The 71,140-nt window shown below is 33.4% G+C and overlaps 5 protein-coding genes and 1 pseudogene across 12 annotated transcripts; 4 read left to right on the top strand and 2 right to left on the bottom strand.

Moving 5' to 3' along the window:
* Window positions 1–8,152: 8,152 nt before the first annotated feature.
* Window positions 8,153–9,947, bottom strand: LOC142626823 (F-box protein PP2-B15-like; annotated as a pseudogene).
* Window positions 9,948–19,437: 9,490 nt separating this feature from the next.
* LOC142629410 (F-box protein PP2-B15-like) lies at window positions 19,438–21,131 on the bottom strand. The gene is made up of 3 exons (XM_075803392.1): window positions 20,815–21,131; window positions 20,339–20,457; window positions 19,438–20,034 (listed from the first exon to the last, which is right to left on the bottom strand). Exons 1-3 carry the CDS (start codon window positions 21,085–21,087, stop codon window positions 19,575–19,577), a joined length of 852 nt encoding a protein of 283 aa, XP_075659507.1. The 5' UTR covers window positions 21,088–21,131; the 3' UTR covers window positions 19,438–19,574.
* A 2,308-nt stretch (window positions 21,132–23,439) lies between these two features.
* LOC142629566 (uncharacterized) lies at window positions 23,440–26,794 on the top strand. The gene is made up of 8 exons (XM_075803570.1): window positions 23,440–23,820; window positions 23,955–24,021; window positions 24,135–24,174; window positions 24,305–24,437; window positions 24,892–24,963; window positions 25,133–25,213; window positions 26,313–26,374; window positions 26,454–26,794. Exons 1-8 carry the CDS (start codon window positions 23,533–23,535, stop codon window positions 26,518–26,520), a joined length of 810 nt encoding a protein of 269 aa, XP_075659685.1. The 5' UTR covers window positions 23,440–23,532; the 3' UTR covers window positions 26,521–26,794.
* A 4,911-nt stretch (window positions 26,795–31,705) lies between these two features.
* Window positions 31,706–43,357, top strand: LOC142629920 (phospholipase D zeta 2-like). 4 transcript variants are annotated; one of them, XM_075803967.1, is made up of 20 exons: window positions 31,722–32,083; window positions 33,076–33,177; window positions 33,413–33,528; window positions 33,666–33,807; window positions 34,415–34,570; window positions 35,371–35,544; window positions 35,946–36,188; window positions 36,280–36,396; window positions 37,527–37,666; window positions 37,793–37,942; window positions 38,461–38,617; window positions 38,700–39,164; window positions 39,618–39,728; window positions 39,971–40,117; window positions 40,204–40,401; window positions 40,835–40,936; window positions 41,614–41,745; window positions 41,968–42,033; window positions 42,512–42,573; window positions 42,651–43,357. In XM_075803967.1, exons 1-20 carry the CDS (start codon window positions 31,880–31,882, stop codon window positions 42,901–42,903), a joined length of 3,237 nt encoding a protein of 1,078 aa, XP_075660082.1. In that variant the 5' UTR covers window positions 31,722–31,879; the 3' UTR covers window positions 42,904–43,357. The 4 variants fall into 4 exon arrangements, with proteins under 4 accessions (XP_075660085.1, XP_075660083.1, XP_075660082.1 ...); XM_075803969.1 differs by having other exon boundaries at window positions 31,943–32,083; window positions 33,418–33,528; XM_075803968.1 differs by lacking the exon at window positions 40,204–40,401 and having other exon boundaries at window positions 31,717–32,083.
* A 1,481-nt stretch (window positions 43,358–44,838) lies between these two features.
* LOC142627635 (CST complex subunit TEN1) lies at window positions 44,839–49,493 on the top strand. 3 transcript variants are annotated; one of them, XM_075801513.1, is made up of 4 exons: window positions 44,839–44,946; window positions 46,132–46,273; window positions 48,940–49,093; window positions 49,217–49,493. In XM_075801513.1, exons 2-4 carry the CDS (start codon window positions 46,170–46,172, stop codon window positions 49,328–49,330), a joined length of 372 nt encoding a protein of 123 aa, XP_075657628.1. In that variant the 5' UTR covers window positions 44,839–44,946; window positions 46,132–46,169; the 3' UTR covers window positions 49,331–49,493. The 3 variants fall into 3 exon arrangements, with proteins under 3 accessions (XP_075657628.1, XP_075657631.1, XP_075657629.1); XM_075801516.1 differs by lacking the exon at window positions 44,839–44,946 and adding an exon at window positions 45,033–45,051; XM_075801514.1 differs by lacking the exon at window positions 44,839–44,946 and adding an exon at window positions 45,034–45,121.
* Window positions 49,494–61,507: 12,014 nt separating this feature from the next.
* On the top strand, window positions 61,508–65,491 carry LOC142629687 (putative protein phosphatase 2C 34). Of its 3 annotated transcripts, XM_075803729.1 has the most exons (8): window positions 61,572–61,805; window positions 62,272–62,314; window positions 62,394–62,460; window positions 62,962–63,280; window positions 63,516–63,824; window positions 64,292–64,409; window positions 64,499–64,722; window positions 65,205–65,491. In XM_075803729.1, exons 4-8 carry the CDS (start codon window positions 63,038–63,040, stop codon window positions 65,409–65,411), a joined length of 1,101 nt encoding a protein of 366 aa, XP_075659844.1. In that variant the 5' UTR covers window positions 61,572–61,805; window positions 62,272–62,314; window positions 62,394–62,460; window positions 62,962–63,037; the 3' UTR covers window positions 65,412–65,491. The 3 variants fall into 3 exon arrangements, with proteins under 3 accessions (XP_075659843.1, XP_075659844.1, XP_075659845.1); XM_075803730.1 differs by lacking the exon at window positions 62,394–62,460 and having other exon boundaries at window positions 61,669–61,805; XM_075803728.1 differs by lacking the exons at window positions 62,272–62,314; window positions 62,394–62,460 and having other exon boundaries at window positions 61,508–61,805.
* Window positions 65,492–71,140: the final 5,649 nt, after the last annotated feature.

Here is a 71,140-nt window from a genome sequence, read left to right as displayed (position 1 = left end):
AAAAAAATCTTCCATACATTTACTTATTCTGGTAATGTTGCAAATAGTGGGCCTACTAGATTAAACCATTGGTGACAGTCCTGTTGTGAGTTTGGCCAATAATTGATAAATTTCTCTATGAAAGTTGCGAGTAATTTCTATGGTGGGAGTTTTTGTGTGATACTGAAAATAATTAATTGATATTTCAGCAAAAGGGGAAGAAAAAAGTAAGAAGAAGTTACCCTTTATTGGTTCAGACTTGCAATGCCGAATCAAGCTGAGGATGAACTTTGCTCATCTGCAGTTTTCAAGATTCGTATAAATGCCTAAAGAAAACATAAAACTTTGCCCATTCGAAATCAAAAAAATGAGCAAGACCCATAAAAATATTAAACCACAAATGAAATAGAAAGAGGTATGCATTTGAGTGGTTTACTTTTAAATGCAAATGAGTGAAATTTAGTGACACATTCATTTGATTATTCTATCTAAAATTCCAATCTTTAATTTTTTAAATCATTTCTGCAATTTTTTTGAACACATCACAAGATAACTAAATCTAAGCAACAAGAATAAACCGCGCCAATTCAAATTTATGAGAATATGTTAAATTCATCAAGCTAGGTTAGTAATCTATTTTCTGTGGGAATTTTTACCAGAAAATGAGAATATTTAATTGATAGTATTTGTTTGCAAAATAAATAAAGAAGAAGAAGAATGAGTTGCCCAAACTTAGGGAAAGAGAAAATTCTTTAAGATGGATGATTGGGATGTGAGAAATGTTGCACCAATCCTCTCTTGTCTCTCTTTGGCAACGTTCCTTGATAATTGGACAGGCAACGATCTCCAATTTCTTCAATGGAATTGTACGCAAGAAGTCCGGCAACGACTTTAACTTTCGGCACTTTTGAATTTGCAATTGTTGAAGACGTGGCATTATAGTAATATAGTCTTCTTTTCCCCCAATCCCAATCCATTCTTCCCACTCCTCCAACCACACAAATTTGAGAAATTTCAAATTTGGGAATATTATGTCTTCTTTCTTGTTTTCAAATTCTATTCCCAAAAATTCAACACCTACTTTTTTCAAACTACACTTCCCATATACATAACGATTCGAGGAATGGAAGCTTCCCAACGAAGGCAAACTCATTATATTTGGGGCCTAACTGATAGAAATTGTTTTCAATTTGTTCAAGAACATCAACCAATTAGGAGACATTGTAGTGCCCTGGTACCAATGAATGTTTAATTGCTCCAAGTCTTGAGGTGGCTCTAAGGCATTTAAAACTAATACATCCCTCTCCATTCTTCTATCATTAGGGTCCAAGGTATTCAAAGCCCAATCATTCATAACTTTCCTATCCATCCCTTTCCTAAAAGATAGTAACACTTCACAAACTTCCAAACCCATGTATTTTCTTCTTAAGTTGTGCATTCTCAGCTTCACTTACATCTACCATGTTTCTCAACCCATGTATTTCAAATCTCCCTTGCAGGTAGTTCAAATTTTTTAATTCTCCAAGTTTACATCCTTCGCTATCCTCGTCACTTATGCTAAAACATTTTAATGTTCTATGAGAGATCAATCTTCCAAACCCTCTTGGAATCGCTAAATTTTCTCCAATGACATGTTTCAAGTTAATTAATTTACTTATCCCCTGCGGTAATTTTGTGAACTCAGAATGAGAAGCTTGAGTAAATTTCAAGTATTCTTATAAATTGCATAAATTACGTATGGTTTCAAGCAATACCTCATCATACCAAAACAAATCGAGATACCTTAAATGTATTAATTTTTTCATAGATATATAAATTGTTGCTAGGAAGCTTATAATCTTAATCACAGAGTACGTGTACAAGTTAGGAGACTGTTTGGAGGTTTGTTATAGAATAAAAGATTAATATAATTAGATAGTAACCAAAATTCTTTTTGGGGTATTCCCTTTGTAACTACAAACCTTTGGTTTATGTTGGATGGTTGAATTGGAAGTCAGAACTAGAACTTTCAACTTTCCAAATCGCAACCCAACCCAAATTAGAGACTTAGACCACCTTAGCAAACGGACATCAATTTGGTTAGGTTTGGTTTGGTTCTGCATGCTTGTGAGTTGTGATTCAACTCTATGTTACAAACAATGTTATACCATCATGGTGCTTTGGTGTTCAGTATATAACCTAGCCGCCGCCGCCTGATAATGACAACTCAATGTTACATTCATGTCTGTGAGATTGAAGGCAGACGACTATGCTTTTTTTCTTTTTTATAGCCCCTGCTGAAGAAGGCTGTGCTATTTGTCTACACTCACATGACACTCCCAAGTCCAAGTGAAAGTGTGAAACTCGCGGGAACTGAAAATTGAAAAGTTGCATGGCCTTTAGCTGAAAGACTGGTGTGGGTTTCTGGCGGCTTCCCGGCTCTGCTGTTCTTTATAACAATGACGTGGGTTTGGGTTTTATTGATTTTTTGTGGATTCACGCGATTTAATAGTGTGTGGTAACCTCTATTCAACACTTCGTAATATTATGATTTGGCAAGTTGGTATTTTTTTTATGGTATTTGGCAAGTTGGTTTTTTTTTTTGATTGGTACCAGAGGTTTAGAATTAGTAAATGCACATATGGCTGGTCGAGTCCAAGAGTTTTACTACTAGTTCCAGAGTTAAGTTGGTATTAGCGAGTGTAAAAGTGAGGTTTCACATTAGGTTCTTATAGAATTTAAACTTTTATTAATATCTTTTTAATATTTGGCATTTTTTTTCACTACCACAAGACCCATGGCTCATGCGAGCTTTGAGTTTTATTGGCTGAACCTAACAACGAGCGCAAATAATAATCAAGGGTTTTGGGAAACTTCAATATAACAAGCCTGGCTCTTGCTTCTTCCGAAGTCAAAATGACTACTTCGCACTCACTGTTAACATGGTGCAGCAACTTGACCCGTTTCCAATGCTTGCCCAAAAAAGTAGAAGTCGTATACATCTTTTTTAACTTCTTGTAATTTCTATTTATGATTGAAGATAGCTAACTTGTTCGTGATACGCTTCTGATGATTGGAATCTAGAATGGGTCCGGCTTAATTGTTCTCTTGGTCGTCATACTTTGCCAAAGAATTGTAAGAACAGTTGGGGGATCTATCTTTCTTCCTCGACAATTGATCTCATAAACTAATATATGGTCAATAATGGGAGTGGAAGTTTAGTAAGCGTCGTCAAATCTTTTGGACCGTATATTTGTACGGCCTCCCTAAGAAATATTACAAAATAAATGTAACTCTTAGGATTATGTGCTGGTTTAGTATTTGGTGTGTGTGGATCGATGTTTGGTATTTATTATCCTTCGGTGTTAGTTGGTGCTGGTTTATATATGTTAATTTCAGTCTTCTAGTAGTATCAACCCTTTTGGTGGCTTGTTATGTAAGTTGTTCCCCATCAATAATATTTGCACACTTATTTAAAAAAGAGTACTTGCTTGGTGTTAAAAATACTGAATTCAATAGTATTGTATTTCTTATTGAAAGAATATACATGAGTGCCTTTATATAGGAGGCATATGAATGCAGTACAAGTAAATATGAGTGTAGTACAAGTACGAGTGCTATACAAGTAAACTAGTTGGGTCTAAAGCTCACAACATTGTACATGTTAACAGCCCCCCTCAAACTCAAGGTGGATGTGAGACCAACTTGAGGTTGTCAACCAAAGTACGAAGGCGTCCCTTAGGATGTGACTTGGAGAAGATATCTGCAAGTTGATCTGTAGAGGAGACTGAGATTAGCTTGAGAGCACCATGGACAAGATGATAACGGATAAAATGACAATCGATCTCGATGTGTTTAGTCTATTCATGGAAGACATCATTGTGAGCAATATAAGTGGCACTCTGGTTGTCACAATAAAGAGGAGTAGCAACGGATGTGGACACACCTAAGGCCTTAAGAAGCCATCGTAGTCAAAGAAGCTCAGATGTGATATCAGCAAAGACACGATATTCTGTGTTAATACTACAGTGGGCCACATGGGTTTGTTTCTTGCTTCGCCAAGAAATCAGAGAAGAACCAAGAAGAAAGCAATAATCAGTGGTGGACCTGAGATCAGTGGGATCTCCTGCCCAATCGGCATCAGAAAATGCATGGAGAACAAGAGGAGACTGAGCAGAGTAAAAAAGACCATGGAAGAGAGTGCCCTTTAGGTACCGAAGAATGCACAAAACAGTAGCATAGTGAGTCGATCGTGGAGCAGATAGATACTGGCTCGCCTGGTGAACAGCATAGAAAATGTCTGGACGACTAACAGTAAGATAAACTAGGCTGCCAACTAAGCGTCTGTAAAGAGAGGGATTAGACAATGGTTTCCCCCCCCTGAGGGAGTCAGATGCGCATTAAGCTCGACTAGAGTGTCAACAATCTTACTATCAGTGAGTCCAGCTCTAGACAAGAGTTCAGAGGCATACTTGGCTTGAGTAATGTAAAGTTCATCTATAGAATGAGTGATTTCAAGACCCAAGAAGTAGTTGAAATGTCCAAGATCTTTCATCTCAAACTGCTGACTGAGAAAATCCTTGAGTTCTTGAATGCCACTAAGGTCATCACCAGTTATGATCATATCATCCACATATAGGAGAAGTAAAATAGTGCATTTGTCAGTGCGACGAAGAAATAAGGCAGAATCATAATGACTGGCCATGTAACCCAAACGAGAGATGGTAGAGCTGAATTTGGCAAACCAAGCACGTGGAGCTTTTTTAAGGCCATAAAGTGCACGTCGAAGGTGACAAACCTTGTTTGATTCAACAGAGAGACCAGGAGGAGGTTGCATATAGACTTCTTCACTTAAATCCCCATTAAGGAATGCATTTTTGACATTCATCTGGAAAAGATCCCATTTACTAACAGCAGCAACAGCTAAGAGGGCACGAACAGAAGAGATACGAGCAACCGGAGCAAAGGTCTCTTCATAATCAATCTCATACTCCTGTATAAAACCTTATGCAACAAGACAAGCTTTGTAGCGTTCAATGGACCCATCAGAGCGAGTCTTAATCTTGTAGATCCACTTACAACCAACCACAAATTTCCCAAGGGGGAGAGTGACCAAGTCCCAAGTATGGTTTTTAGATAATGCATCAAGTTCCTCTTTCATTACAATCTGCCATAAAGGGTCAGTGGAAGCCTCACGATAAGTGTGAGGCTCGTGCAATGTAGCAAGGGTAGTGTAACAATGATAGTCAAGTAAATGTGCAGGAATGGACCTTACCCGAGTTGAGTGACGAGGTAGAATGTCTTGTGCATGATCTTCAAGCGGAGCAGGAGCAGGGGAACCAAGATCAGGGTTGGGTAGCTCGTCTTCGACCTGTTCATCTTCCACCTGTTCATTAAAGGGGGAACTAGGAAATGGATCAAGGATTTTTGGTGGTTGGACAGAGAAGTCAATAAGAGAATCAAGAGCAGCTATAGGAGGATCAGGATCATCTATAGGAGGGTCAAGAGCAGCTACAGAAGGAATATGTGTCTCATTTGGAAATAGATCTAAGACAGAAGAGGAAGATAGAGAAGCACGGAAGTGAGAAAGCTCGACAAAAAAAGCGATGTTCCCAAAAGACAACATTGCGAGAGATACGAAGACGATGAGAAATAGGTTCATAACACTGATACCCCTTTTGAGTTTCGCCATAGCCAAGAAAACAACAAAGTCTTGACCTAGGCTCAAGTTTGTTATGCTCATGTGGCTGAAGAAGAACGAAACAAGCAGAGCCGAATGAGCGTAGGTGGTGATAATCTGGAGGTGACCCAAAAAGACGCTCATATGGAGTTTGATTTTGGATGACAGGACTAGGAATATGATTAATAGTATGAACAGCATGAAGAGCAGCTTCACCCTAAAAAGGAGCAGGAACTTTGGCAGAAAGAAGAAGAGCACGAACAGTGTCAAGAATATGACAAAATTTTCGTTCGGCTCTACCATTTTGCTGAGAGATACCTGGACAGTTAGTTGATGAACAGTGCCATAGGAATGCAAAACAGCTTGGAAAGCATATTGAATGTACTCAAGAGCATTATCAGATCGAAAACTTTTGATACGTTTAGAAAATTGAGTTTCAACCATTTTTGCAAAATTAGAATACACTTGCAATAATTCAGAACGATGTTTCATATTAAAGATCCAGCTATAGCGAGAGTAATCATCAACAAAGACAACAAAATATCGAGATCCACCAATACTAGAGACAGAAGAAGATCCCCAAACATCAAAATGAATAAGGTCAAAGATATCAGTGGATATAGATTCACTAGAATTGAAAGGCAAAGCTGGTTGTTTTCCTAACTGACATGAAACACAATCAAAATTTTCTGTAGACACTGAACCTAACAAACCTCTAGAAGCCAATTGTTGTACACGGGAAGAAGATGCGTGACCAAGTTAAGTATGCCAAAGAGCAAGAGAAGGAATAGAAGAAACTGCAGCAACTGTGGCAATAGAAACAGGAGTAACAAGTGGAAGACGAAGGTTGTCCACGGGAAACATAGGCCCAACTCTGGGATCTATCCCTAGCTCCTGTCTCGTCCTTGGATCCTGCACAATACACCTAGAATAATCAAATATAATTCGATAACCCAACTCAGCTAATTGTCCCACAGAAAACAAATTGTAAAAAAGGTCAGGAACATTAAAGACCCCAAAAACGGAGAGGTTGGAGGTTGAAACGGAACCTATATTATGACCAGACATTGTGGAACCATTTGCTGTGCGAATAGTAAGAGGGTGTGGTGCAGGTTTAAGTTCAGAAAATAAGGACGAGTGAGGTGTCATGTGATTGCAACAAGCAGAATCCATAAGCCAAGAGGAAGGAGACATACCAGATAAAGCTGAGAGAGAAGAGGAATAAGATGCATTACCAACCATACGAATGACATTGACGATGATGTTTTTAAGGTCATCTGTGGTCATGGTGAAAGTGCGACTTAAAGACTTAGACTGCATAGAGACGGGAGCCATTGGTTGGACACTCTCAATGTTAGCAATAGTAGCAGCAGAAATTGAAACAGTTAATTTATTGCGCTAAAATCAAGTCTCAATATTATGGCCAAAACGTTTGCAAAAATTGTAAAAACGTTTGCTGGATTGTCGGCGACGATTGTTGCAAAAGGAAGAAGACATGTCCTTATTCTTCATTTAGAAGCAAAATATGCAAAAATGAATTGCAAAAATGAAATCTATACGAAAAACTGAGTAAGGAGAACCTGGACTGCAAAAAGTCAACTCTGAAAAAAAAATCAACGGTCAACGGTCAACGGTGACGTGGCGGGTGACGTCAGCAGCACGCTGGAGGATGACGTCAGCGATGACGTGGAGGCTCCGATTACTATGAGGTTTTCACGAACAGGTAGATCGAAGTAAGACGATCTTCGTAGTACCTTCAAAAAATTTATCGGAGCAATATTCACGGCGGTGCCGGAAAAAGGCAGTGATCTTTGCAGTATTCGAACTCCTCAACGGCAGCTGCTACAGGTCCGGAACCTGAGGACGATGTCTAGAAGACTCGAAGGTTCAACGGCGAAAGGTTGTGGCAGTTGTTATGACAATGGAAGCAATATTAAGAATGGAGTTACACCAATAAAGACAATATTGCTAAGGAAAGATCAGAGCAGTAACTCTAATACCATGTTAGAAATACTGAATTCAATAGTATTGTATTTCTTACTGAAAAAATATACATGAGTGCCTTTATATAGGAGGCATATGAGTGCAGTACAAGTAAATATGAGTGTAGTACAAGTAAGAGTGCTATACAAGTAAACTAGTTGGGCCTAAAACCCACAACATTATACATGTTAACACTTGGAATATAAATCTTTTGTACCATTTTTTGTATTTCACTTTATATTCTACCAATTACAACTTGTCATGTATTTGTATAATTTTTTTTATAAAATAACTAAAGTTGAAAATTGAAAAAAATAAACACATGACAAATTTTTATTAGTTTCTTCGCTAATTTTTTTTTTTTGTTTTTTTGGAAAGGTCCTTTCACTAAATTTACACATGCTTGATTCAAGTTTGAAAGATATAGACACTTTTGAAGTAACCAATATTAAATCAAACAAATCTATAACATTTAAATAAGGAAGAAATTCTATGAGATACCATATCTCTTTTAAGGGAAATGGACCAGAAGCTAATACAACGTCAACAAGGGGAGTGGAAATTTAATTAGTAAGAGACCTTATACAATGTGGCTTGTACTATATAATTTCTACAATTAAAATCCTTTATTTCCTACTGTCTTCCTTCACCCTATATAAATTTGCACTTTAAAACATAAACAAACGAAACAATCAATCAAATCCAGTATACACACATAAATTGGGAAAAGCAAAAACCTTTATTTTTGTTTCTTTTGTTTAGTATCATCTTTCCTGTACTCTTTTTGTCTCTCAGTTTAACGCATACATTCCTTCATTAATGTTTAGGCCTTACTTCGATTCCTTCAATGTCGAGTCCTCCTTTTAATTGATAACCCTTAACCTCCATCAAACTCATCTTCACCTCTTCGTTAGCTTCACCACTAAAAAATTCTCCCAGCTCAATTTCCAACCACCCATCCCTTCTCTTTCATTTGAGGTTCGTTGAGTGCCCTCTATCACTCTCTTTCTCACCACTTCTATGCGGTTCCTATAAAACATGTACTCCATTTGTTGCTGCATTCCATCTTCATGACGTAGATAAGCCATGCCATAACATACTTTGTTGCCCACCTCAATTGACACTTCAGACGGTATTGAATCGAGCCCATATGCACGATTAGAAATTTTCATTATAAGATAAGCACCATATCTTGTGTTTGATGATAAAATTTGAGTATTGATTTTGCCCCGAATTTCTAACCAATATGTTGTTTTAAGCTCAGCAACTTCTGAGAACCTATGGAAGAAAATTTGGAAAAGTTGAAAGCTTTTGTTAGTACATTTGCTTCTCTCTTTCTTTGTCTGACCATATAAAACAATTAATAAGTCTAATGACACAAAAAAATCCATACCATCGATGTACTCTATTATATATAAATTGGGCATAATATAAGTAGTGTTAGTCATGGGCACATGTGAACTACAAGATGTTTCAATTGAAATTTGTCACTTTAATAAGTATGAAAAAAAAAATTGTTGTTACCATAGCGATAGAACAATATATTTCATACTCTTATACTATCAAATGGTAGGCAATTTTAAAGAACATGAGAAAAGTAACCTTGATTGAGGTACTGATTTCGAGCTCCATTGCATTGGATCATTGCCCCATGTCATGGAAAGTTCTCTTGCTGACAGCATAGATGATATTTTGCCAGATGATTTCTCTAACTTGAAGCTCTGCGTTATTGGGAATATAAAACAAAAAATCAAAATTAATTATGTCATGTGATGTTGAATCTAATTTTAAGTCAACCTTTATATATATGTGTGTGTATTAATCTTTTTTTAAAATCCAAAAATTCATAATAATTATAACTCTTTTATGGTAAGAACAAGATCTCATTTTTTATCGATAGAGTTTAATAAATAGAATATAGTCGTGAGAACTAATTCTATCAAGCAATTTATTTACCTCATTCTCAAAAAATAAAAAATAAAAACTTATTTACCTAACGAGTCAATATTAATGCATGAGAAATATTTAAGGGTGAGTTTGGATATCATTTTAAACCTACCTCTCTACCACCATCTATGAGAACAGGATTGCAAAGACAGACAAAAAGCTCCTTCTTCGTAGTAAATGTCAAAGGAGTGATCAGTCTTGACACAACATCCTTATAATCAGTTGGCAAGAACATCTCCCAAACAACATCGGACTCCGCCGCAGAATGAAACATGGATTACACCATTGAAGATTTGTATGCGTCTGTTGGAGAGGTGAACGATAGAATTTTGGATACACAATCTCCTGGCAACATCTCAATTAATCCTCCCATTGAGTTTGAGATAACAATCTTAAAAACTACAAAAACTACTCGCAAAGATGTATGTATGCAAAACCAGCCAAAGTTGAGAATCAAAAGCAACGACCTTGTTTCAGGTTTCTTGCTCTTAATTGTTAGCTTATGTGTGTGTTTTTGGATGATGCATTTATTATTTATATTTTCACAAAATTTTCAAGTTGATATTCTTTTTGGTCCAAGTTCAAACGTGTTGTACACATTCATTAAAAAAAAAAAAAAAAAAGGGTATCAGCCGTGTCTACTAGATTTATAATTTTTCACATTCTAAATGTCAAACATAACTTAGTTGTGTTTAACCAAAAGAAAAAAAAAACACAACATAGTGGTGGTAATTAATCACTAATTAGCCACTTTTAGACCAAGTATTTAACATGAACATAATTGGTTGCCGCGGTAGTCACTAATCACTAATTAGCAATATTAGATTAGCCGTTGAGTTTTTTTTTTTTTTTTTTTTTTGAGGGAAAGATTAGCCGTTGAGTTGATTAAAATAAATGAGGTCAAGAGTTGAAAAACCAAAAAAAATAATTGGTTTAGACCACATTGCAATATTCGTTATTGGACTATGTTACTTTTTCTTTCCACGTGAAGCCAATGTCTTAACGTATATCCATTATTATAATTAATAATAGTGAAATCAATTAAGCATGTGGAATGGCTTAGACTTTGACCAAGCAAAGTTTGGCGTGTTTAATACGTATGGTCAACTACAAAATAAACAACTGCATGTTTTACTTTTTGATGGAATATGGTACAGAGTACAAACTAATGCTAATAGCGTAACTTTTGCCACAATTTTGTTCTAATTTATCTACATAATGAATTGCAAGTGGTAGAGTTGTGAACTTATATAGACTTATCATTTTTATTCTATCACTCATAACTTGTCACATGAACAAGTTGTAATCAAAATTGTGATCTCGTCTCCGTTGTTACATCATCCAATCTTCTTTTCTTCCCTGAGAAATATCGGTAGAAAGAGCCTCAAGCCTCAAGACAATTATAAAAGTGAGTCTAAACAATTAACGTGTGGGCTAAACTATACATAAATTCTAAGTATTAGATGTGAAAAGGAAGAACAAAAGAGAATGGATTTAGAAGCAATATTGATGTCACCTATATTGGAGGATATAGACTAGTCACTAGTGTGAAGCAAGTGTAAAGTTCAAGGTGGGATTGATGAAAATTGAAGGAATCACTTCCAAAGATACTAAGGATTGCCATAATAGTCAACACCAATCTAAGCATGTGTCATCTCTCCCAAATTATTTTACCATGGCAGCAAAGTAAACCTTATTGGGCCTCACAATGGTATTAAAATTAATTTTGAACCAACCAGGTGGACAGGGACCATTGTTGGGCCTAAATTGATAAGAAGATAGCCCATATATCAAATCCATTATACTCCATGGACTACGGGTTTGGATTTGACATGTTTAGATACCATTTCTATCATTTCAATCTAACTTGTTAATAATTGTGTCAAAATCCTTTAATTTTAACATGACATGTTTGTTAAACATATCTTACCAAAAAAAAAAACAAGTTAACATGACACGAATTCATGCAACACGCTTAACATTATTCATGTTTGGTGGATATATAAATAACACATATCAATCTATTTAATAAATGAGTTATATTGGATTGACACTTGACATAGATACTACACATTTTAATATATTTAAAGAATATAACTCAAAATGATTAGCATATTATTTTAAAATTTTGTAAGCACTTAAATTATAATAATTATAAAGAAATAAATTTTATACAAACAATAGTTCATAATAACATCAATTAAAATACTAATATCTTCTAAAAAAACTAAAATACTAATAGCATGCAACTTAAAAATTATATTTCTAATGCAATGAAATTCCATCCAAATTTCAAAATACACACTCTAGAAAAGATACTAAAATCCAAAGAGTTCCTTTTTCCCCCCTTTGTTTTTGGTAAAAGGATTATGGACTTTAGAATTAGAATTTATCAATATAATCATCAAAATTGTTTTAATTACTCAATTTTATGTTTAAAATTCAAATTTATATAAGAAAAAAAATGATATTTACAGTTTTGGAGAGGAAAGTTTAGGAAAAGAAAATTAATATTTATTAATATGGGTTAAACAGGCTCATATAAACATCAACCCGTCTTAAAGATAACTAATGAACCGAATCATTTCAGGTTAATTACAGGTGAATTAAGTTAACAAAAAATTAATCTCGGATCATATTAAATTCTCCTACTTTTAACTAAAGGAAAATTATCTTATGAAACAGTTTTATAAAACATCTCTCTCCTACAAGCAAGTTGCCAGCAGGGACAAAGCCATTGTTGGATTGGGGGGGGGGGGGTAGAGAGATTTTTTAAAAACAAATTAGTATATAAATAATATATTATTTTTAGCGATTTGTTTTAATAAAATTGCACTTTGCCCCCTCAACAATCTTATTGATATTTTTAAAAGCTATAAAAAAATATAGGCAAAAATGCAAAACTGACCCTCTAACTTTCAACGTTTTTCAATTCAGTTCTCTAACTTTCAATTTGGTCATTTCAGTCCTCTAACTTTCAATTTTTGTCAATCCAGACTTCTGTTAGAACTTAGTTAAGGCTGCCGTTAAACTCACTGAAACAATGCCGTTTTACCCTTTTTTTTTTAAATAAATTTCCGAATTAAAAGAAAAAAAAATTTTGAGGGAAAAAAAAAAAACATTTTCAGGGGAACGACGTCATTGTTCCCTTTCCCTTGAAATCTTTTTTTTTTTTGAAAACCTCCTTCCCCTGAAATCAAAACAAAGATACCTTGAGACCCAAATCCCTAACGTAAATCCCTAACATTAAGAGAGGAAGAATCGGTTTGAGAGAGAGAGAATTTAAGGTCGGCAGTTTGAGAGAGAGAGACCAAGTCCGTTTGAGAGAGAGGCTTAGTCGGATTGAGAGTCCGAGATAGACTGAGTTGCAGAGAGAGATCGAGATACTGGTAGGAACATCAATATCTAAAAGTTATCAATCATGATAACTTATGTCGAGATCGAGACCGATTTGGAGGCAACAGGTATTCAATCATTGTTTTCATAGTTGAAAGATTAGATATTAAAACTTATGTTATAGGAACATCAATATCTAAAAGTTATCACTGTTCGTTATCACCGAGATAGCTGGAGCTACGAAGGTATTTGTGAGATGTTGTTGTTTCTGAAGGTAAACTGATTCAGTTACCTTTAGTCACCAAGGAAAACCGATTCAGTCACCTTCGGGTTTCTTTATCACCTTGGGGATCTCTCAAGGTTTCTTTGTTTTGATTTACGTTAGGGATTTGACTCTATGTTTTCTTTGTTTGTTTTGATTTCAAGGGAAGGGGAACAACGATGTCGTTCCCCTTAAAATGTTTTTTTTTTTTTTTACAGTTTTTTATTTTTTCCTTTTAATTCCGATTTTTTTAAAAAAAAAGAAGAAGGGTAAAACAGCGTCGTTTCTCAATGAGTTTAATGGCAACCTTAATTGAGTTCTAACTGAATTGACAAAAATTGAAAGTTAGAGAACTGAAATGACAAAACTAAAAGTTAGAAGACTGAAATAAAAAATGTTGAAAGTTAGAGGGTTAGTTTTGCATTTTTACCAAAAATATATTAGACAAAAATTAAGCCCAAACTGCACCCCAAAACAAACACAAGCGAAAAACCAAAAAATAAAAATAAAAATCAAAGCCGATTCTAACTAGAGATCTAACTAGCCTAGGATTAGGAGAACACCCAACTTACGGCAAGACACACATATAATAAAAAGGAAAAAGAATGGGATTTCTATTCCACTCAAAAAAAAAAAAAAAAAAAACAAAACAAAACAAAACATTATTTATGGTAGAAGACCTTAGACCTAAGGAGTTGGGCAGTGGCACTGCAGTAAAACAGCAGTGTATCAAAAGCAAAGGTAGACCAGTCACCAATGCACCACTAGTCCACTGTAGTAGTCAGCACCACCCAAACTTGGTAATATTTTATCCCTCTCTCATATATGAATCTCTAATGCTTGGTTGATTAGCTTAGATTTAATCATATGTGTTGACGGTATTGTGAAGAAAATTGAAAGAGAGGCAGAGATGAGAGACTCCACCACATCCGAAAATAGAAGAAGAGACTAAAGAGAAAGACTCAAAGAGAGAGGTACACTCTGTCTCCATCTTTCTCTTTCAATCTTTTATAGGGCCTAAAAGTTATATTTTTTTTTAATAAATAATGGCGGTCAGGTGGTGTCTTGTCGTCTCTAGTGACTAACAAATGTGAACTGTTTAACAAGGATTTGAATCCGGTGCAATTACACTACACCCACTCACATTAATTTTTACCACTTTCATTTTTTAATTTTAACTTTTTAACTTTTTTTTTTTTATTCAATGGTTGAGATTGAAAGTTTCTTTTTTAAACTTTCAATCTCAACCATGTATTACTATTGCATTAGGTGTAATACCTAGGTATTGCACCTGATCTGAATCTGTATAACACAACACCCATGCCATGTGATGTTCTGACAGTTCTGTGCATTTTATCGTAGATTTGTAGTTTTGTCTGTTAGTGTTTTTGTCTACTAGTGTCTTTTAAAAAATTAAAGAGATATTTTCTTTTGGGTAAATAATTAAAGAGATTACTTGCAACTTTAAAATTTATTGGTTAGTTGTTGACTACTTATGTGCATAATGCTTGTCTATTGTGTGTAATGATTATAGATTATTAACCATATAATGACATGATAATTTCAAATTATATTTTATTTGTAGATTATGAAAAAGTCAACTACCATATTTGATTTTTTTTTCAAAAGAAAAGTTTCAAATGGTTTAGAAGCTAATACTAGTGGTGCAACATTGCCAACCACTAATGTTGAGGAAAATCCTAATGTCCAAATTGAGGAAAATCTCGACGTCATAATTGAGGAAAATCCTGATGAACTAGTTGAGGAAAATCTCAACATTCCAATTAAGGAAAATCTTGACATCCCTATTAAGGAAAATTCTCAGGCAAAATTTTAAAAAGTTGATATGAGTTCGCTGCAATTACAACGTGATCGATCCCGGATCACGTAGGCAAATATATACTTATCATGTCGATCAACGAGATGAGTTTCAATGACATCACATTAAGTTGGGTCCATACCAACCTCTTTTTAAAAAAATTAAAAAATTTGAAAAGGATCGAAGCTTTCAAGGTTCTTGGTATGAAGATGATTGCTTTAAGTTATGGCTTGAATATTCTCCTAAATACAATGTTGCTTTTTGTCTACCATGCTTTATCTTTCATAAGCCAACTGGGCATAATGGACAAAATGCATTCACAATTAAAGGATTTAAGAGTTTGAAGAAAGTTAGAAATAGCGAAAATTGTTCTTTTAGTTTTCATATGGGGAAAGATCTTAACTCCACTTATAGATTTGCCCATAAAGCGTGTTAAGATTTGATGAACCAGTGTCAACATATAGACAGGGTAGTGTGCAATTTCACTACAAAACAAACTAGTGCTTCCATCGCTGAGGTTCGCATTAAATCAGTTTCTAACTTGATAAATTTATTTAGTCCAACAAGTGAAGTTCTACTGAAGGAAATTCTTCATAAAAAGTAGAAGCAGAGTCTGCTAATAAGTTATTAATTTCATTTGAATTTGTCTTCATCTTGCATTCTGTAAATGAAGCTATAGGGATCACTGATAAACTTTGTCAAGCTTTTCAAAACCAATCACAAGACATTTTAAATTCTACGCATTTAGTTTCATCGACTAAAAAACTTATGCAACAATTTAGAGATGAGAAATGGGATAACTTACTTGCTACTGTGATATCATTTCGTAAGGAATGTGCTATAGATGTCTCTGATATGAATGCTCGTTACGTTGCAAAATTTGGTCGAGCTCGTCATCAACAAGAGGACTTTAGAAATGAGCACTATTGTATAAGTGGATATTTTTAATGCATGAATAGATTCTCAATTTCAGGAACTAAATCATCAGTTTACTGAGCATGCCATGGAGTTACTTACGCTTAGCTCAGATCTAAACCCTCGAGAGGCATATGAATCTTTTCGAGTCAATAATATTTTATATAAATATAGAGAAAGACTAATTTGTTCCTAACTTTTTGTAATATTCGATTTAAAATTGAAGATAACTAAATTGGACTTCCCTTCTTAATTAGGAATTAACCATGGCAATTCTTACAAGCATGGACGTATCATGTATGCTATTTACAATGATACTGGTGTGCCTATATATGAGGTTGATCTTATTTACTATTGACAAAGGGAGAAAACCTTAATTTCACTCTAGGAATAGAACACGCGTACTCCTCAAATCCATGAGGGGATTAAAAAGAATTTTTGAATCCACAAAGATAATAAAAAGGAAAACCTCTATAATATTTTCTTTTTTAATTAAAAGTCTTCCTTCCCAAGAGAAAAATTCACTAATTATTGAACTCATAGGACATTTTAGGAGAGAACTCTAAAAAATCCTAATTTGTGTTAATTATAAAATAATCTGAATGTGGGAAAATCACAAATAAGATATTGTTAATCAAATCTTAATTTATACCCTATCATATAATGACTTAATTTTAACTAATATACTCCTAAAAAATTCCTTATACTTTTTTGAAAATTTCAAAAATTAATATCAATGAGAATTAAATTTTATATTTTGACCTACATCAATAATTTATAATCACAATTAACAAATAGATCACTTAGATTGTCTGGTCCAAAATCGAAAAGTAAGAGTTAAGTATGTGACAACGGCCACATGCCCTTAAAAAAATACCTTATAATTAAGTGTTCAAGGTCTATCTAAATGTCAATTTTTGTTATCTAAAAGATATTCAGTTATAAAGAAAAATTTTATCGACTATTTTCATTGGGTTTGGTTTACCTCCAATACTTTTTAAAAATGGATCTCCTTAAGTTTTAATAAGAAATTGTCACATCATCCACTAACTAACTAAAAAGTGGAGATTAAAACCCACCACCACTTGTCATTGTATACTTAAAATAAAAGGACATGTCCAGTTAAAATAGTATTGGAGGTAAACCAAATTCATTGTCATCAACAACTCCAATCTAGCTGACGTGGCCAAAATATTCTATCCAATCACCTATAAATCAAAAGCTAATAAAAAACGAAAGGAAATTACAATTAGTTGGCATGAAAGTTCTCCAATTTAAAATATATCTTCCAAAACTTACTAAACAAATATGTCTAACATTTAATACAACCAAAACAAAAGTCCCAAATTTGCTACTCTTTAAAATTTGAAATGGAAAAAGGAGCCAATGAGTTGAGTTTGACAGCTTAATAAATGACTAAAATACCAACTAACTAAATAAAAAATATAAGTGAAAATAAATTACTGTTTATAGCAATAAAATTCATAAGCCTAGAAATTATATTTTAATTCTTTTGAAAAAAATTTACATATAATTTGAATTTTTCAAATATATATACATTCCAAATGAAATTCATATACATGATAGTCTTTATGAAAATACTCATACTAATTCTGTGACTAGGCTTTGAATCAAGGATGGCTCCATGTATTTTATTTGGGCCTAAGTTGGGAATTAAATTGAAGTATTTTATATATTTAAATATCAATTAAATAGTAATTTTTATATAAAATCTATTATACTTTCTTATTTAGACGCAAAAATACTAATTAAATTTTTATATTCAAGCTATTTAACATTTCTTTTAAAACAAAAAATATAGTAAATTCACTTAGTTTATTTCAATATATTCTATTTATTAACTAGTAATTAGATATATATTTATTTGAATTTTTTTCACAAATTTTAATTTTTAATTTATTATATTAATTTTTATTTGAAGACCTATCTTCTTCTTCTTCTTTTTAAGAAGAGGTGAAGTTCTATCTAATAAAAAAAAAAGGCAAAGAAAGAGAATTGTAGACATGACCACCTATATTATTTTTTTTTATTTTTTTTTCATATAACCCATGCTACACCACCCCACACTATGAATAATAGAATGAATTATACCAAAAATAATGAATGACAGTCAAAATAATAAATATGGACTGTGTAATAGGTTAAACGTTAAGCTAAACAAGAGTGACCTATAAGAAATACAAAGTAAAGCTAGTTTTCATGACCTATAAGAACAGCCAAATGTTTTTTTTTTGAGAAGGATAAGAACAGCCAAATGTGAGAGGGATATTTTTAAGAAGTGGAGCCAACACAGCTACAAAGAAGCATAAAATATTATTTTTATGCTTTAAATTGAGAGAGTGGAAAAATTTCCATGGTAATAAATGAAAAAAAAAAAAAAAAGGTTTAAGACTCTTTTTTTTTTTTTTTAATATGCTGGTTTCAGTTATGTTTTGTTGAGAGAAAAAGAGATAATGATGAGTGATTTTCTAGCTTTTGTGTGTGGAAAACTATGAGTTCTACACTCTAACATAAAGAAAACCAACCGTCGGTTATACATTAAATGTAGAGATTTTTTTTTTTTTTTTTTTGTAAGAGTGATATATGTCACCAATTACAACAACAAAAAAATAATTAAAATTTTTTTTTTTTTAAATTGCTAGGATCTAGGGGTACCAACCACATTCATTGCCAAATCATTTATTAGATGATTCATAAAAATTGTACTTGCTTTACCATTTTCATTTTTTAAATATATTATTTTTTGACTATTGACTAATAGAGGCTTAATGAACACATTTACAAGTAAAGATATATCATTATTATTGGTTAAGACTTGGGGACCTTTTAACATTTGGGTGCCTTAGACAACTGCCTCACTTGCCTACTATATAGAGTTGGCCTTGCTTAAAATTAACCCCAAAAGAATGATCTAATGGTTTCTAAGGCTTTATGAATTATGATATCTATAAGGTACTCCATTCAAAACCTCTATATGTATAGCAAGCATCTTGAGGTCACCCTAAGAAATATTTCTATAAATACTTAGCATTTATGTTAGGTACTAAAAAATTATGTGCAAGCCTATAATGTCTCAAAAGAAATTAGTTTATGTGCAAACATAAATCACTTTTAGCGGGGTCTAGAGTATAGTCAAATTGTATAATGAATTAATCATATATCATAATATCACAGTACAAATAAATAGTTCATTTTGAAATATTGGTTCCTTTAACTAAATTTACACATGCTTGATTCTAGTTTGAAAGAAATAGAAACTTTTGAAGCACTAGCTAAATCAAATAAATTTATAAAATTTAAATAAGGAAGAAATTCTATGGGATACCTTATCCCTTTTAAAGGAAATGGACCATGAGAAAATATAAGGTCAACAAGGGGAGTACGTAGAAATTTAATTAGTAAGAGATCTTACACAATGTGGCTTGTACTATGTATTTTCTACAATTAAAATCCTTTATTTTCAACTATCTTCCTTCACCTCATACATTTGCACTTTAAAACATAAAATAATTGAAAGAATCAATCAAATCCAATATATACACATAAACTGGGAAAAACAGACACCTCTATCTTTTTCTTTCGTTTAATTAGTATCATCTTTGTTGAACTCTTTTTGACTTTCTGTCCCTCAGTTTAACGCAAACATTCCTTCATTAAAGTATAGGCTTTACTTCAATTCCTTCAATTATGATTCCTCCTTTTAATTGATAACCCTTAACCTCCATCAAACTCATCTTCACTTCTTCGTTAGCTTCACCACTAAAAAATTCTCCCAGCTCAATTTCCATCCATCCATCCTTTCTTTCATTTGAGATTCCTTCAGTGCCCTCTATCACTCTCTTACTCAACACTTCTGTGCGGTTCCTATAAAACATGCACTCCATTTGTTGCTTCTTTCTATCTTCATGACGTAGATAAATCATGTCATGACATATTTCGTTGCCTACCTTAACTGACACTTCAGACGGTATTGAATCGAGCCCATATGCACGATTAGAAATTTTCATTATAAGATAAGCACCATATCTTGTGTTTGGTGATAAAATTTGAGTACTAATTTTGCCATGAATTTCTAACCAACATGTTGTTCTAAGCTCAGCCACCTCTGAGAACCTGTGGAAGAAAATTTGAAAAAGTTGAAAGATTTGGTTAGTTCATTTTCCTCTCTCTTTTTTTTTGTCCAATCATATAAAATAATTAATAAATCTAATAACACAAAAAATTTCATACCACCAATACACTCGATTATAATTAGCGCATAATATAAGTAGAGTCAGTTATGGGCCCAAATGAACAAGATGTTTCAATTAAAATTTGTCACTATAATAAATAGTGAAAAAATTGAAGTTACCATGTAGAACAATATGTATTATGCTATAAATTTCTAGGTGATTTTAAAGAACATGAAAAAAGTAACCTTGATTGAGGTATTGATTTCCAGCTCCATTGCATTGGATCATTGCTCCATGTTATAGAAAGTTCTCTTGCTGACAACATATATGATATTTTGCCAGATGATTTCTCTAACTTGAAGATCTGCGTTTTTGGGAATATAAAACAAAAAATAAAAACTAATTAACTATGCCATGTGACGCTGAATCAATTTTTAAGTCACTCTATCTATTTATCTATCAATATATTTTTTTTTAAATCAAAGAATTCGAAATAACTATGACTTTTTTACCATAAGAACAAGATATGATTTTTTATATTTTTGGTGTACGTGGAATTCAATTCTAAGTTACTTGTTCAATAGAAAAATACTTTATCAATTTAAGTAATAGAATATACTTGTGAGCACTAATTATATCAAGTAACTTATTTACCTAACATGTCAATACTATATGCATGAGAAACGTTTCAGGGAGAGTTTGGAAATCATTTAAAACCTACCTTTCTACCACCATCTACGAGAACAGGATTGCACAGACAGACAAAAAGCTCCTTCTTTGTAGTAAATGTCAAATGAGTGATCAGCCTTGACACAACATCCTTATAATCAGTTGGCAAGAACATCTCCCAAACAACATCGGACTTAGCTGCAGAATGAAACATAGATGACACCATTGAAGATCTGAATGCATCAGCAGGAGAGGTGAAAGAAAGAATTTTAGATACACAATCTCCTGGCAACATGTCAATTAATCCTTCCATTGAGTTTGACATAACAATCTTTAAATGTACTAGCAAAGATATATATATATATATATATATATATATATATATATATATATATATATATATGCAACACCCGGCCAAAGCTGATAATCAAAAGCAAAGTCCCTTTCTCAGGTTTCTTGCTCTTAATTGTTAAACTTATGTGTGTGTTTTTGGATGATGCACATATCATATATATATTTTTACAAAAGCTTCAAGTTGATATTCTTTTTGGTCCAAGTTTCAAACGTGATGTATACATTCATTGACAAAAAAAGTTTCAAACGTGTTGGCCAGATTGGCACATTCTAAATGTCAAACAAAACTTAGCCGATCGAGGTAATCAGCCATATTAGAACAAATGTCAAACATTAATTCGGTTTCCGCTGTAGCCACTAATCAGCCCATATTAGATTACCCATTGATTTAATAATTAAATATATGAGGTCAAAACTTGAAAAACCATAAAAAATTAAACTTATCGTGGACCATATGTGTGAATAATATCGTAGGATTCATTTTTAATGAAAAAGTTGCTAAAAAGTAAAATTTGTGGGACCTATGAACAGTGCATTTGTGCACTGTTCATGACTGAAAAGTCCAACCTTACGGCTGGGTTAAAAAAAAATAAATAAAAAAAAAAAAAACAAAACGTAGACGCAGCCATAATAAGCTGGATCCAAACTGGCACATAATGCTAGTAGTATAATGAATTATTAAGCACGTAAAATGGCTTAGACTTTGACCCAGCAAAGTCTCTGGCGTTCTTAATATGTACAAATTGATGGAATATCCGGATATGGTACATCATTTAATCTCCCGTCCAATCTTCCTGTAAAATGTTGGTACAAAAGTGAGTCCAAACACTGTTCATTAATTCTAATTATTAGTGTGGAGAAATTTGCAAAGTACAATATGGGATCAATGACATTGAAGGAATCACTTTCAAAGATAAGGATCGATCGCCATAATTGTGTTCACACTAATCTAAGCATATGTGATCTTTTCCGAATGCTTTTGAAGTAGCAGCAAAGTTAATCTTATTGGGCCTCGTAGCAGTATTAAAATTGATTCTGACCAACCAGGTGGACAGGGATCATTGTTGGGCCTCAATTGAGAAGTAGATAACAAATCCATTATGCTTTATGGGTTTGGGTTTGCTATGTTTATACTATTACCACCACTTCAATCCTAACTTGTTTCTATCTTTCATCTCAAAAAAATTATAAAAAAAAAAAAAATCCTAACTTGTTAATAATTATGTCAAAACCCCTTAATTCTAACATGATGTGTTTATTAAACAAATTGACTTACATAATTCATGTAACAACAAACAAGTTTAACATTCATGTTTGGTGGATATATAAATAACTACTTTCAATTTGTTTAATAAATAAGTTATATTAGGTTGACACTTGACATGTCATATAGATACCACACATTTTAATATATTTAAAGAATATACACCAAAATGAGTAGCATATTTTAATATTTTGTAAGCACTTTTTTTTTTGAGAACATATTTTGTAAGCACTTAAATTATAATAATTATAAAGAAATAAATTTTATACAAACAATAGTTCATACTAACGTCAATTAAAATGCTAATATCTTCTAAAAAAAATTAAAATACTAATAGCATGCAACTTAAAATTTCTTTTTCTAACACAATGAAATTCCATCCAAATTTAAAAATACACAATCTAAAAAAGATACTAAAATCCAATGAGCTCTTTTTTTTTCCCCTTTGTTTTAGGTAAAAGAATTAAGGACTTTAGAGTTAGAATCTATCAATACTAGCCTCATCACACTGCTTCGCGCGTGCAATGAGGCTTTTTTTTAATGGTTTATTTTTAGCAAAAAAAAAGTATTTTTATTTTATATATACAATTTTTATTTTAAAATTTTAATTTATAAATGAGACTCTTTTTTAGTGGTCCTATTTTGTAGCAAAAAAAACGTGTTATTATTTTATATATATAATTTTTATTTTGAAAATTTAATTTATAAGTGAATAAAGTAATTTAAAAATTAACAAGAGATGAACCTTTTTTTTTTTAGTAATCCTATTTTGTAGAAAAAAATTGTTTTTTTTTTATTTTATATATATTTTTATTTTAAAATTTTAATTTATAATTAGATAAAGTAATTTAAAAATTAACAGGAAAGTAGTCATATTTTTTAGACAATATTTTAGTTGAAATTAAAAATTACATTTTTATCAGATTGTCCTATACTTTTATCTCTGCTCAAATATAGATATAGAAGTATTTTTTAACTAAAAATAATAATTACTATTCCATAGATTTGTTTCTCATTGGCGCCTTATCACTTAATTGTATGTCCCTAACTGCTGGTCTCCATGTCCCACTCCCACTGGGCTCAAGTTTCAAGTTTCAACTCCCAATCTCATATTTCTCAGTTACCCATTTTAAGGTTGTCTCTCTTTCATCCATGGCCATGACCCACTTCCTTAAACCAACCATTTCCATGTCCCCTTATTCACATTTCACTCACTCTACACACTCACCTTTATCTCCATTCAAAACCCACTCCAACTCACACTTGTTCACCACCATTATGCCTTCAACAATTTCCGGCCACCAAACTCTACCACCAACAACACTGTCTAGAAGATTGTTCCTACCTTCTGTTTCTGGCATCTGGGACGCCATAACTGGTGGTAACAATGCTCGTGAAGCCATACTTGCCATTAGACGTGGAATGCTGCTCTTTAGGCAGGTATATATAAATGCTATGCTTCATGTACTTACACACTTTACTTCTTAAAGTTTCCATCTTTGTGTTTATGTACTTTTGGTTTATAAGTATTTTGGGTCTGCGTAATTTGGAATGTTTTTTTTGTTACTGTTAAGGGTGATGTTCTTGGTTCTGTAGCGGAATTCGATAAGGCAATCGAGTTGGACCCTCGTCAAAAGGCATGTAGGTTGTAGGGAATTTTTTTTATTTTTTTATTTTTTTATAATGCATTTGTGATTTGGATTTGTATTATTTGTTGATTTGGATTAGATTGAATTGATGATTGTTGTTTTCAGATCTTTGGCAAAGGGGATTATCACTGTACTATATTGATAGGTACTAATCCTTTAGTGGTTCTAGTTTCTTTGTGCCTGTGTTTGGTTGTTGAGAAAATTCAGGCAAAGAAATAACAATTAGAAATTTAGAATTAAGAAAAAACATGTTGCTTTTACTCACTTCTCAATAGGTTTGAAGAAGGGGCAGAGCAATTCCGGATAGATGTTGCGCAAAATCCAAATGACACAGAGGAGTCCATATGGTGCTTTCTTTGTGAAGCTCAATTATATGGAGTTATTGAAGCAAGGAAGCGATTTCTTGAGGTAATGTTCACTGTTAAAGAAGGAACACCATCTTTGGCTTTACTGAAATGTAATAGGATTACCTGAATTAGGCCATAGCCTACATGTGTTGATTTTGAAGACTTGATCACCTGCTAAACAACCAATGGGTATTTCCCTATGCATAAGACACTCTGAAATATATGTAAATGTGTGTGTATCTGTGCAAAATTGATTAGGTGATCCATAACCTGACATAGTAACGTAGGTTACATTATGATTTTATTTTTTGGGCTGAATAGACTACATTCTGATTTAAGAATAAATTTCACTGCCTAGTGGGAATCTGTAGGTAAAGGTCCTGGTAGCCGGAACAAAGTGACTTAATTGGAGGGGGTCTGATGTTTCTGTCCATTTTATAGTAGTAGAACTTCCATGTGAATGTGTGAACTGTGGAAAGATAAGTAAAATCCATTTCATCACTTACTGAATGCAGGTTGGCATAGACCCACGACCAGTTATGCGGGAAGCTTATAATTTGTTCAAAATTGGTGGGGATCCTGAAAAGGTGTAATCTAATGCTTTTGACTTAAAAATTCTTGATTCTCTTTTGTTTCCTGATTTCCTTTTCATCTACCTAAGCATGTTTGGAACTTGAAACCTAACCAGTTAAGGTCTTTATGGTTGTATATAATCTAAGAACTTCATCTGACTCAAATATTGGTTTTACTGCACAGCTTGTTGCTGCATTTTCTAATGGCCAGGGGAATGAGTACTTCTATGCTTCTTTGTATGCTGGGCTTTACTATGAATCTGAGGTTCGTTCTCAGCATTTAAACCTTTCTCGTTATTTTATGCTTCAGTATTTCAGTTAGGCAATTAATTATTAACATATGTAGACATATCAAATGCATAGTTGGTCAATATAACTTGGGTATTCCTACTTATCAATATATATATATAACTTGGGTATTCCTAGTTTTCAAGCTGATATCAGAGATTATGGTTCAACTAGTTGGATGTTGAGTCTCTATGCTTAATAGGGAAAAAAATGGGTTTATGATGGGCTTCTTATAATGAAACTGGTTCTATGCTCAATAGCAAGAGAAATATGCCTTCAAATCCCTTTTGCTGGTTTAAAAGAGAAATCAAAAGGAAACAAGATCAGATTGACTGATTAGTGTGTACTTTTCTTGATGATTGAAGTAAAATCATATATATGTCATTTGGTCAATTTTTTTGGGGGATGTTAGGACGTAGACAAAGTCCTCAGGTTTGTTCTGCAAACTTGTGGGAATGAATTCCTTTCTCCTTTAAAAGAAATACAAGGAGCTCTGTTTCAAGAAGTGTAACTATTACTATTAAATACTAAAGGGGTATTTTTATCACCTACATCCCTTCAGCCTCCCTCAGTAGCCTAAGTTAATTAATTTATCAGTTATGTCAGGTAGTCACCATAAGGGAAGTTATCAATGAGAGTGAACTGAGTTGGCAAAGTTGAGGTTCCATGGAATTATTAATCTAGCACTCATTTTTTCATGAGGTAAAAAATTTAAAAAAAAAAGGGTTTATGAAAGGAGATTGGGGACATTTTTTGCAGTCTTATATTAGAAATTCTTGGTGATAACTTGGAGTAAGGAATTGATCCCATTTTCATTTAGTAACAGGAATTTATTTTTCCATTCTCTCTAACCTTGGTGTTGTGATGACCCATTGACATTACAATAAAAGAGTAAACTGAGTTATCATGTAGGGCACATGATTACTGATGAGCTTATTGACAACTTTTTACAAAAATTATACTGATGCTATCTTTTAATTGTGGGTGAATGCTTGGAAGGTCACTTTCTGATCTCATCTGAAGCTTAGTTACTTTTGTGGATATTTGACCACGGTTCTGCATTTTAATCTGTGCAGAAAAAAGCTGATGCGGCCAAGCTTCACATACTTGCTGCATGCCAATCTCCTTACGGGCAGAGGTTTGAATTCAGAATATGAACATTTTTCAGTAATCCAACCATACACTTAGATGAATCTAATAGCATTTTTCCATTTCAGGTCTGATGATTATATGGCTTCACTTGCTAGGGTTCACTGTCTTTGTCGAAATTGGAGCTCCAACTAAAAAGTTTGCCTCATGCTTGAAGTTGTGTTCTTCAAAAGTTTGGCTGTTCTACTAACAAATATTTATCTTAAGGCTTTGTTGAGGTGAGTTTAGTTAGTGGTGCAGAACAATGAGCTCTGATACCAAAGTTAATGCAGCAGAATATTGTCAAGAAAATTTATGAAAACAAATAGAACAAATACTCAAAAAGAGAAGACAAACTTAGGATTCAGCACCAAGTGGGAGGTAAAAACAAACAAACAAAAAAAATTAGAAATTAGCATTTAGAGTTACCCTGAATCAGTACCAAGCCATTGGAAAAGTTCCAACAATATTTTATTAGTCTAGTAAAGTATAATAATACTGAACCTTGGGATTTTAAATTTTTAATAGGATTCCCAAGATACATAAGTGACGTAAAGTAACTTTCTCACTTATCTCCATTGTATCTCCTATTTTTAAAAGTTAAAAATTCCACATATTACATACCACTTATTGAGGGGAGTCTAAGCCCACATATGAGAACGAGTGTTAGAATATTGATTAAATAATGAAATTCAACATTTTTTAATAGTTAAGGTTTTGGTAGTAGTGATAGTTTATTTAAAGCAAATAAGGGTAAATCCCTAAATTAAATAAGTTCTAACAAATATCAATTAGGCTCAACTGGCAGTTGGTCTCCATCGTCCAGCCAAATCGGAGGCTTCATCTGGTGTTTACACCAGTTAGGCATTAATATAATCTAAAAAAAAAAAAAAGAACTGTATTAAAACATTTCCATTTCAAATTAGATATCTTTTTCCTTCTTACATTAATTTGGAGCAGTATAGGATATAGATCCATGTTGCACTGGTGAAATATATTGGGTCCATACAACTGTCTCTGGCAGAGTTTTCATCTTGTTAGCAGTCTACCTGGAAAATTTTCATAGCAAGATCTGGTTTTCTGTCATTTATTTGAGTTTATGATGAAACAAAAATATAAATGTTCCTTGGCCTAGTGGTCATAGAGACTTGACATTAGATTAGATAATTTATATTGTATGCATTGTTCAAATATTTGCGTATGGTTAGCATATGGTTTTTAGAAATTTGCTTGCAATACAGGTGAAGAAACTTGCTGGACAATTTTTTTGTGCTCATACAACTTTGCTTTAAGACATACCTTTTTGTGCATGCGTGTGTGTGATGGGGGGGATATAGACATAGAGAAAGAGACAGATTTTGCAGGTGTAACTAGTACTTGCTAATTAACAAATTCCAACTTGCTCCTCTTCCAACTTCTCTTTTATTCTTTGTGGTCTCCCTTCCTAGTGTTTCTTTCCTCTAACAAGTACAGGAACAATTAAAATGTAGCTCAAGTCAAGAAAAATCCGAACTGCAATAAGCAGGAAAAATGTTGATTTTCTAATTGGAGTTGGGTTTACATATCTTTTCAGAGTGGTTACTGGCTATGATTGTACTGCTGCTATATCTATTCTTAATTTAAAGTGGTTCATAGTCTAGAGGAAAATGACATAACTCAGCTTCAAAGACTAAAAGAAAGAGATACACCAACTGTAAAATTAACTAAATACTCTTAGTTTTCTTTTTCTTTTTCTTTTTTTGCCTCCTCAACTCACAAAATCCAGGCCATAATTAGCATGTCCACAAGCATGAGCTTAATAATTTTCCATTCTTAATTTGAGTACAAATTAAGATCCTTATTAGGACTCTCTTCTTTACCAAGTATTTTTTTTTTCTCTCTCTGATGGGACTCTTCATTACCAAGTTGTTATTTGCTTCCGGATGCAGCATCAACAAGCATGAAACTGGTGTCTTTTCATTTTCTATGTACTACTGGCTATGGACAAGGGCAACAACTTACCCTTGAACTTGGGGTTTATGTAGATCAAATTTAGACCGAAAGAGAAAGAGTACCTTGCACCAAAATATTAGTGAAAGACTTGAGTTAAACTCTACTTGTGCAGTTGAATCTTGACAGAAAAACTGAGTGTGACACTGAGTCCGTGACTTGTGCCTGCTTAATTATGTCACAATTGACAATGACTTACAATCATTTATCTTGTGACATTGTCATATACTCTAATATGCCGCATCCTTTTCTTTATTGATATTAAAGCATCATTTTGAGGATTATACCTTTGTTCCAATACCAAAGGATACATTGTATAAAGGAAATGGTGTAAATAGTGACTTTTAGTTTGGAAGGTCATGGTTCTTTCAAATTTTGTTTTATACGCCATACGTTGAATAGTTTTCAAGTTTATCAAAATGATGAATTAAGCTAAAAACCTGAGGCCTGAGGGGGCTTGAGCAAATAACAGCTTCAGTAGGCGGAATAATAGTCTCTCTTTGGTCGTTCGGTTCAGTTTTTTTTTTTTTTTTTTTTTTTTTTTGCAAAATAGAAATTTTACTATAACTTATTTTAAGTGTATATTTTGTGTGAAACTTGAATCTCAGCCTTTACACTTCACGGAGAAAATATTAAAATAGCATTAATTTTCAAACAATATAATTAGTAGTTAAGTTTTACAAACTATATTTTTTACTAGTATCTCGAGTCTAAAAGACTCGATTTTGAGGCTAGAAATTGAGAAGTGGTGACTACTTGGAAATCGAGTCTCTAAGACTCGATTTACCACTAAAAAAAAAAAAAAAAACGCAGTCAGCCCACCTGGGTCGCGTGGCCTGGGGCGCGTGGCCTGGGGCGCGCTGCCTGGGCGAGCGACCCAGGCCACCGCGCGGCCTGGGTCGCGCGACCCAGGCCACCGCGCGCCCAGGTCGCGCGGCCTAGGCGCGCGCGCTGCCTGGGTCGCTGCCTGGTCCGTTTTTTTTTTTTTTTTTTTTGTGGAGTTCAAATTTGATCTGGCTTGTAAATCGAGTCTTAGAGACTCGATTTCCAAGTAGTCGCCACGTGAAAAAAATGCCACATCAGATAGAATCAGACCATAAAAATCAAGCATTAAAGAGTCGATTTATAGCCCCAAAATCGAGTCTTTTAGACTCGAGATGCTAGTAAAAAATATAGTTTATAAAACTTAACTACTAATTATATTGTTTGAAAATTAATGTTATTTTAATATTTTCTCCACACTTCACCCTATAAAAACTTTGTACTTGTAGGTGTGGTTTTTTTTTTTTTTTTTTTCTGTAAATTTGTGTGCACCTAAAAATCATTAACATTCCAAAAATTTCTGATGTGTCCGTGTCAGACACGCCATTATACTCCATATGCGTATCTTCGATATGTTGGGAGGAATTTCTTTTTTTAAGTTCTTTGATTTTAGATATATTTTTAAATATTTTGATATATTATTATAGCTATTGTTTATTTTGAAAACATAAAATATGTCTAGAATAATAAAATAACAAAAATATCATTTTGGTCCATACATTTTGAAGTTGAAGTCAATTTGATTTCTACATCTAAATTGCAATCAATTTGATTGATGTTACTTTCACATTATAATCAATTTGGTCCCTAACATTATCTCACTAATAAAAATACTTATATTGTAAATAGTGTGCACAGTTGGCACAATTCAGCGGAGGATGTGCCATGTCATGTTATGTCCATATTAGTATCCCTGTCTTGCTCCTCTTGGACACACATTTTCTTTCTTAAATTGTTTCCCTCATTTATATCCATCGTTATAAAAGTCTATATACTATAAGATTTCATTGCTATCATTATAATAATAACTTGCTTTATTTTTTATTTTGATAATAAGATAATAATAACTTGCTGTATTAAAAAAAAGGGTTGGCTAAATATCATGTCATATATATTAAAGTAAAACGAAATGTTATAATCACGCAAACCTAAGCCACCTGGCCAAATTCGACGGTGTTTATTCAACAAAAAGTTGGATAATCTAGGTGTTTATTTCACAAAGACCTAGATAATCTAGTCGTGCACGACAAAACAATTGGATCACAATAATTTATTATTATTATTATTATTTTATTTTTAATCTGCTTATTTTAGGGTTAAGTATTTTTTTTTTTTGGTTTGGAATCTCATATTGTTTTAATAAGAAATTATCACATCATCTACTAACTAAATAAGATATGGAGATTAAAACTCATTACTATTTGTCTTTATATATTTAAAACAAAAAGACACGTCTAGTTAAAAAAGTACTAAAAGTAAGCCAAACACCTTTTTTCTTTTAAGAGAGTTTCAAGTTATGGCATCTCATTAGACTAAGTTACCAATTGATTTTCAGTATAGGTGGGGAGTAAACTTCAAATTCTTTGTTCAACTATCAGAAACTTTACTGCTAACTAGAATATACTATTTTGGAGTTAAGTACAGAATCACCAACTCAACGTTCAAGTCAGATAACCGGTAATAATAAGCACACAAATAGAAAGTATAATTTTAGAAATATGGTTAATGGGTATCATTTCAAATGTTATTTCAGCATATTCTCAGTGCTAACTAATACTGCAATTTTAGACAGATGGGTATCATTGCAACACAAAGAATCACAAGTAATATATTAGCATATTCTCTCAGTGGTTAGCACAAAAAGAGTTGGATATTCTTTTAGTGATTCTGCTTTGGTATATGCCTTGTTCATATCACAGTCGTTGGGTTCCATGGGACTTCAGTGACACCCATTAACCACTTGACCGAATCACCCTCATATCCATTCCTATAAAATATGCTTTTTTTTTTTGGGACCATTTCAAGGTTGGCCCATGTGCCGCCATGGATGGAAAACCTTTAAGCTTACATAATACTAATTAATTAGTCTGATCAAAACTTCATTAGCAGAAGTGAAAATCAAATAAAACTTTGTTTACTAATTTGTGCCACATTGAGAAGCCCAACTTTTGGACAGATACACGTAACATTGTAAGGGTAATTCAGACATTCTACTTTGGAGCTAGGACCATGTAAAAGTTGGTATCTTACTATCCTCATCAACAATATAACCACAAATTGTTTATTAAACCATTTAACTTGCCACACACACACACTATCAAAATTCAATATCCACGTAACATCTAAATAAGTTAAGTTTATTTTACCAAGAACTTGCTTAAAATGGGTTTATTCAACACTTCTATTAACCTATAAAAACCATTACTTTGGACACTTGTCTCCATCATATGTAAGCAACATGGAAAACCCGTGTCACAGTTTGTGACCAAAGCCATCTTAACCATGTTTCAGGTCAGAACCTTTGTACTTTCGAAAAACTATAAAAACCGCAACGTTGTCCTTCAAAACTTCTCTCTCGTTCTTCACAACCCAAACTCTCTCTCTCTCTTTCTGTGTGTGTTTTTTTTTCTTAATAATTGTGTCTCTTCCAAAATCACATGCAAAAGGTGAAGAGTTTGAGTTTGCGTGAAAGAAAGTTGTTGATATGTCAACGGAGAGGCTTATTGCCAGTGGTGTGGTACAGTCAGAGGGAGTTATGTCCAGGTCTCACTCAGCCAGGCAATGTGGTGAAGCTGTGTGGATCTTTGAGGAGTTGCCAAAGGCAACTATCTTGTCAGTTTCACGGCCTGAAACTGGGGATATAAGCCCCATGCTTTTGTCTTATACAATTGAGTTTCAGTACAAACAGGCAAGCACCAACTCTATCTCTATCTATCTCTTTGGCTCTCTATCTATCTATCTGGGTTTTTCTTCTTTAATGGATTTATGCTTTGTTTGCTGAGAAAATGTTGGAAAAGACAGAAAATTGGTACCTGGGTGTTATGTTGTTTTGTGTTTTTTTGTTGTTTTTGGGGGGTCTAACATGAGGAAAAGCTTGTGTTTTGTTAAGTGTAGTTGTGTGAGGGCATAGATTGATTGTGGGGCTTTCTATGTTTCTTTTTTTTATATTTGTATGTTATATATATGGCAACTTTGTATGTTTATATAAGTACATATATAGCAACAAAAAGGAGATCAGTTGAATTGAAATTCTGGGTTGTGTGTAACTGCAAAACTGACAAACAATGATGAATTGGGATTCTGGCAATTTTTTTGGTTTATAATAGGATTATATTAGATTAATTAAGGCACTGTAAGTTTTTTTTTTTTTTTTCCTTTCTTTCTTTCTTTGGCTCTGCAGTGCTGTCGTTGTTGTAATGAGATGACTAAGATTTTGAATCCTTAGCAGCTAGAATGTGGTTTGTTATTGACCTTAAGAACTTGGGCGAAGTTTCCTTGAGGAGAATATTGCCCTTTAAAAATTTTCCAGGAGAAAAAAAACTGATAAATGCAATTTAAATGAAAATTTTCTGTTTGATTAATGTTGAAAGTGATGATTTTAATTGGAATTGGGGGTTAGTCATTATAGAATCATTTTATAAGTTACAAATAAAAGAAATGGCCTAGTTTGGTTTATCTAGTGCAGTCTTTGGCTTCTGGTTTGGATTTTTTTTTTTTTTTTGAAAAGTATTTATATTATTACGAAAATTCTCATGCAATCTTTGTTCCCTCTTAATATTATCTTAAGCGAATTTTAAGTCTCATATTCATTTGAGCTATATGATTTGTTCAATATTGTATCATAAGATTATGCCCTGCTGCAAGATTTTTGCAATTAATGACTGCATTCGTATTGAACAGTTCAAGTGGAGCTTAGTGAAGAAGGCATCACAAGTTCTCTATTTACATTTTGCTTTGAAGAAACGTGCATTTATTGAGGAATTATATGGGAAACAAGAGCAGGTTGATTTATTATACATCACACATCCTTATTATTTTTTAACATTTCTTGATCAGTAGGCTTGCCTTTCATTTTTTGTTGTTTTCATTATTAACTCCTTATATTTGAAATTTGATCTTGCAATAAATGTAGATTTGCAGTAAGGATTTAGTTTTGATGAGTTCCATTCTCTTTTATTGTGTACCTTTTTTCTGTCATGATTATCATTTAACTTCTGATTTGAACTTTTCATGAAAGGTTAGAGAATGGCTTCAAAGCTTAGGAATAATGGATCACACGGCAGTAGTGCAAGATGATGAGGAACCTGATGATGGAGCTGTTCCTTTGCATAATGAAGAAAGTGTTAGAAACAAGTGAATTTTAATCCTATATTGTCTGTTATGTTTAGTATTTCAAACCAAATATAAGCCCTTTCTATTATAGTTGTTGTTCTTGTGTCTCTTTTGGGGCCTAAAAAAGGAGGTTTCTGGGATTTTGGTTCATTATGCAGAAATGTTCCATCCCTTGCTGCTTTGCCAATAATTCGCCCAGCTCTAGGAGGGCAGCAGTCCATTTCAGACAGAGCAAAGGTGGCAATGCAGGGCTATCTGAATCATTTTCTGGGGAATATGGATATTGTGAATTCCCGAGAGGTGAGCATTTAATAATTTCTTTTCACTTGGATTATGACCTTTTTTAATGGTTGGATTAACTAATAACCAGTCATATTCACCTTCGAAGAAAAATTATTGGGGTTTGATGGTTTTTTATATCAATAAAAAAAATGTATATTATATATTTTAGATTCAGGGCTTTCCTACATTACACATCACATATTTTACATGTGAATATGATTACTGTCTTTTATTTTTTTTATTTGACAGAAAGACTATTTATTTAAATTTGCACTCCTTAGCTACTTTGCAAGGAATGTGGGTTGTGTATATTATGTATCATTTTCCAGGTTCTGGTTTGGTCATTTGACAGCTATGCCTGCTTCTACAGAAAGCCCAAAAAGCCATGCTTGATAAACTCTAGGAACATGGATTTGGCAAGACTTCTATTTTATTATTATTGTTGGGAGTGGGGTGGGGTGTGTGTGGAGGGGGATCTGGATTAGGCAACACTCTTTTTGAACTTGAAATAAAGGAAAAGAGTTTGACAATGCTTAATTACTACTGAAATTATTGTTATTTGTCCATTGATGTTTCTTTACTGCTGCTTATAGCATTTATCATAAGAAGTGCTTTTGGATTGTAGGTCTGCAAATTTTTGGAAGTCTCCAAGCTATCATTTTTACGGGAGTATGGTCCAAAGTTGAAAGAAGGTTATGTAGTGGCGAAGCTTCAAGGGGTTGACTCAGATTTGGACTGTTGTAAGCATTGGTTTGGTTGGTGCCAACGCAATTGGAAAAAGGTTTGCTTGCTGAACTTTTATCCTTGTGACCAAATTTTTTTTTTTTGGGGGGGGGGGGGGGGGAGAGAGAGAGAGAGCTTGTGATGACAATTAAGATTACAGTTTTGTTGCAGGTGATCTTGAGTTCGTACCTTGCCTCCACACTACATCCTATTTAAAGTTAAAACTTCACTTGTTGGTCCACTTATTCAAGAGGAGTCTGGCCCACACTTGACGGGGAGTTTTAAACTAATGGATAAATAATTAAATTCACCATTTCCTAAGATCTTAAGATTTTAGGATAAGTAATAGTTTATCAAAAATATCTCACACTAAAGAATAATAGCAATAGGAACTGCACTAGGGATTGGAGAACAAATTATCATCCTCACCAAAGGCTACAATATAGTTTCCTCCTCATTGGATATATATACATGCTAACTAACCCTTCAACAGTCTCCCCTATTTAGTTGGTGAATGGTTCTTTTAGGTTTAGAATGGAAAATTTGGGCCATCAGCACCCTCTCATTTGATCTTTCAAATATTTTCTGTCCTCTACACATTGAAGCCTTAATTTCTTTCAAATAGCTCACTTGGTTAGTTTATATGCACAGTGTACCAGCTCAATCATACATATTTTTCTTGATCTTGGCTTCCAGTAATTAATTTGTTTACTCCATTTGCCAAAAATGCAAAGAATTTTACAATGCAATAAAGCCCACTTAGAATAATATCAAATTTTGTTTCCTGCAACCTATGTCATTTCTGGTTACTTATTAAACTATAATTTAAATTATTATTCATGCTTTATCTGCATGCAGGTGTGGGCTATTTTAAAGCCTGGATTCCTGGCTTTGCTGGATGATCCTTTTGACACCAAACTCTTAGAGATAATTATTTTTGATGTACTGCCAGCCTCCAGTGGAAATGTGAGAACCCAAGTACGTTTAGCAAATCATGTAAAGGAACATAATCCTTTACGTTATTCATTTAAGGTGAGTGAGCTATTTTTATCTTTACTTTTCCAACTCTTAAAGACTAATTATGATGTTACTTTTGGGTTGACACAGTATTTGCTTCTGGTTGACTTCTTTTGAACAGTTTTATTTAGTCTAATGAAAAATGCTTTCTGATAGTTGTGGTAATCTATTTCTCAAGCAATTGAACTTTGTGCTGCAACAAAATTAGATAGTATAAGAAATTGAACCAGTACGAGGCCAATTTCATATCTATAAGGTTATGTGGTTTTGAATGTACATTATTTTTCTGATTGTTTTCTCTTAAATTAAGTCTTTAGAAGTGTCATAAATAATATAGAAACATATTTTGTTGATAACAGTTAGTTTCAATTGACCTTATAGAAATCGATTCTAATAAACATTTGGAATTATTGAAGGTTACTTGTGGAGGTCGGAGTACAAAGTTAAGAACCTCAAGCGGTGCTAAAGTTAAAGAATGGATTACAGCAATCAATGATGCTAGTCTAAGGCCTCTAGAGGGTTGGTGTCACTTTCACCGTTATGTTTCCTTTGCTCCTCAAAGAGGCTTGACAGAAGATGGGAGCCAAGCTCAATGGTTCATAGATGGGCAAGCAGCCTTTAAAGCAATTGCTTCTTCAATAGAGAACGCAAAATCAGAGGTTTATTTTATTTTCCCTCTGTATTAACACAGAATTCATTCAATTCATTCTATTGTCTATCTCTTTATACAGAATTTAAAATTGTATGCAGATATTCATTACTGGCTGGTGGCTTTGCCCAGAACTGTATCTAAAACGCCCTTTCCCTAGTCATCCTTCCTCCCGGCTTGATGCATTACTAGAAGAAAAAGCTAAGCAAGGGGTTCAGGTGCAAACACAAATAATTCTTCCTTATTCTTGATAATGTACTATTTTGGTATTGGGGTGTTCTTGATGATTATGTCTAGTTCTAGGACCTGGAAATATAATTTTGTTTTTTTTTTTCTCCTAATAAAAAAAATTTTGCTATAGTCTCATATAAAGCCAAAAAAAATTCTGGAACAAATTAGCATTGATTGTATCATGGTTCTCATAAATTTTAATCAATGTAAACTAAATATTTATTAGGGTTTTAAATTATGCTGTAGTTATACAATCAAACTGCAGACCCAGGCCATTTTATCATACTTGAAAAGCTGCTTCTCAGGATGAAGGAACTCATAGACAAGTGCTTGTGTGTGTATGTAAATATTGTTCTTGAGAAAAGTACTTAAAAGTAGGATGAATTTTGTAAATGAAAGTGTTTTTGCATCAGTCAGTATCTGCTTTTGTTATGAAGGGATGATGGTTGGATGTAATCTTGTCTGGTCATTAATTTCATATTAGAGTTGATAACATTCAGTTGTTATATGCATTTTAGTAGTTGGTTTCATTTCCATTTTACTATGTATAAATGGTATTAGAACAAACTCTTTTTGTAGTCATCTATCCTCTCCTATTTAGTGCATTCATGTGTTATACACTGATTTTCTTCATTGACTATGAGTTGCAAATGCTTGCAACCATGACTATTTGACGTTCATCCTTGTTAGGATAATGGTTAAGTGATTAAATTTACCATCTTCTAACAACTTTTGGGACAAGAAGTAGCTCATCATGATATTAGAACAGGTGGTCCTGAGTTAGAATCCTATCTCCACTCTCTCCCATTTAAAAAGTTAAAAATCTCAAGTTTTGGGCCCCACTTACCAATGGGTAGTTTGGACCCACACATGAGGAGGAGTGTTAGAATAATGGTTACATAATTAAATTCACCCTTCTAAAAACTTAAGTTTTTGAGACAGATAGTTTAAGCTGAACTTCAATGTTTGATATCTTTCTCTATTTTTTCAATTCATTCTATTTTCCCCCTTTTTGTTATATCTTTATTATTTTTTCTTCCCAATTCTGTAATACATTCTGCCTATTTGTGTGGATTTAAGCATAATTAAAAGCTAACTTTAAGTTATGTCTATTCAGATTTACATTCTTCTTTACAAGGAGGTACCTATTGCTTTAAAAATCAATAGTATGTACAGTAAGAAAAGGCTCCTCAACATTCATGAGAATGTGAGAGTACTGCGTTATCCAGACCATATCACCACTGGCGTTTATTATTGGTATGCTGTGAATGGATTGAACTCACTAAGCATTCTTATTGACATATATATTTCTTCCTATACCTAGCAATTAGAATTAGTTCAGTTTCTTGCTGATGCTCATAAAGTATTTCTGGTTACATACAGGTCACACCATGAGAAACTTGTTATTGTTGATTACCAGATTTGCTTTATTGGAGGATTAGATTTATGCTTTGGCCGTTACGACACAAATGAACACAAAGTAGGTGATTGCCCTCCTCTTATATGGCCTGGAAAGGACTACTATAACCCAAGGTATTTTATCTCTCTGATTACCTTTAAAATGATTCATAACATTTTTCTGTAGAAGTTTTAATACTAATTATACTTAGGGCACATTTGGTACATTGAATGAGGATTACGACAGGAATGATAATCATTATTACTGGGAATAAAATGTGTTGTAATGAAGTAACTAAACCCATTTTATGGTACAAATATTATGCAGTAGCTCTTTGTAGATTTTCTAAGTATCTTCACAATTGTGCCAGTGATATATTAAACTTTCAACATGACCTGTAATTTGTAAAGATTAGTGTCTCTTTTAAACTATGTTGGGACTAAGGTTTGGTTATTATTATTGTTACTGTAATGTTTTGTTTTATTAAATAGTGAAGGGAGTAAATTTTCATTGGCTAAAGTAATTAGAGAAATCCAATACTAAGAAGCTACAGATTTTGGTCAGTAATTTATAAATTATTAATCATGTTCATTTCTCTTTTTGGGGGTTTTTTTCTTTCTTTCTTTTTGGTGTTTTTGGTGGGTGGGTGTAGAGAATCTGAACCAAATTCTTGGGAAGACACGATGAGAGATGAATTGGATCGTAAAAAATATCCTCGTATGCCATGGCATGATGTCCATTGTGCCCTTTGGGGACCACCTTGTCGTGATGTTGCTAGGCACTTTGTCCAGCGCTGGAACCATGCTAAGGTTAATCTTCTGCTATTTATTTTTCCTGTCTTTTTTTTTTTTTTTTTTTGGGTATAAATGACATGGTAAAGCAATTATCCAGAGAAACAAAGCTCCGAATGAACAAACAATTCCATTACTCATGCCTCACCACCACATGGTCCTCCCTCATTACATGGGAAGTAGAAATATAGATATCAAACACAAGAACTCAGAAGAAAACCTGAAAGGCATCAAAAGGGAGGATTCTTTTACCTCACCTGTGCAAGATATTCCATTGCTTTTACCTCAGGAAGCTGATGGACTAGCAGCTTCTAATGTAGACTCAAAGTTATATGGCCCAGACATGAATCAGAATCTTCTTGATCAGCCAAAATTCGAACCGTTGGTTCCAGACTCACAAACTAAAGGCTCTGTAGATGACCTTGACTCTATGCATCTTCAAAGTGAAATGGATTCAGATGTGGCGGCACACTATAGCATGAACACATCAGGTGAGGGGTTGGAAAGTCCCAATGAAGGCGATCATGACGACTGTGTTGGTCCACGTACAGCATGCTCTGTTCAGGTTAGCTTTGCCTCGTGGATTCTATGTAAAAGTGAATTTTCCTAGGAAGTAGGAGATCAGATTATTTTTCATGGATAGTCTTAGCCATCCACTTCTGCAAAGCATCAAGCATCAAAATATATTTCCTTCATGCAGACTAGTCAAATCCGTATCCCGTTTTTAGCAATATCAACATTGTCAATGCAAGGTGATGATAGATATTATAAAATGTAGCACTATATGCTTAGCATTTTGTACCACCACCAAAACACTATAACCCACAAAACAGGAATAGAAGACCGTCTCGTGATAGGAAGTCCAAGCATATGCCGTGTATTGTTATTTTCTACTTTCATCCTTATGTATCTCAATCACACCCACCTACGCCCATCTCTCTCTCTCTCCCCCCCCCCCCCACATATATTTTTTTAATCTTTTTTCTTTTTTCTTATTGAATGAATATGTTGACTACAGGTTATCAGAAGTGTCAGCCAATGGTCTGCTGGAACAAGTCAACCTGAAGATAGCATTCATAGTGCATATTGTTCTCTCATTGAGAAAGCAAAGCATTTTATCTACATTGAGGTAACAAAACTTTGTCTAATATTGAACACTTTTTTTTTTTAATTATGACTGAGTTAATAATGAATTGTATCTCCCATGATAATACCTAAGATATACAACTTGGTCCTGCTTAAAATTTTAAGTTGCACACAGCATGTTGATACGGTAACTGGTGGAATATTGAGAAAAATGGTAGTCAGCGGAACCCTTTGATCATCTTTTACAGACAGCATTTGACAATCTTTACCGTTTCTTGCTTCCAGAATCAATTTTTCATATCAGGTCTGTCAGGAGATGAGATAATTCAAAACCGTGTCCTGGAAGCATTATACAAGCGTATTTTGAAAGCACACAAAGAACAGGAGTGTTTCAGGGTCATTGTTGTCATACCACTCTTACCTGGCTTCCAGGTACTTCTTCTTGGCTATATTTCCTAAAATTTAATAATAAATTTAGATACTTAAGCCTTTTCTTCTGTTGTGAATTTTCATTATAGGGGGGTCTGGATGATAGTGATGCAGCAACTGTTAGAGCTTTAATGCATTGGCAATATCGTACTATTTCTAGAGAAAAGCACTCAATACTGCATCATCTAAACGTTTTGCTTGGTCCTAAAACCCATGATTATATTTCTTTCTGTGGTCTTAGATCATATGGTAGACTTTTCGATGGTGGTCCTGTGGCTACAAGTCAGGTAATGTCTAGCATCACATGCCTCTATTTTATGAAGCCTTTTGTCTCCAGATCTAGCCCATTGGCAATGCTACATGCACATATTATTTTTTTGAAAGGTTACCACAGACCGAGGCAAGATAACCTCTTTATTTGGATTCCAAAGCCTCCCACAATTAAGCACAGTATAGATGCAACTGGACCAAAAGGCCAGTGGTGTAGGATGCTTTACAACTGGACCACCAATCAATTATGGAACCTCCAGACTCTGTCCCTATAATCCTTGTAATGGGTTGAGGTTTTGTTTCATCCCAAAACTGCTCCTCTATACTCAACAAATAAGGCCTAGATTTATACTCAAATCAAGATTTTTTTTTCATTTTTCTTTTTCAAACAGTTATGGTTCCCACAAATATTTAGCTTGTTTTTCATTGCAGATTCTCATTCTTCTGTAGGTTTATGTGCACAGCAAATTGATGATAATAGATGACCGCCTGGCCTTGATTGGATCGTCCAATATAAATGATAGGAGTTTGTTAGGATCAAGAGACTCTGAGGTATTATTTTGACTCAAGGACTACTTTTCTGATCATATAAAGGAGTGCATATTTGGAATGTCTTTGCTAGAGTTATTCCTTGTTGACTTATGACAAGAATAAAGCTGTTACTCTAGATATAGAAATTCCTGAGAGCTGTGATGCTTCATTCATCTGTTAACTCAAATCATTAAACAAAAATGCAACTTTTTTTTTATTTTTTTTTATTTTAGAAATTTAAAATCCAAATAACAGATATAACTGTGGAAAAAAATAGTATTGGCGATATCCCTGGTTTTTTGTCAGAATAATATAGTAAAAGGATTTTTTTTTTTTTTTTGAGTTCTTTTTAGAGAAGGAATAGGTTTCTCCTAGCAATCTATCTGGTTTATTTTATATATAAGTAACTTTATTTTGGATTATGCAGCCGATAGCATTGCCTCATTTATTGGAAAAATTAGGGGGGTGGGTTGGGAAGATATCTTCATCTATGTGCAGCATGAATTAAAAAATGCTATCAGGAATATTGTTCTGTTAGATACAATTTGGAGAAAATAATACATCAATAAACTCTAAAACATGAAGTCAAGTCTTTTCAATTCTTTTATATGAAGGTGTCACTGTAATCCTTTCATTACTTTCTCATCTTGTCAGAAAGAAAAGGAAAGGACAATTTGACTCTAACATTGCTGTTTCAGATTGGGGTAGTTATTGAGGATAAAGAATTTCTTGATTCATCTATGAACGGAGAGCCTTGGCAGGCTGGAAAATTTGCATATAGTCTTCGGTGCTCCCTGTGGTCTGAGCACCTTGGTATCCCGGCTGGAGAGGTTAGTAACATTGACCACATATGACTGTTTCTACACTCCCTTGATTCCACAAAACTTTGTAGGCAATATTTGAAGGCCTACTTGTGGATAAAACTGAACTGGATTCTTTATCCTTTACACTATAACTCCATTATCATTTGTAGTTCATGCATATATTCATAATTCATCAATTAAATTGTGATGTTATATGGTGCACTGACACTATATGCTCTCTTTTTTCAGACCAGTCAAATCTGTGATCCTGTAGCAGACTCAACATACAAGGATCTGTGGCTAGCAACTGCAAAGGTGAGATTGGCCAGATTTTGGGAAAAGGATTCAGTTAGTTTCTTTGGGGTGTATGTTGTATTTTGTGTTGTATTTGTAACCATCCATTATTATATTAATGCTGATGTGCATGTATGAATTGTAGTCATACTCATATACACACGTGTGCAGGCAAAGACATACACATGTACAGCTTTTCATAAATATTTTATTTGAAAATTTCTGGCAGAATTTGACCTTGACATAGTAGGAATTTTCATATTTTCTAAGGAGCAAAAGCCATTTTCTAGGTTGAATGACTACTTTATTCACCAAGCAACTCATGGAAGAAATTAGACTTCTAGTTATTTCAGATTTACAGTGTAGTTTCTATTGCAAGATATGTTTCTTTTGTGCTATATGTACTGCAAGAAATCTTTATGTGGGACACTAGGCAGTCTCAATCATTGCTTTATGTTGCTTCTCATGCACCTAATGAACATGCTATAATATGTGACAGGAAAATACCATTATCTACCAAGATGTCTTTTCTTGCATTCCCAATGATCACATACATTCCAGGTAAGATACAACCATTATTGCTCTTTCCTTTTTTGTGCACCATCTTCTCTCTCATATGTTTTTGCTATCAAACACAGGGCTGCTCTCAGGCAAAGCATGGCCCATTGGAAGGAGAAACTTGGCCATACCACTATTGATTTAGGAATAGCCCCTGAGAAGCTGGAATCCTATGAGAATGGACAACTCAAATTAACAGATCCATTGGAGAGATTGAAGTCTATTAGGGGATTTCTTGTTTCCTTCCCTTTAGATTTCATGTGTCAAGAAAACAACATGAAACCAGTATTCAATGAGAGTGAGTTTTATGCAGCTCCTCAAGTATTTCATTAAGTATAAGGGGACGAACCCCAAGGTATTCCTCCCTGTAAGTACTCGGTGTATGTGGGGCGACGGTACTGCACACATTCAAAAGAATAATCAAGTGCTCAAAGAGCTCTGGAAACTCTCATTAGCAAAAAAAAAAAAAATTACCTACCATTGTTGATAATTTCTTTATGGGAGAGAAAACATGTACGCACTAACAGAAACCACTAACAGGAAATTGATGGCACTGATAATATTTCTAGAAATGTTTAGTGTCATGTAAAGTTACTCAAATGCCACATTGGCTATCTCTGTACAGCAACAGCTACTAGTTGTTAAAAAAGAAAATGTACATACATTCTTTTTTTATTTCTTGAAGAGTGAACATATTCTTTGTAAGATATTCAATCATATATAAGTTTTTTCTTTTTTTTTTATTCTATGTACTTGTGCTGGAGTTATCACTCTGCGAAATGATCCATCAAACTTCAAACTTTTCATTTTTTTTTTTTTTTTTATGTGAACTTCAAACTTCGTTTAGTACTGATGCGTTCTTGAATTTTATTGGTTAGTGCTCATAAGAAGATTCTCATTTTGGTTTGGTAAATGTTGGTAAGCTTTCTGTTTGTAATAGAACCTAAGAATAAGATATGATTAAGAACTTAAGTAAAACTATATAGCATTAAAGAAAATCTTCCTAAAACAACCACCCAATCATACTTTAGAATCAAGTATGATTGGATGGTTGTTAACTTTTTATACTAACTCGGGATTATTAACGAGGATAAATTATTACTTTGATTATTCAAGGTAAGAACTTTTTTGTTGATGATCTCTCGGGCCCTCATGATTTGGGCTTACTCATAGTGTGGCTTGTTGTCAATTTAATGTGGCTGGATACAAAAAATGGGGTCCAAACACACATTAACAGTAAATACTCAAATTCTTTATTATTGTTATTTTTATTCTAAAACTCTTTGTCTCTCCTATTCCCCATCTCTTTCTCCCTCTCTAGGACTGTATCTTGTCTGTAAGTAAAATTAAGATATTCAGAACACACTTTGGTCTTGTAGCAAGGGGATGATTAAAAAGGCCCAACAAACCAAGCCGACCCCATTTTTAGGTCCAAGTCGATCAAATTGATCTGTTGGCTAAATATCTTTTGGCGGGAGAGAGTATCTCGTGAGATCCCCTAGATAAGACCCATAAATGTTATGAGATAAAACTCTCACAATACCACCTCATAAGATATTTTTTGTTATAGATTATAAAGCCACATGCACATCACACCAAAATACACCAAAAAATAAAAAATTACAATATTTTTTATAAGAGTAAAGTTGACAGATTTTTATTGATTTTCATATAAGCTCACAATTAACGTTATTTTATTACTTACCACTATAATAAAATATGTTAATTAACAACATTTTTCATTTGAGTTAACAAATTTTTATTAGTTTTTTTTTTGCTCATTGTTAACATCTTTTTTCAACCTATTATTATCAATCAACCATATCAGTAAGTGACAATTTTTGTAATTGTAGAGTTTCTTTTAAAGAAAGAGCAGTAATACATACAAAAAAAAAAATTTCGCCACTAGTTTTTTTACCTACTAGTCTACTACTAATTATCTGTCCAATATTTTTTGTGTTTTTTTTTTCATTCTCTCTAAACTTTCTCTCAAAGAAAGAGTAATGCTACTTTAAAATAAATTTCGAATTAAGTCTAGTGTGTAGTGACTCTAGATTTATTAAGATTATAACACGTGTTTATTTTTGAATATATATCATCATTCAACTGGATTCAGTGCACTGAATGCATTGTCCCAAACCTCCACACAAAAAAAAAAAAAAAAAATTACAATATTTTCGCAAGTCACAACAACAGTGCCTTATTTTATTATTAATTTTTTAGATTTTTTTTATTTTTATTTTTATTATTTAGAATCAAGTACTTTTACTTTTGTATAGACAACAGCGCGGCAATTCCCTAGTGAACCTTGACTATTCCCAATTAAGCGACACTCACAGAGTAATCCCTCCCACATCCGACCAAACTGAGACAAAGGTATATACTTCACGTAACTTTGAAATTTCTTTGTATGCCTAGGATTTCAGCATCTGGGCATCTAGGCTTTGTCAATTTTATGCCCACCTCTGTTTGCATTTCATGGTATTTTGAAGTGGGTGATTGGTTCTAAGTAAAAAAATTGGTGCTTTATGATTAGTGTTCAGTCTGATATGTAAGCTAAAAATATGGTTTTGAAGCTATTAAGTTGTTGGTATCTGTTTCTGAATTTCATGCTTTTTTGGAGATTGGGTGCTTTATGTCTAGTTTTTTCTTTTTTGCTGCAGTTGTCCATTGTTGTTTTGTGCATTTTACAACTTTTGAGATGCTTGGTTTGAGTACACATTGCATGTGATTTTAGGAGGCCTTCAACACTTCCTTTGGTTGCTGAGAGAGACTCAGAAAGAGGCAGGAAAAGAAAGGGAAAATTTTGAATATCTAAAGAGTTAAAAGTTGATTTCTATTCTTTTTCCTACATTGTCACAGCTGAAAATTGATGCATAAAGTGTTGTATCTGGGCTTTCGGGAGAGATGAAAGAGGAATATGAGAATATATATATATATAGTTGTTTGAATCACTGGAAGCTTACTCTTGATCATGGATAGAGATTTTATTTATTTTTTGAATGAATGGATAGGGGATTTTTGTGGCACTTTGAATCAGTAGATAATATTCCCAGACTTCTAGGTGAGTGGAGAAGTATGTTTGATTTCATAAACATGACTTTGAGATTTAGAGCTCAATGGCTGTCATTGTAGACTTGCTATGCATTAGACCTGTATATTTGAGAAATATGGTTGATAGGCTTTTTAGCAGGAATTCTATATTAGAATTATGTACTGGAGTTATATTTGGAAGTGTGAAAAGGGAGAGATGCTCAAATCGGATTTACCGCTGCTTGATTATTTTAAAAATGAATATTAGTTATGTTTTCCTCTCATGAACTGTAATTCAGTTTTCAAAGACATGTTTAGAATGAACCATTTAGATGTGATTTCTAACATGTGATTTTGGCATTATTGTGTCTACCTTGCTTTTTCTTGATTGCATATCTTTCGCCAAAAGAAATCTTTAAATGTTCTCCATGCGGGCGCACGTGTGTGTTGCTCATTATGGATAATATATCAATTGTTAAATGTTAATTTGTACATTTTGATGTGTTATTGCATGTCTTCAACTTGCAGGGAGGATTTAATGCTTTGTTAACCGAGGGTCTGGCTTAATGGAATCATCTGCCATAAAATCTGGGGCTTTAGTGTCACTACAAGACTTACACCAGTCTTCTCCATTCTTCAAGCAAGGGGCATCACTTAGAGTTACTGGAAAGTAAGTGCTAAATTAGAGGGTTGTGTATGTCATCTGCATGAAATTTTATATGTATCTTCTTCCTCTAGTGGTTCCTTTCCATATGTATCTTGTTTCTGTGGTATATTCTTTTCCAAGTTTCATAAGCATTAGTGACAGGAATCAGGATCTACCTGGGGTTTTCTTAGGGGCTTTTAAATTCTGTGGATTGTTGGTTTATGGAATACAAAATTTAAATTTTGGAGTTCTTCTATTGTTTTCTTTATTGGATTTGAGAAATGAAAAGAAAGGAAAATTGAGGCCAAAGAGCTCTAGCTGAAATGGCAGCTCTTGGTCCTCCTCCCCTTATAAGAACAAAGTGGACCTTGTGCATGTGAACTTACAAATAAAACAATTGAGAGATGATGGTAAATTAGGTAATGAAAATTTTTAATGGGAGGAGGATGGCAAATTGGCAATATTGGTTCAGGAGAAGTTGTGCATTGATTGAGGAGGTGTTCATAAAGTTGATGAGGTTTGTAGCAGTGATTTTATAGAAAAAGGTGTAATGGAACTGGAGTGATAATAGAGATTTTGGAGAGATGTCGGTTGTGGCATTAGAGGAGATGGTGATGGTGCTGGTAATGGTAATGGTTTAGTTGTGGTATTATAAGTGTAGAGATGGTTGAGGTGAGGTGGGATTGGACTTGGGAGAAGTCTCCTAGCAGATTTTCTTGTGACTGACATGGTGGCAGTAGACTAGATAGTTATGGCATGGTGGTAGTTGGATGGTGGTTATAATTGTGATGGATGAGATAGCACGGTGGCAGTAGTGGCATTGTTGTTGGTGGCAAGGTGGACATTATAACAATATCACTGGAAGGGGCAGCTTCGACATGGTAAAGGTGGTGGTGGTGGTGAGAGTTATATATTACTGAAGGAGTTAACTAAAATGGTATATAGTTTGCAAAGGCTTAAGTGATACCAGGGTTTTGAAATCTAGCTATTTAGGCCTTTATTCATAGTGGAAAAAAAAGGGATCTAAGTAGAATAGTATATTATTTGTATGGCGGATTAGGCTGGAAATATTTTCTTGCAAGTTGCAATTATCAAAAGACTGGTCTAGAAAGTTAATTTGTGGTGGCTTTGTTGCTTGGGGAAAAATGCCTTATTGATTGAGCATCTGATTGGAGGGATGCAAGAGGGGTTTAAGACAAAGAGAAGTCGCTGGGGAAGATCAAAGTAGGCTTTCTGAAGGCATTATTTGATTGGGTTTAGCATTTTTGATGCTTCATGATAAAGTTTTTACTTATATTACAGAAAAAAGATGGGTACTATTTCTATGATCTTCTTACAACTAATGATTCCAGTCTGTTTGGGGTTCTAAATGTAGCATGTTGCAGCAATAGAGCAACAGGTTACAAAGCCAGCCACCAGGAGTTCTTTGGTTCTCTTGGTCATAACTCACATCCTTTAAAAGATCTATGACTCACAGTCTTTACGGTGTGTTTATAGTTTGTTTCCATTTGGGTTCAGATTAGTCATTTGTGATATTATTTTAAATTTGTACCCGGAGGGAAAGCTTTATCACATTATTATGTTAAATTCAATTTTCTAAACTTGTGCATTGGGATTTTTTGAACTTGCCAGTAGTTTATTCTGAGGGATGATGTCATTACAGTCTAATAGCTCATACTATTATGCCCACCAAAGTAATTTTGGTGGTTGAGGGAATGTGACATGCTTTGGACTCAGTTAGAGCAGGCTCAAGCTCGTATTGTCATTTGGAGACCCAGTTGAGAGAGGAGACAGTGGCTAGGAATGCTGCTGTTGAGTGACTGAAGGCATAGTATGAGGCCCTGTTGATAGCTTGAGGATCTCGTTATCAAAGTGCTTCAGCTTGAGGTAGATAGGGAACAACTTGGTCCTCCACCAGATCAATTACATTGGCAAAAACCTGAGCAGTCATCAGGACCTTCTACATGGTCTCCACCTTCAGCACACAATGGATTGTCTCCTGTTTTTGAGGTGATCTGGGATTCTTCACACTTTGAGCTTCTGCATCAACAAATAACCTAGTACAATTGGAGATTCATCATCATAGATCTTATCCCTCAGTAGATTTTATTCTGAAGTTTTCTTTTGCATTGAAGATCCTTTTCATTATTGCCAACGAACTCTAGCCTGAATGACACCTCATGTCCGTTGAAGAGCAAGGTGAGGGTGGGATCATGGGCTCATGGCCTATTGGATGCGTGTGTAATTACCAAAAAAAAAAAAAAAAAAGATCCTTGGCAGTAGTGTCATTTGTAATGTGATTGTAAGATCTTTAATTATCAGAAAATCATTACAGATTTCTCAGCATAGTAACTCATTACCATCCAATCAGTGTGCTTTATGATTGAGGGATCTATTTGGTCTGTGCCAGCAATTATGGGTGTCTTCAATCTCCATGTGCTTGCCTATAATGGTTATTCCATTTGTTGATGCTAATTTCTTAAATATAGGACTCTTATTCTTACTGATGTTAATTATTGGAAAAGGTCAACTGATTCATATAATTCTGTAATACCTCTGCAATTATTCATTGGTTGTGATTGTATCGGTGGCTGGATGATTGCAACATATATATGTATTATCTTTATTATTGATTGCTTTTAAATAATATAATATCATTGGATTTCTTGGTATATCTTGTTTCTCAACAGGTTGCAAGAGTTTTCTGTTGAGACAGCCATAGCCATAGTTGTTGATGGAAATGCCAAGCTGAAGATCAACACTCAGCATTTGAGGGACCTCAGCTTTCAAGTCGGTTCTATCTACCAATTCATTGGTGAACTCCTTATCCAACCAGACGATGAGGTAGGATGCTTGCATCATTGGTTGTAGCCTTGTAGGCTTATGGCAGCTCTCTCTCTTCACATTCATACACAGTCAAATATACAGATAGTAAGCTGTAAGCTCTAACTAGCTGTTTCTTTTCAGGCAATATTGCAGGCACGTGTGGGTAGGAATGTTGATGGCATCGATTTAAACCTCTATCATCAGTCTCTACAGCTGTTAAGACAGTTTCAAGCTGATCACTTGAGCACAACTTAACTCAGTTTTAGTTCTGTAAAGATACAACTGGAGATTTCACCAAGAAAGGTATCATAGCAAACTAACTAGAACCCATATTCATCCTGTCAAAAGTTAGATGGTTTATTTTGTGTGCTATGTTGTGATCTGGAAGTTAATTTTCCGTTTAAGCTGTTCTTTAATATTGTTCATCAAAATTATGTTAAGAGTTTATTTTGCTTTTTTGGCTTATCACACACAAGATGAAAATAAACAAAAGGTCATGTTAATAGATGCCCTTAGGACAATTGTTAATAAATCATTTTAAGAAAGCTTTCATCACTTTCATGGAGAATATAAAAAGCCGTAAAAAAACATTAATTACTTTTTCTTTTCTTTTCTTAATATATTTCGTATACTATTTTCCAATGAGCTCTAGTTCAAATAACACTTCTTCCCCTTATAAGAGCAAGATGGAGGGTGAGGTCTTAGCTACAAAGCTTACCTACTTCGTGTGTAACTTACCAATCATTTATCCCATCATTTGGGGTTGTTATGATAGGAGATGAGACTAGAAAGCTCATCTAGGTATAGCATTATTGCCTCTTTCTCAAGACAAAAGTGATGCTAGGTGTGTTAAGGGGGTACTTAACAATTATTTTTAAGGTTAAAATTTCCAGTTTCATACATGATAAAAGAAATTTCATCTCATGGTATGTTTGAAGTTTGAACCTCAACCTTTTTTTTTTTTTTTTGAGAATCTGAACCTCAACCTTTTTCTGCACTTCCTACATGTGTGAGCCATCTTTCTTTCTTTCTTTTTTTTTTATTTTTTATATATTTTTTTATGTAATTGAACTTCATTGATATACTTGAAAAAAAACGTATTCAGGAGTATACCAGTATTAAAAAAAATGCAAAAATAGAGACAAAAAAACATAAACAAAAAAGATCAAAGCCTTTGTATCAACATCAAAGGCATAAAGAATCTAGAAACTCCATTAACGGGAGCATAGAAAGTTTAAGAGACTGGGATGCCCATTCGAAAAAAGTCTTCAGGAAGAGTAACTTGAGATTAGTCAGAGAGAGTCCCTTTCCATCAAATGAGCGTCAATTACGTTGCTTCCAAATACACCACACAAGACATGCTGGAACTGCCCTCCATGCTTCCACATGCGTGAGCCATCGGCTACCTTGAACCACCCATTTCCCACTATTAGTTTGATTGGAGCAACTAGTAAACTTGTAAACATCTACTACAATCTCCTTCTACTGAAATAGTGATAAGGAAATTTTCTTCAGCTTTTCCCCCACCTTAGACTTTTGGGTACCGTATATTTCATTTAAATCTAAATCTTAAACTTTCAAAATATGTTATTCAATCCTTAAAATTTTTAAAAATGTTCATTTAAACTTTATAGTTTCACATAATTTTATTTAAACCTTTTGGGTAAGTTCCCTTTAAACCTCAAAATTTAAAATAAATCTTGTTTAAACCATTTGATCACATGATATTAACAAGGTTAATAGAAAAAATTTGATAGAAAGTTTAAATGAAACATTTTAAAAGTTTAAAGTTTTAATGAAGCACGCTTGAAAATTTAATAACATTTTAAATAGAAAAATAAGATAGAAGGTTTAAATGAAACATTTTAAAAGTTTATGGTTTTAATGAAGCACGCCTGAAAATTTAATAACATTTAGAAAGTAATGTACCATTTTATTTTTTATTCCTTTATTGAAGAAAGGGAGCATGATAAAAATAAAATAAAATAAAACTAATAATCTTTTTTGGATATAAAAGTCAAAAAACCCTTCCTAAGAAGACTTCCTCTCTCTATTTTGGGTCCAAATTGCAAACTATCAAGCAGCCCAACCTACCCTCAAGCTCATGGGTTAAGGGGACACACCACATAGCAGTGGTTGGACCTCTTACACTTAAAAAAAAGTACAGTTTAGCACAAATATTATTGGTCCACCTATATAATTATGCAAGGGCATTTAAAGATAGGGAGAAAATGTCTCTTTAGGTAAAGCAAAACTACATTTGTAGTAGAATTGTAAAATCATAATATAACATTCACATGCAGTAAAGTTCTGATGGGTAGGTAAAGTTCATTTTCCTTTTGTTCACAGAAAAACAAGTTATCGGTTCATTGGACTTGCCAAAAAAAGTAATGGAGACTAAATTGATATTTTAGGGCTTGGTCTCTCTTCTATGTATGTCATCAAGATAGAGAGAGTTAGAATATTCAATACATTGCCTTTTGGTGGAGATGGGTCTAGTACCAAACTTTAAGAAATATATATTTTGCATTACAATAATGATCACTTTTATGTTTATGAGTCTAGAACTATCTTTTACTGTCATTTGCTTTGTCTTATTGTGTTGAACCTACTTAGAGTGAAATGCTAGGCACCTTTTTTTTTCTTTGTTTTTGTTTTTTTATGAAATGCTTGGCATCTTACCACAGTTAGATCATTGTACACTAATTACTCCCATAATTGTGTTTTTTGGACTCCACCTCATCTATTTATTCCTTGTAGCACAAAAAGTAGTGGAACTTACACATATGAACAAATCAAAATAAGACTATCACAGTAATTATGATGCCCTTGGCCAATGTCCATTACTAGCAGTATTCCTCTTTAGAATTTGTCAAATTGCATACTCTAACTTTAAGATTAGTTCTTATGTATGGTTCTACTTTATATATATATATATATATATTGTCATTGAATAAAGGACTAAAATGCAGACCTAGAAAAAAAATTATAAAAAAAAAAAAAAAAAATCACAAACAAACAAACTCATTGGTGCTTTTGTTTAATGATAAAAACTAATCATTATAAAATAGAAGTCATGGATTTCAAATTCCATCATCATTATTATATAATAAAAAAAAGTTCTTCCTTACTCATTGATGACCCGTGCCTTTTGGCTTAAAGAAAAAAGAAGCTTTGTCTTTTAAGCGTGTTTGTTAAGAAAGAAAACCACATCAAAAACTTTTTTTCTTTTTGGCTAAACATGTATCTAACCCTATTGTGTCCAAAATAGGTCTTATCTCTAATTCAAAGTCACTTTTAGGATACCCTTCAAAGGAGAAAATTTTTCTATGGGCGTGATGAGTCAAGATTTATGGGACCCAATCTTCCATGACTAATTGCTCATACTTTGTTAAATTAAAATGGCATTTATGCATTAGTCAATCATATTAGACGTTGCTCCAAGCACACCCCAAATATATAGTGGATTCATTATCCTAATAATCACTCTTTATCCTAAAGCCTATAGTCTAAACCACCCAATTAAAAATAAGCACTACATAGTAGATAAGGGTTTTTATTTTTTATTTTTTTATTAAGCTTATTTTGGATGGAGATAACTATTCATCAATAAATCTATTAAATATAAGACGTTTCAAAAACTTTAATATTATGTTACTTCCACCTTTATAATGGGTTCTTTTATGCCTTTTAAAATTAATTGTGGGTTCTTGATAAAATCGCTGATGGTTGAATAAGAGATCTGAGTTCAATTTTGGCTTTTATGCTTTTTAAAATTAATTGTGGGTTCTCAACTGGTAAAATTTCTGATGGTTGAATAAGAGATTTGAATTCAATTTCAGCCTACACTAAAAACCGATTGGTGTTTTATTTTTTTTTTTATTTTTTTTTTTTAAGAGAGAATTTCAACCTATAGTGTTTGCTCTTGATAATAGCTCTCTGTCATCAGACCAAGACACCAATTGATTTTTAGTGTAGGCGGAAATTGAACTCCAGATCTTTTATGAATTTCAAACTATAAGATACTTTACTAGTTGAACTAACTAAAACGTACTATTAGTATCTTAGTTTGATGATAAAATGCACATAATCAAGAGGGATAATTAGGGTCAAATATTTAATGGGGCCAAGTCCATACCTACCAATGGGAAAAGAAAAGAGAACATATTGGTATATTTGACGCATTCTCTGGAAGCCTTGGAGGTCGTTATCCAGTGCACCGACCCACATGTGATTGTTTTTTCATTGCATGGCAGCATTTGATTGGCTAAAAAGTGTATAGACGTTAGTGGACCCCAAAAACTGACCCATACACGGACTCACTAGTCAGTAGTCACACCCTCTACCTTTGCACCGACTCTCAGCATCATGTGGTCTTCGCAACATTGGGAGTAAAAGATACGTGTATAACATGTGTTTTATATAACACGAAATATGTAGAAACACTTGCATTTTGTGCCCCATGCCCCAATGCCTAAAGCTGTTCAAGTTTGTCTGTAACTTCACACGTGGTGATCATCATAAGGTGTGTTTTACTTTAAAAAAGTCCGAAGATTTTTTTAGGTTCTTGTTAGATCAACTATTTAACTCTCTTGTCTTATAATATGAGATTTGGATTCAAATCTTACCGACACTCAAATTAATAATACGGTTTAGTAATTTAACTGATAAAGTCGTTTGTCGTCAAATGAAATATTTGAGACTCGATCATATTTGGTGCCTCTTGCCCAATTTAAGTTCATTTATAGCTTGGTGAGTGGTGATCATCATAAGGTGTATTTTAATTTAAAAAAAGTTAGATTTTTTTGTAGGCTCTTGTTAGATCAACTATTTAACTCTCTTGTCTTATAACATGAGATTTGGATTCAAATCTTACCAACGCTCAAAATTAAATATAAAATTTAGTAGGTTAACTGGTAAAGTCGCTTATTGTCAAATAAAAAATTTGGGACTCGATCACATTTAGTGCCTCATGTCCAATGCCTAAAGCTGTTCAAGTTTGTGTATAGCTTGACACATGGTGTTCATCATAAGGTGTCTTACTTTTAAAAAAGTTGGAGAATTTTTTTAGGTTATTGTTAGATCAAACTATTTAACTCTCTTGTCGTATAATATGAGATTTGGAATCAAATCTCACCAACACTCAAAATTAATTATGGGTTCTAGTAATTTAAATGGTAAAGTTGCTTGTCATTAAATAAAAAATCTAGGGTTTGATTCTCACATTTACTAAAAAATCAATTAGTATTTTAGTCTGATGATTAAAAACAGTGATCAAGAAAAATCAATTGGTACCTTAGTATGATAAATTGAAATTCTACTGTGTGTGTATATATATATATATATAAAATAAATAGAAGAATTTTTCTAGTAACATTTCTTTTTCTGTTAAATTTCCATAATATTTTTTACCAGATTGGGTTTATCTAGTTTCTTGAAAGTCCTTGAAAGTTATTGGTTAAAAGTAACCAAAAATCACCATACTTTTCCTATTTGAATATTAAATCTGAATTCTCTTAATTGGATTTTTAATTCTATTATATTTAGCTAATTTATAGTTACAAATTGATTATCTCTAATTTAAATACTTAGCAAGATTGATCATATAATAAGCACTTCATGAAAAACTATAAAGCCAATATGGACCGAAGAAAAGTAGAATAAAGTAGGCAAAAAATTAACAAATTTCCGATTACCTTTACTCTACTCTCAGTCCCTCTCTGTCCATCCAAATTGACTTTATAATGTGAGCTTCTAATGAAAATTTGTTTGTAAGGTAGTTGAAACATTCCCACTTTTGAAATGGGACCTCTACCTGTAGTGCTGGAATTCAATGTTAGAGATCATTCACAAATGGACCACCTAGAAAGTTGAAAAGCAAAGGTGTGTAACCTACACACACGCCATAAGTTTCTCGTGATGTAATTAATGTTGCCGACTATAGGATCCAAGACTTTCACTAAGTCATAGACCCACAAAAAATATGGGTCTTGAAAGTTAAAATCTATACCAGGATCCTCTGGCACAGACCAAGACACAACACTGGTCAGACATGGTATTATTGGTGGGAGTGGGACCCTAAGATCATTATCTGATTAGCTTCATAGAGTCATAGACACGGTTGTTCCTTAAACTTTTGAAGAACTCAATAAGGACCTCAAATTTCTTGTGCTACTGTGTATGATAGTGGCTTTAGGTAAAGGAGCTGCATATGTTTCTTTCTTGGTAATCCACTAATACTATATGATCTACAAAATACTAGTACACTATACTTATATTTAGTAATTTGCGTTGGCCTTTATGGGTTTATTCCCACCACTGATATTGAGTTTCATGGTGTATATATATAGCCATAGCTTTCATGAAAACGTGCATGGAATATCAGGAAAGGGAAAGAAATAGAGAGATGAAAGTTTTGTGACTAATTCCTAAAAAAATTCATGTTGCAACTTAGAAAGCGTGGACACAAACACGAGTATGAATATGGATATAGCACGACATGATAACACAAATAATTTATAAAAAAATTATAACATGAAATAGTCGGTACGATACTAGTATGACACAAATATAATATGAATATGACATAAATATGACACTCTAAATGAAATGTCTGTATTTTCTAAAATGCAACTTATATATACATGTCTAGTTTAGTGAGAAGATAAGAATTTCATTCACGGAACATAGGAATGTCATTGATTTTTGCCATACTAACAAAAAGAAGTAAGGTTATCTTAAGACTGTAGAGTCACTAGAGTGCACTCTTTTTATTCTTCTCCACTTTCCACGAAACTTAAATATATACAACATAACATACCAAGTTAAGCACAAACCAACACGTAAGACTTAAGAGGACCAGTTAGCGTGCCTTTTGATTAGCTTTTTACTAAAAAAAAACCTTGTTTACTTGTTGGAAGTTGAAAATTAAAAAAAAAAATTACATGAACAACTAAATTATTAAATAAATTGAAAAAAAAAAAAAAACTAATCTAGACGCACACGTCTGAGTATCTGATCGCACAAAAAATGTTGAAAGTTGATATTATTATCTCCTTACCTTGAACAGTGTGCTAAATTAATTAAATAGCATTTCAGTTCCAATTTTGCATGTAAAAATGGCCGCCCATGCATGAATAATTGAATATGATAACGAGCTAGGGGTAAAGATTCCCTATTTGTGGTGTGCCTAAAAGACCTTTTTGCCATTATTTTATTTTCTGAAGAAAAATTATTTCCCCCATTGTGGCTTATAAAAGTACTTTGGATGATCAATAATGTATTAAACGATTAATTAATTATTTACAAAATCTAAGAGCCATGAATTTTAGGCCCTTGATAATAATGAAGTGATTTCTTTAATAAAACGCAACCTCTATTACTACAAAATAAGAAGAGGGCAAAGAAAGGAGAATATATAGGAGATGCATTGCATTTTATATAGGTCTTGTATTTCTTTTTTCCTTATTTTTTTTTGTTTTTTTTTTCTAATTACTTAAGCCACATGATAAACATATAAAAATGTGTGATGTTAAAGTTGTTGTGTGATTGAGTGATGATTGAATGATAAATGAAAGTATGAAAAAAGAGTGAACACAAAAATTTAGGTGGCTCAACTTGACAACTTAAATATACGGTGACGACTACATATATATGTATTAAATTTTTGTGTTACAATAAACCTAATGTAGAATTTATATACTAAAGAGCACTTGACCGACCTTAAATTAATCATAGACTAACCCAAAGTTAGTTAATTTGCTTATTCTTTTTATTTTTATTTTTTATATACAAGATAAAATTCCTACTCTAGTCTAATCTAAGTGTATATGTGTATGAAGTTTCGTCCTAGAGACTTGAACTCCGGTTATTGCCCCCCACACCCTACAATCAATTAATTTATGTTACTTAATTGAACTAAAATATGCCTAACAAAAACTATCAATGAGGTTGATTAATTTGGGAGAGGGGGGGGGGGGGGGAAGGCAATAACCTTGCCACTGTAATGTGTATTAAAAAAGTTTAATTATGCCGCAATAATCAAGCACATACTCAATGACGTCTAATTTTTCTGTAATCCTTCTCCAAAAAAATTGTTCACAGTTTTAAAGTCATTAATTCGTTTTTCTCCTGCTTAGTTGTTTTCATATGATTTGCTTCGTTATTGTCATTTTTTTTTTAAGAAGAATATTATCGTCACCTTTTTAACATGGCCTACTAAAATAATTATTATTATACGTTACCAACTAAATATTCATTCATATATAATGTATACTAAATTTTTTTTTAATACAAATTAATCCAACGGTTATTGTTGTGGAAAATTATTGTGTATTCTCGGAGTACCATAAATGTGTACTCCCTCCTTTCACATGAATGGTGGGTCCCACTAATTAAATTCATGGTGGGGTCCACAATTTATATGAGAGGGGGAGTACGCATTAATAGTACTCCGGAAGTACTTAATAATTTTTCCGTTGTTTAATAAATTTGAATTGGTAAAACTACAATATTGGTCCCTCAAGTTTACCTTACGTGTGCAATTGGTCTCTTAAGTTTTAACTAAGCACAATTGATCCTTCAAGTTTATAAAATGAGTTGTATTAGTCCTTTTACTAATTGCTATTAGTGATGTTATTTACTTGGCTAACGGAACAATGACTTGGCATTTTGTTAAATGACATGACATTTTTTAAACTAAAAAATTGCAATAACTAATTTCCACCTTAGATTTTAGTGACCCGGTTGAAATCAAATATTAAAATATAACCCGGTTACAAATTAAACTAAACACATTTATCATCTAATTTTGGTTTCACGCACGACGGCGCTAGGGAGAGAAAGGGGAAGGAGAGGTTGACGCCACCTCCCTCTGACCCGCCGTTGGTGGAGATTCAAGTTCTAGCCACCGTCGGCGACAGCCCAATCCCTAGTCCCCACCGGCGACAACCTAAGACCTAGTCCCTGTCGGCGACAGCCCTTGACCTGCGTCCCTATTTCTCTCGCACAACCATTGACCCGCCTCCCTCCTCCCATCTCAAGTCAAAGACATGAATGAGAGATTTAATACCATTCTCATCCATGGAATGGATATGCTCCTCCACCCATTTCCCAAGAACCAAATCCAACTCCAAAAACCCTCATTGTTTGCTCCTATATATCAGTTTGTTTCCCACATCCAAGGTAGAAAAGTTTTTAGAAGAATTTAAAATTAAGATCTCCATCAAAATTAAAATGTGACAAAGAAATCAAAGCCCAAAGTATGATTATATTAAGACAAAGAAATAAAGTGGAACCTATTAAATAATTGCCTCTTGCTCTCTTCATTGGAGAGATTGATATCCAGTGATTGGGTATTTGAAGAAAACCTAGAAACCCAAAGATATTGAGGCTTGAAAAGGGCCTGAGGGGAAGTGGCAGCAATGGAGCTCCGATTGGAATTTAGGATTTTGCACACACTAATTAGACTTCTTCTCAAACTTGCCATTTTGCTTTACAAATAGCAAATCATTCAGATGGGTTCTTTTAGTGACCAGGTTAAAATCAAATATTAAAAGTGGTTGTGCGAGAGAAACAGGGACGCGGGTCAAGGGCTATCGTCGGCGGTGGCTAGGGCTTGAGTCTTCATCGACGGCGGGTTAGAGGGAGGCAGCGTCAGTCTCTCATTCCCCTTTCTCTCCCTAGCGTCGTCATACGTGAAACCAAAATTAGATGATAAATGTATTTAGTTTAATTTGTAACCGGGTTATACTTTAATATTTGATTTCAACCGGGTCACTAAAATCTGAGGTGGAAATTAGTTATTACAATTTTTTAATTTAAAAAATGTCATGTCATTTTAAAAAATGTTAAGTCATTGTTCTGTTAGCCACGTAAGTAACATCACCAACCACAGTTAGTAAAAGAACTAATACAACTCATTTTTTAAACTTGAGGGACCAATTGTGCTCAGTTGAAACTTGAGGGACCAATTGCACACATAAGATAAACTGCAAGGACCAATATTGTAGTTTTATCAATTTGAATTCGCATTGTTGGTTCGCAAGAAGGAGCAGGTAGATCATTTTGGGCAAATCAGGTTACTACAAGTGTACTGTAACTGTGGATTGTATACATTTAAAATAATAGAAAGAAAGGTATAGCATCGTAATCTCCCCCCCCCCCCCCCATTTAATTATTATTATTATTATTATTATTTTGAGAATCACCCAGTTAATTATTTTAAAATTAAATAACATTCTAAGTTGTGGACATTCTATTTAGTGGGTTATTAATTCCACCCCTTGTTTTTGTTTTTGTTTTGTTTTTGTTTTTGTTTTTCTTGTTAGGCCAAAAAAAGGTCATCCATATATTTGTTCTAATCATAATTGATGTTTTTTTTTTTAATTTTTATAATAGGTGTTATGCTTCATATTATATATGTGCCATACTTATCTCTTTCATTAAAATAGTACGGTATAAAATTGAAGCGGTTCCCACGAAGTCCAAAATATCGAAGTCACAAAATTATTGCATGTCGTCACCAGTATTCCAATGTCCGAATTGTCTGCCAGGTACCAAATACAACCAGCCGTTAATGCTCATTGAATACTAGAGAAGAGAGGTCTAAACAATTTTAAAAGAGAAAAAAAAAAAAAAAACTTCAAGTCTTCAACCAAATACTTTAATGTATAAACAAAATTTAAAATGAAAAAAATCTAGGAACTTAAATATTGTCATACTATATGGTTTTTTCTTCTTTTAACATGCTTAGCTATTTAATATTGTCATGGCGGTTCTTATCAAAAAAAAAAATTGTCATGGCTATTTAAAGTAACATGTTGAACATATGGGTACGGCATTTGAGAAGAAACGTTAATTACTCTAATATTTTGCAAATTTACTAAAACAATGTCATAATTTAATTTTAAGTAATAGAAAACTACATTTCATAAAAGGGCCCTCAGCACGCATGGACATTCTTTGAAATCAAAGAACTAGATTTCAAAAAATAGACAGTTGTCAAAACTTGATTTGAAATTTTTAGCTGAACAAGTTTGAAACTTTTTTTAGTTTCTAATGAAATTCATGAATAGTGTTTTGAAAAAAAGGCGTTATTGTTAAAAGTTAAAACGCATTGGTCAATATGATACATGATATAGAGAAACCTATTGAAAAATTTGTCTTTGATTGAGTAAATCCCATAGTTTGGCAAACTGAAGTTGACTAGAATTGGTACCTAACAATATATTCTTCATGTTTTTTTTCTTTCTTTTTTATTTGTCCACAATGACACAATGATATTAAACTACATACGAATTGATCTTCCAATTATCAATATAATACCTAGAGCCGCAGAAGTTAAATTTTCTATTGATTAATTAAAATCTCCCAAAACTACCCTTAGTTGACCCTATATTGATCAACAATGAAACCATGGAAATTTCATTTTTCTTATCTGCATTGATAAGCCATTAAGAGCTAGCTTGATTAAATTTGAAAGCTGACTTTATTGGGGAGAGCTTTTTTTGTTTTAAAAAATAACTAAAATAAAAATAAATGTATCAAGAAATTTTTTTAAATAAATAAACTTCGACTAAAAATAATTTAAATTTTATTAAAATACGCTTTTGAACCTTAACTTTGAAATTGTTTTTATTTTGGTGATTTGCATTTTAATATTTTTATTTTGACTTTTTATGTTTAATTCGTTATTATATTTATTATGCCGTCCATTTTTGTTAGTAATATGAAGATTAAACACTCTTAATATTTAACTATTTTATTAAGATATTAACTCTAAAGTGTTATGGAATCTAAAAATGATATTATTGTAGATAGAAAAATATATTCAAGGTGATTTAATTATTTAATAAAACAGATGATATAACTTATATGAAAAAAAAAAATCAAATATAAATGGTTAAAATGAAAATGTTGAAATGTAAAATGATTAAACAAAAAACAATTCCAAACTTTAAATGATAAATATATAATTTAGTTCACATTTTAAGTTTCTAAAGGAAAAAGTCACACTAAAACCTTAACTTTTAGATGACTTATTTTTTATTTATTTTTTGGGGGGGGGGGGGGGTTTTTATTTGACTTATTTTAAAAGCCAAATAAACCAATTAAATTAAGTTATCCTATATAGACATGGTCAAGAAAGATAAGAAAAAAGAAATAAATAAAGTGATATGCATAATTGAAAACACCTCATCATTCATATATATAATTTTAAAATTTTGCTGTGCCACAAAATTAACAAAACGTTTCTAACAAAATAATACACAATTTTATCTAAAAAAACGTAATCCACAAAATTAGTCTGACTTTTAATTTAAAAAAAGAAAAAGGAAAAAAAGGCACATACACATGTTACACAGGAACACACACAACACAATCTTTGAAGTTTGAACCCTTAAAAGCAAAGTCTTTTTTTAGTTACACAAGGAGCATAGATTCATACACAATTTAGACAGGTTACGTACACAGTGATTGATGTTTGTAACTTTGTATGCCCAAAAGGGTATCTCTTTTTTCTCTCTCAGATAAAACCACAGCCAAGCAGTACACCTAGACTCTAGTATGGATTGTCATGGCTCTGTAGCTTCGTTTACTCCAAGTCTCTCCTCTGTTGCTCTGAATTTCGTCACTTTCCGGCGAGGGAACCCCATTTCCCGGCTAGTGTGTCAGATTCTGGAGCTCTAGTCCCTCATTTTTTGACCAAAAATTTGCTGGGGAATTCAAGGTCTTTTGCAAGTTTGATTAGTCTTTTCTTTTCTTTTTTTTCTTTTTTGTTTTTGGGCTTGAAACTCTTGGACTGTGTTCTGTTTTTTTTTGGTGTGAAGATGAAAGAAAATAAGAGAAGGTTATGGGTTTTGTTGTTGTTTTAGTTTGCCTTTTTGATGGATGAGAGCGTAGTTCAGCTCAGCTTTGTGTGTTTTCTGTATGAATTTTCTTCTGGGTATTGTTTGTCTGGTTAGAAAATTGGGATGGGAAAGAAAGTTTTGATGAACTGTGCATTCTGTTTTGTGTGGTCAGTGATGGATGGCAAGCTCAAGCTAAACTTTTTAAGAAATAAAATAAAATAAAAATAAAAATTTATCAAAGTTTTCTTTGTGAATTGTTTGGTTTCCTAGAAAGTTGAGGAAGAACCGAGAGAAAATGAAACTTATGAATCTTGATTCTTAATCTTTTTTGTCGTGGTTTTTCAGGAATGAAAAAGTTTGTTTCAAAAGAGTGATTACCTGTGTTGAGGTATGCTTAAGGGACTCTGAGTTCCAAATAGTAGAAGCTTCAAATATTTTTGTTTCTAAATTTTCGTACATTTTCACAGCAACCAATCAGAAAATTCTGTGTTGCTTGGATTCTGAGGAAATGAAGGAAAGAAAAGAAAAGAAATGGTAACCCTTCTTTGGTAGATGTGCAAATGAACAAACATGAAGTATTGAATTAGATGTTTGCTTTGTCTCATTCTTCTGGTTTGCAAAGGATGGAAGAAAAGAAAACCCTAAAAGAAATAAATTTGATATTTTAGTTTTTTCCCCTCTTATTTTTGTGAAGATTCTAGGCTGCTTATTAAACAAATACTAGATACAATGGTGGATTTCCATGTAATAATATGAATGCTCTCTGTAATGCCCTTCAGATGCAATGTTTTTTTTTTGTTTGTTTCTGGTTAATAAATTCTGTGGTTCTTAGCTTTCTGAGTCAGATCATGTCCTTTAGTTACAGTAACACTCAATTCAATATGCTTCTGTTTGGTTCTCAAGAAAGAATGTCGGAGAAAAATATAGAGAAGGCTTCATTCTTAAGAATATTTAAGCATTTTCTTTTTCTTTGAGCTCATTCTTTACAAGATCCCTATGTACTATATGAGATTATAATGAATTTTTAATGTTCAGGTTTTTGAGTCTACAAAAAGGAAGCACCACACCTCGCCTCATATCATTGTGTGGTGGAAATTGAATCGTGGAGCTGATGGGGCACTTATCCTCCATGTTCAATGGGCTGGCGAGGTCGTTTTCGCTCAGAAGAGGGAAGAACTCTGGGATTTGTAGCGGAAGAGATGCTGCAGAGACAATGGCAAAGGAGGCAAAGAAGAATGAATTGGTTTTACGTAGTTCTGGTGTTGTAAATGTTGATGGTTCTAACAATTTTGCCTCGGTTTTCTCTAAGAGAGGCAGGAAAGGAGTGAACCAGGATTGCTGCATTGTGTGGGAGGTATGCTTAAAATGTTGGCAGATTTCTAACCTTATGTTCCATTTTTCATTGCCTAGACATTGTAGAACTAAAAGCAAGGAAAAATTAAATTTTTGTTTACTTATATTGGATACAATGACTTGAAAGAAAAGACATTAAGATCCATTTTACAATTTCATTTCCTATCTTCGCAATCAAATTAAGCATCCTCACTTATGTTATTGATAAATGTGAATAATTTTTGTGTTGGTGGTAGGAATTTGGATGCCAAGAAGACATGATGTTTTGTGGGGTTTTTGATGGGCATGGAGCATGGGGCCATTTTGTGGCAAAAACAGTCAGAGAATTGATGCCACCATCTTTACTATCCAATTGGCAGGAGACACTTGCTCAAACTTCTCTTGACCCAGAATTTGACTTGGAATCTGATAAAAAGCATCATCGTTTCAATATATGGAAGCATTCCTATGTACAAACTTGTGCAGCCATCGATAGAGAACTTGAGCAGCATCGTAAAATAGATTCATTCAACAGCGGGACAACTGCCCTCTCAATTGTCAGACAGGTAATTGAGATTCCAAATTCTGAGAATTATTTATCAGTGAAAAATTGGTTCTCCATTAGTCAATTGAAAATGCAAATTAGGTAACCTTTATTTCTAATCAGAGATTACTTTATTTGGACCACGGGGTTGGTCTTTGCTTTCCAATCTTCATGTAATCCATGAGGTTGTGGGTTCAAGTCTCTTAGCTAACACATAGGGACTACTCCAAAGAGACTCCTCCATGTAATTAACCGGTGTGTGTGGGACGAAGGACCGCACTCACCCAGGGATTAGTCTGATGCTCTTTATATCCTCTGTTCCTCTGGAGATATCATATGAGGACAGTATAGACTACAGAAAGATTGAGCAACAAGAGGATAGGGGGAGGCCAATTACTTAAATGACAAAACTGAATGTACCTATAAAGAATGATTACTGGTATTAGTACACTTTGCTCAGGATTAAATTTTCATTTATATTTCTATCAGGGTGACCTCCTTATTGTTGCAAATGTTGGCGATTCTCGTGCTGTATTGGGTACCACTTCAGATGATGGAAGCTTGGTACCAGTTCAGCTCACCGTTGATTTCAAGCCCAATTTACCTCGTTAGTCTCCCTCTGTGCCTTGCCTTCTCTCTATATCTCTGATGAAGAAATCTAATGTGGTCTAACATCTTTGTTGATTTTGTTTGCAGAGGAGGCTGAGAGGATAGTTCAGTGTAAAGGGCGAGTGTTCTGTCTAAATGATGAGCCAGGGGTGCACAGGATCTGGTTGCCAGATGAAGAATCACCAGGACTGGCAATGTCTAGAGCCTTTGGTGATTACTGTGTAAAGGGCTTTGGACTAATTTCTGTGCCAGAGGTGACACAGTGGAATATAACTAGCAGAGACCAATTCGTCGTGCTTGCAACTGATGGGGTACGTATTATAAACATACTTTAATAGAGTTAAGCTTTATGCAATCAGATGAATATAAATTTATGACCCTCAATGATTGCTGTAAAAGGGATCATCTTAAATTTTAACATTCCTGTCAACCTTAACATAGCTTTAATGAAGTCCTATACTGAGGTTGCTGTTATTAAGGAGGAGTTAATTTTGTGACTCTATTTCTTAAAAGGAAAATTATGATAGATCACTAAGTATCATTGTGATGTTTGTTTCGTGAAAGTTCAAGTTAATGACTATTGCTGATGAAGTAACAAGAAAAGCAGCCTTTTTGTACAAACTTAAAAAGGAATTACTCCAATATATGCTACCAATCTATATTTCATTACAAATGAAAACATATTGTTATTTCTAAATGTGTTTACTTGACTTTCTGAGAGACATATCTTGCAACATGAACAATGGTATTTGCTAAAAATACACTAAGAAATTTCATTGCTTCTCTTATTTAGGTATGGGATGTTATCTCCAACGAAGAAGCTGTACAAATTGTATCTTCAACACCAGACAGAGCCAAGTCAGCTAAACATCTGGTTGAGTGTGCTGCACACGCATGGAAGCGCAAGAGGCAGGGAATTGCAATGGATGATATTTCAGTTATATGTCTCTTCTTTCACTCTTCTTTGCAAGTTCATCCTGTTACTACACAAGAAACGTAATGTAAATGTCATGTTAATTCCAATTTGCACTTCAATGTAATCTTGATTTGAGCTAATCTATTGGAAAGATTTCATGCTGACATGATGCCTTCATTAGCAAGTCAAAATGTCAATTTAATAAGGCAAGGGTGAGTTACTCCAACCGATAATAAGGGAAAAAATATATACAATGTCATGACTTAGGGTTAATAACAATCAATTCTATTATAGTTAAATGGAATTTAAAGAAGGGTTCCATGATTATGTAATGTGCAATATTAAACGGATTAATTAGACGGTCTTAATGGGAAGTGGCAGCACGCTTTGTATCTTAATTAAGATGATTATATAGAATATACTTTTTTTTTTTGTCGCTGATTACATTCTATATACTACCTAATGCAACTATACTTAGAAATAAATTTGATTTTAAGGGATGGTTGCAGATTGGAAGGGCCTTCTATTTGGTAAAATCTGAAGAGGGATTGGATTCATGCTAGATACACTTGAAAGCAATTTAGAAGCGTGGGTACCCAATTAAGTTAATCTAGAACCACTACAAAGGAAAGACAAAATTAAGTGTCAATGTAAATATAGCCGAGGGAAAAGATAGGTTGCCAACTTGCCATAATTTATACTAATATTAATAATATGATTATAGTACAACTTGGTCTATAAATGTGAATCTAGGTGCTACTTGGTCTAGTTATCGTGGTTCCTTTGTCCTATTTCTTGAAAAAGATCCTAAGAATATATTTATGGAGACAAAATTCTGGACAAGAACTAGGAGCCAAATTATGAGTGGTTTCGATGGTAGCCAATTATTTGTTCAAAATTTGATTATTAGCTAAGTATTTCACAGTTTTCTGGCGAATCCAAGAATGAGAAGGATATTGCACCTTAATTATACATCAAAAGTTCTAGTGAAAGACAATTTGAAGTTTCACACACATATACACTTAGATTAGACTATAGTATAATTTTTATTTTGTATATAAAAAAAAAAATTAAAAAAAAAGCTGATTTGGGTTTTGTCACATCCTAGAGAAATTTAGCTTCAAGTGGATGCCTATATTTAGGCGATCATAGCCCAAATCACATTGACCAAGCCCAAAATAAAAGCCAAAATTTCACTAGCGGGGCTATTACACACGTGACAAATGCATTTGCCATATAAATTAAAGTGTGTGGTCCATTAAACATCAAGGTATAGGCATTGAGATTATTGCAATGTTACACACACACACACACACACACACAAAAAAAAGAAGAAGAAGAAGAGATTATTGCACGGGTGAAATTGGTATCAAAGACTGAGATAATTAAACGTTGTTGACTGGTTGTTGACCGATCATTAGTAACTTTTTGTCAGTATAACAATTTTTGCTTTAATGAGTTGTTTTTCCATTTAATTTTTTGTATTGATTCTGAATTTAAGATTTGTATTCTCATTTGAGATTCCAAATAACCCAAAAATAGATAATATTTTTCCGTTTAGGATTTGATTTCATAAATAAAAGCTTTTGTTCATTTAATTACTAGATATTCTAAAGTATATCAATGATTTCCATGTAAGCTAAACGATAGAAAATATTCTTTGGATTAAATTAGACATTGGACCTCCTACTAAATTTGAGGTCATTTTCATTTTGGTACCTTGAGTTTGAGACTTTTATTTGATCCACAAAGTTTGATTATGTTTTCAAAACCATTCCATTTATCTTTGTGACTAATCTAACCATTAAGTGCCAGCAACGTGATATTGTTTTTTTTTTTTTTTTTCATCTCTCTTTTAAATTTTGTTTTCATGTTTACCGTTAGAAAATATTTAATGCTAATTGTCTCTTCCCTTTTAGTAGAGTAGTAAGCCTTATTGGTCTCTTATTATGAAAAAAAGAAAAAGAAAAAAAGAAGCCTTATTGGTCTTATTAACTTTGTATAAACCCTATGGCTATGAGCTAGAGGTATCAATTCAGGTTAGCGTGTCAAGTTCATGTCTTGTCGAGGTAGGGGTATTCAATTAAATGGCTCAACCCGAACCCAATTTAATTAATAATCGTGTCATGATCCTTCAACCCTAACCCTAACCCGACCTGTTACTAGGGCGGGTTGACTAGACCCAACCTACTTGATACGCTTAATAAACATGTCGTTTTGGGTTAACACGAATATAACACAACCCATTTCAACTTGTATAATATTAAATATAACATCTATTTAGATTTTTTTCTTTTTTTTTTTACATCCCAAAAGTAGTGCATACACTTCAAGTTTTCAACCCACATTAAAAATAATATAGTTCAACAAAAATATAACATCTATCTAGAAATAAGTTCTTTACACCCCAAAAGAAGTGTATACACTTCAACCCAAATTCAAAATAATATAGTTAAAAAAAAAAAAAAAAAAACATAGTTCAACAAAAATTTAATATCAGGATTTGTAAAGTTTCAATTTTCAATTATATCCCTTGTAAGTTTTTGTAATTACTAACTTTTCTTTTTACATTTAAAATATAGATTGGATATAAAAGGTATTTGACAAATTTCAAATAAAACAAATATTTATTTGTTATACTAATTAAACAGGTTGCGTTAAATGATTCATTTCGGGTTGACATAAATGAATTGGCATGTCAAACATGTCTAATGCGGGTTATACGGGTTGACCCACTTATAACACGTTTCTTATAGTGTCGCTTTTGGGTTGACCCGTTTATGACCTAAACCTGCTAAGGCCCAACCCTAACCCGCAAAAAGCCGTGTCGGGTTCATGTCGTGTTCGCGGGTTGGATCGAACATTGACACCCCTACTATGAGCATACATATTTGTTGAATTATAAGTAGTGTTTGGTGCATAGAAAGAATGAAATTGCTTGTTTTGGTGACCATTGGGGTCAATGATGTTCATGGGGTGTATTATGAATCCTTCGAATTAATTCTTGAATGGCCTGCATCATTATGCAATACAGACCTAGACCAATGTTCCAACGTCCCCAATTATTTCACAATTCAAGCTTTCTTGCTATTGAATTTTATTTATTATCTTGTCTGTCTCAAAGAACCTATATTTAATCTTACAAAGGTATCGTTTGTTTTATCTCTTTGAAAAAATAAATGATAATTTGACATCCAATTTAACTTTTTAAATGAGACATAATGCAAAAATTGAGTTTAAACTCATGAACATATACTCTAATATCATGATAGATAACTAATTGGGCCAAAATTTTAATTAATTGAAAAATAATGAATTTAACGTTTAGCCATATATTATTCTTACATCATCTGTATTATATTGTTAGCTTATTAGCAATTTAGTATTAGTAACCTTTGGTATGGTGTTTATTATTCTTCATTTATTTTGCAGCTGAAAGAGGCCCTGAACCTCATAAAGTGGGTTTGAGCTAGTGTTGTGCTTTCTAGTTGATGCTTGACCATAAAAACAACTAAAAAATTCGCTCCAACAAATTTGAGGGTTTACTAAAATTCATCAATACAATCTCTCAAATACAAATTTGTTTGGTTATATTACTAAAATTTATCTCAAAGTTATTAATTCTATCAAAATAAGTTAAAACACCCTTGATTAGGGGTGTTTACCAAACTGCACAAACCATAAAAACCGCACCAAAACCGTTTGCAAATGGCATAACTGCACTACACTGCAAATAATAGTGCATTGCACCACATGGTGCAGTGCAGTCTGCGGTTTTATAATAAGAAACAGCACAAACCAGATTGTGCAGCACCTTCTTTATATACATTAATATACTTATTTATTTTTAATATTAAATATATTATTAATAGTTTAATAGCCCTATTTTTCAAAAAAAAAAAAAGTTTGATAACCCTAGCAAGTGTTGACTAGGAAAGTCAGCTCAAAATAAAGAAAAACTAGCTCAATAGTTTGAAACTTAGCCCAAAACAAAGAGAAAAATTAGTTTTGGTCTGGGTAGGAAAAACCCAAAATTTGCAAAATATATCGATTTCAAGCCGTTGAAACTTCATCTTATACACTGCACCACACATGTGATCGTATAAATGAGATTCGGTATAGTTACGGTTTTGGCTAAACTCTAAACCACACTACACATGTAATCACAAAAATAAGGTGTGGTGCAGTTATAATTTTAGTTAAACTGTACCACAAAGTGCAGTGCTAAAAATGGCCTAAAATTGTACCGTACCACACCGTGAACACTCCTACCTGTGATTATCATGGTTTTGAAACCTAGATCGTTCATTGAACCGTAAAAGAGAGAGGTTTAACGTTTTTGAGGTCAAACCGAGGTTGAATCGGGGTCAAACCGTGATGATATCTGTGGGGAGTAAAAGGACCCAAGTGGGCATATGGGCCTTTGGGCTGTAGCATGGAGGGCCGACCTGCTCCAGGGTTAAACTCTATGAGTTGGCCCATATGCCGAGGGTCTGAGGATACAGCCGAGAACGAGCTTCTCCTCGGAAAAGCCCTAGAGAATTCAAAATTTCATTATGAAGGTCAAAACACAACTCTGGAGAGACCAGTGGTTAAAAGGGGACATCCTGAATCTTCTAGATGCACCAGTATTAAAGAAAATATCAAGAATAAAGGCTGCCACCTCCGCATTAAAGGCTCTGCACCTACCTCCCTGGCCGCATTAATGGGGAGGTGACCCCTGAACAGTGAGGTGGAAACTTCTAGTCACTGTTCAAAAAGTATTAGGGAAGGAAGTATAAAAGGGGGGTAAATGCCAAAGAAAACGGGGATCGGGAAACTAAGAAAGAAATTAAGAACTTGTAATTTTGAAGAAAGAAGGAGAAATAATAAAGAAGTAGACCTCGGCTCGAGTCCGAGGAGATCCATTTGTCATTATCAGTCGTTATTTACTTGTGTTTGCTGATAAAAGCCTGTTATCAAGCTCCCAGCATTTCTAACCTAGGTTTCAAGCCCACACTCTACAAATCTTATTGTTTAAGGCTCATTGGGCCTGAGCCCGTGATTGTCTTTGGGTCCAGGTGCAATTGTGCACTTACAATGTCATAATTAATTTAATAATTAATTAAAGCCTAAATATAGATATTAAATTTATAAAACTAGCAAAATTGACTAATATATCTATATATGCGAGGGAAATTTAATGATTTTCAGGCATATATTTAATATTTAAATAATAAAAATTGAAAATATTAAATAATAACCATGAAAACATTAAAATTTATGATTAATCCGTCTCTTACAAGGAATAAAAAAAAATTATAATTAAAATCCTTCAAAGATATTCAACTTTACTTCAAAAATAATTTAATTAAGTAGAATAAAATTGTGTTAAGTTGTTTTTATAAAAAAAATAAAAATTGCTAAGGGGTTGGACCACACGGTTTTTGCCACCGGTTCGTGTGGTCCAACCCCAGTTTTAGGGGTTCACAGAATTAACAAAAAATCCGGTTCTTTATGCTTAAAAAACCGATTTTCATCTTGATTCCCGTTTTCATGGTCCAACCTCCTGGTCCGGTCTGGTTTTGAAAACAGTGGTGATTATCCAAAAAAAAAAGTCTCTCACAAAAACAGAGAAAGCACAAATCCAAATTCATAACTCTAGAATCTTGGCGATCATGGAAATCTTTGAAACACAATGATTGCATAGAGGTACAAATTGATCTCAGCAATCTATGACTCTTCGTCTCTCTTGACGTGGTAGTCTCAGCAACAACAAAGCATACAAGTTACTTTGATTAGGTATGAATTGGTCATGGAAGTCACAAACCCTA

The sequence above is a fragment of the Castanea sativa genome, chromosome 3 (genome assembly GCF_040712315.1).
Source record: "Castanea sativa cultivar Marrone di Chiusa Pesio chromosome 3, ASM4071231v1".
Taxonomy (NCBI): Eukaryota; Viridiplantae; Streptophyta; class Magnoliopsida; order Fagales; family Fagaceae; genus Castanea; species Castanea sativa.
This window is presented reverse-complemented; position numbering and strand designations above follow the sequence as displayed.

What these genes read in the sequence shown, in the direction of transcription:
- LOC142629410 (XM_075803392.1), bottom strand. Translation starts at nt 21,087, where the DNA reads ATGTCAAACTCAATGGAAGGATTAATTGACATGTTGCCAGGAGATTGT. An exon ending in TCGTAGATGGTGGTAGAAAG is followed by an intron (nt 20,458 to 20,814) that starts GTAGGTTTTAAA and finishes CCAAAAACGCAG; the next exon opens with ATCTTCAAGTTAGAGAAATC. An exon ending in AAATCAATACCTCAATCAAG is followed by an intron (nt 20,035 to 20,338) that starts GTTACTTTTTTC and finishes TTTCTTCCACAG; the next exon opens with GTTCTCAGAGGTGGCTGAGC.
- LOC142629566 (XM_075803570.1), top strand. Translation starts at nt 23,533, where the DNA reads ATGGCCATGACCCACTTCCTTAAACCAACCATTTCCATGTCCCCTTAT. An exon ending in GAATGCTGCTCTTTAGGCAG is followed by an intron (nt 23,821 to 23,954) that starts GTATATATAAAT and finishes GTTACTGTTAAG; the next exon opens with GGTGATGTTCTTGGTTCTGT. An exon ending in GGCTTTACTATGAATCTGAG is followed by an intron (nt 25,214 to 26,312) that starts GTTCGTTCTCAG and finishes TAATCTGTGCAG; the next exon opens with AAAAAAGCTGATGCGGCCAA.
- LOC142629920 (XM_075803967.1), top strand. Translation starts at nt 31,880, where the DNA reads ATGTCAACGGAGAGGCTTATTGCCAGTGGTGTGGTACAGTCAGAGGGA. An exon ending in AAGCTAAGCAAGGGGTTCAG is followed by an intron (nt 36,397 to 37,526) that starts GTGCAAACACAA and finishes ATGTCTATTCAG; the next exon opens with ATTTACATTCTTCTTTACAA. An exon ending in TTGGTATCCCGGCTGGAGAG is followed by an intron (nt 41,746 to 41,967) that starts GTTAGTAACATT and finishes CTCTTTTTTCAG; the next exon opens with ACCAGTCAAATCTGTGATCC.
- LOC142627635 (XM_075801513.1), top strand. Translation starts at nt 46,170, where the DNA reads ATGGAATCATCTGCCATAAAATCTGGGGCTTTAGTGTCACTACAAGAC. An exon ending in TCACTTAGAGTTACTGGAAA is followed by an intron (nt 46,274 to 48,939) that starts GTAAGTGCTAAA and finishes GTTTCTCAACAG; the next exon opens with GTTGCAAGAGTTTTCTGTTG. An exon ending in TTATCCAACCAGACGATGAG is followed by an intron (nt 49,094 to 49,216) that starts GTAGGATGCTTG and finishes GTTTCTTTTCAG; the next exon opens with GCAATATTGCAGGCACGTGT.
- LOC142629687 (XM_075803728.1), top strand. Translation starts at nt 63,038, where the DNA reads ATGGGGCACTTATCCTCCATGTTCAATGGGCTGGCGAGGTCGTTTTCG. An exon ending in TTTCAAGCCCAATTTACCTC is followed by an intron (nt 64,410 to 64,498) that starts GTTAGTCTCCCT and finishes TTTTGTTTGCAG; the next exon opens with AGGAGGCTGAGAGGATAGTT. An exon ending in TCGTGCTTGCAACTGATGGG is followed by an intron (nt 64,723 to 65,204) that starts GTACGTATTATA and finishes TCTCTTATTTAG; the next exon opens with GTATGGGATGTTATCTCCAA.